Genomic DNA, 67,040 nt, shown 5'->3' with positions numbered 1-67,040 from the left:
AAATTCTAAAGTTAAGAAGTAACTCTTTTTTGTCCTTGAATCTGACACTACTAATCCATGTTACTGACTACTGCATTGGAGTGGCTGTTTTCAGCTGAACCGTTTTTCTGATTTTTGGCTTTGGTTTCTGGATGCTCTATTTGGCCTATCTTTTTCAGTAGGTTGTTAAAAATCTGAAAACTGCTAAACAGATCTTAAGAAGATATTCCAGGCAGTGCTTATGTACACAAGTGTGTCAAGTATATAGTCACCATTAATACGTTTCCCCCAAAACCATTCATTTAATATCTCCAAATAATGATCAATAACGTACAATAATCTTGGAAATATGGAACTTGGTTGTTGTCTCATTGAGATCTTCCTAGTCCACTGGTAACCTCTAAAGCAGGTGTGTCAAACTGGTGGCCCATGGGCCAGATGCATCATGCGCAGGCCACTCCTATTCCAACTCCATGAATGAGAAAAATGTCATGAAACGTCACATGACAGCAACGTGATGCCACAAGTTTGACATCTGTGCTCTAAAGAGAAGGTTCAAACCCCACACTCACTGGCAATGATGACTTTATCTAGTTGAATAATGAAATGTCTGTATGCAAGCACAACTCTCAAGACCAGATTCACATGTGAAGGTTCAATTAAACTGATTTATTGCTATAGCTTATGCAGAAGAATCTTCTCAACTAATGGTCAGCACCTGCTTAGAGTTAGCTTAGTACAAATCCTTATATTTTAAATGTGTTATATTGGCATATTGATATATGCTATATAATGAATTTATTAGAATATATTACAAAATGAGTTTCTCTGTAGGTCATTCTGGTCTAACTGACTCATAATCAATTCACTCTTTATTCTTTCTCCATCGTTCCTTGTAAGTTCTCCTTTATTTTATTTCTGAATCAAATCATAAAAGACCAAAAATATAAGAGCTGGGTGAGAAAGTGTCTTGATAGTTAAATTAGGTATTATAATACATTTACACAAAGGAACTAGTCATGTTTTAGGCTAGCATGCAATAAAAACTTAGTTCTGTGGTTAGTTCATGTTCAGTGTGTTGCAAAACTAAACAGTATGGTTATTTGAATGAAAACATGGATACATGTTTTATTAATGTCCTATTACTGGTTTTCAAATTTGAGCATTGGGCCCTATCCAACAAGATGCAATTCAGTGGTGAGAAAAGTAAGGTTCTGCACTTAGGCAGGAAAAACCAAATGCATAGCTATAGAATAGGAAGTATCTGACTCAACAATAATAATTGTGAGTGGGATCTAGGTGTGTTGTAGGATCACTGCTTAAGTATGTGTCAGCGGTGTGCTGCAGCTGCCAAAAAAGCTAATGCAGTTCTAGCCTGCATCAACAGAGGGACAGCACCAAAATCACAGGAAGTAAATAGTACAACTTTATATTGCACTGGTGAGTCCATAATTGGAATATTGCATCCAGTTCTGATCACCATGATTCAAAAATATGCTGAGGCCCTAGAAAAAAGTGCAAACAGGAGCAACCAAGAAGATAAGGGTTCTGGAGGCTAAATCATAAGATGTATAGCTAAGAGAACCTGGTATGCATAGTCTAATGAAGAGAAGGCTCAAGGGAGACACGATAGCAGTCTTCCAATACTTGAAGGTCTGACACAGGATAAAGAGGATTGATTTATTCTCCATACTATCTGAGGGCAGGACAAGAAGCAATGGGTGAAAGCTCATCAGGGGGCGATTCATTTCACCCACCTGAAAATAAGGAGGAATTTTCTGACAGTAAGAAGGATAAACCAATAGAACAGCTTGCTTCTCAGAGTTGTGATGCTCCATCCCTGGAGGTTTTCAAGAAAAGATTGGACAACCATTTATCTGGGATGGTATAAGGACTCCTGTCTTGGTCAAGTGGTTATAGAAGACCTCCAAGATCCCTTCCAGCCCTATGATTCTATAATACGAAGCAACATTTTGCTCCAAACAAAAAATTGATTTTTAATATTTGCTAAATATACAGTATAGGAAATTAAAAATAAGCCATTCAAGGACCTGTTTTCTTTTTCGATAAGATTTAATCTTGCCAATAAAGGCAGTGTTCAGAAATATAAATTATCTTTGTGTGTGTGAGTGTGTGTGTGTAATGTAATATTATGCAGCATAAGGTATGCAAATTATATTTGGTAGTGTTTTTAATTTTTTTTTCAAATGCATATGCTTTGTGTAAATTTTCGTTTATTTAAAATAAATGTGTTATTTTCAGTACAAAGAAACTTGTATTAAAAAAAATAACATGATTTTTCCCAGTCTCTTAATTCCAAGATTTCTATGTCTTAGATACATGTTCATATCAATGAAGCAGGTAGAAATTTGTCAAGAAATGCTTTTGGAAGGAAATTGATAATATCTGGGTCCTTATTACACATTCACACACAAACAGTACAAACCATTAATTTGTGGACTAACTTGAAGCAGTGGTAATGAGCAATTCATTTGCAATACCATTTGATCAGGTTCTTTGTACTAAAGCTAGCTTAGGTCAAAATGATACATGCAGGAGCAAGATATTGAAACTGGAGGAAACATGAAATATAGCTTCACCAGCCTTGTCACCACTGTTGAAATTTCAGTTAGAAAAGTCAAATTAGATTGGGATAATGGGAAAATTACTTCAGGGCAACCTCTCTGCGGAGGTGTAATATCAAAAAGACAACATTGCAGCAGGCACAGGAAAATAAAAGAGACTTGGAAAATCATGTCCAGCTTGCAGAATAAATTAACCACACAGTTAAGTTGTGAAAAGAGAGATGGGGGATGACTTTGCCAAATCTAGAGCATCTGTATCACCTACTGTGGAACTGGACTTAATAGATTTTGTTCCTGTGACATGTTTACCCAATATTACTCCTAGTTTGTTCAAACTAATTTGGAGGTTGCACGACATATGGGCTGAGTTTTCATAAAACACCAGGATAAAATATGGTTGGATAATTTGTGATATGGCACTTTTCATAAACACAGTCATGGTTTACCTCAGGCCATAAGCTTTTGGAAGTCAAGCTATAAGGCCTGCAATTCTAGGCTCAAATCTAATAAAGAGCCCAGAATCTTCCACTTTCTCAACCAGCCATAGTGGCAAAGAACAAGCCAGATGGAGCTGGCTCTTGCAGTTCATGCTAGAAGAGAAATTTTGGACATAAGGAATGGAAGGAAAGAGTGATAAGGCCTTCAATCATCTCCAGTCTTACTTGGAACAAGCAGCTGGTTGGGAGTTCTGCTTTATTCTGTCTATCTTTGTGAATGCTTCCATAAACTGGCCTCATGAATAATAATTCTTACTTCATAGCTATAAATTCTGGACAAGTTTAAAAGATGAAAACAAACTCATGGAAGTGTCCTAAGGAATAAAGAAGTTCAAAAGTTAGAAGATGAGCTGAATTTAAGGATCAGAGATCTTCTTGGTAATGTAGAATAAAGTGCTGTGAACTAAATCCATGGATTTGAATAAGCTTGCATGCAACTTACATTGAGTTACCTGTATGCCAACTTGCTTTGAAACACTTGTTATCATTGAATTAACTTCCATGTAGATGCAGTTCACATCTTTATAATCTGATAGTATGAGTACCGGTAATTACTTGGTAATAAACCCATTTGTTGTGGTGCTTGGAAAACTCACATGCTTTCACCAAGCAATATTTATTTGACTCACCATATGGTGATTATGCTTGGTGGTAAGTTTACTGGAATCCTTAATTCTATGTAATAGTATTTATTTTCTATGTAGTAGGGTATTATGGCTCTAAAACAGACTGAAACTATAATCTATACTCACTTACTAAAAGCAATTGCAATTATATAAAATGGAAGCTACTTTTGAGCAGACATGAATAGGAAATTGCTTTTAAAGTCCCAATTCAAGTCCACAAAGTAGTCTGCCATAACTTTAATTTGCCAATACAGCACTTTTTGCAAAAAAAAAATAAAAAAAAATTATCCTGTAAGGAATGTGTTCGTGTGCATGAGATGCTAATATTAAATCAGTATTCCACAGAAAATCTGGATGAAAGCAAAACAAATCTACTTTTAAGGCTGAGAATGGGAAAGCAAAACCAATGTTACTGGGGCAAAATGACGATCCATTTGTGAATATTTAAAAGTTAAGATTTATTATATGAATTTAAAATGTACTGAAATGTTAGCTTTCAAGTTCTTCCTTGTCTAGTTATTTGTACGGGTAAACACTATAAACTTTTATACTTTAAAAATATGCCAGAAAAAAAAAAAAAAGGTCAGAGCACTTCTGCCAAGAGACATTTATAAGAGACAAAGAACCTTGTGCTGCTGTTCATAGACAGCTGATACAAGATTTGCTGCTTCCATTGACACTTTCTATTTGGCCCATTTCTTTCTGGATGACATCTTGTTCCCATCCCCTGCCGACTCCAAATGTAACCCCTGCCTGCATTTTCCGGCCTTGATTCAGAACGTCTGTTTTCCAGCTGGTGCCATTTTCAGAGGAATGGCCTACAGGACATTTTTTCCATTCTAGCCAAATCCCATTTGGCTGCAGTGCCTGGCATGCCTCTTCCCTCCCAGCGGCTGGTCACTGCCCTAAGCATCCATTTCGTCCAAACCACCAGGTTGCTTATCTTTTCTGGTAGTTAACACTTGCTATTTTTATATAACCTTGAGGTTGATCCAATGATGGTTGTTTAAGTCAATGAGCCGTTCTTAGTCCTAGAAGCTCATGCTCCATTCAAGGTTTATATCTTCTGGCAGGCCCCCTTTGGGTTTCTGCCCAATCCAGGGGAAGGAAGCATGTTCCCTTTTCTTTTCTACCCTCTGTCCACAGTACTGGAAAACCTTCCTTCCTTTATCTTTAAAAAATATTTTAAAATCATTGCTGCTTTGTCAAGATGACACTGAACTATCAGTTGTTCTTTGCTGCAAATTTGAACCTTGGGGTGGCACTGCAGAAGACCATTGTTATTTCGAGGAGTTTAGTGATCTATTTTGATTTCTCCTTCACGTTAAGAAAAATCTAAAAGTTTACAGCTCATTCTGAGCTAACCTGCTTGATCTTTTTACTCTTGTTTACTGAATAAAGGAGAAGGGGATAGGAGGAATCTTCACACATCTTCAAAAGCTGCAAAGTTTTTGTTATCTGTGAAAGTTGCAGGCTTTTGAATCCTGTGTCACTCGGTCAAGATCTTATGATCATAGAAGCAGGGCCATGAAATCATGGTGCCAGATTTTGATAAAAACCCTAGTACTGGCCTTTTAACAGGAAGTTTTGTTGTGTCCCCCCTCCCCCCCCCACTGGCCAGCAGAGCTGGCAGCAGATTCAGACAGTGAGGAGGTTGCGGAGGAACCTGGGGAAGGCTCGGAGGATGGCTCTGAGTCGGAGGCAGAGAGTGGGCCAAGGCCATCTGGTAGTTCTTTGCTGCCTCTGGAGTCTCCGGAGTCTGACATCAACGAGGCAGAAGAACAGCATGAGCCTGTTCCCAGTGTGCAGCGCTGCCAGGAGACAGGAACAATTAAGAAAAGATCGACTTGGGAGTAAGGCTTGGAGATGATTGGTCCCTTCCATAAGACGTAAAAGAGAAGCGAACGGGACATGAGCTTTTGCAGGAAGCAATTAGTTCATCTGGCCGATTCAAGATTTGAAACTTCTGTTTGTGACTCTGTGCCAAGTTTGGCTTTGCCCTGCATCTGGAAATTAGCTCTTTGGCAGTGTTCCATGTGAGATAGGTGGGTGTTGATAACCTTCCTCTGAAAGACTGTTTATCAAGCCTTGCGGACTGTAAATGAAAGTAATTTACAACTGTATGAATTAAAGAGGTTTGCCGGGACTAAGTTTGTGCTGTTTAATTTCTAAGGAAACCTAGGTCAGAATAAGCTTCTGGAAAATAAGCTAGCACTGGGTACTGTAAAAATTGACCCCCCTTGGGTTATGTCTGCTGTTGTTATTAAGGAGTTTCTAACAGCTTGTAAGGGATTTGGGTATCATCTTGCTTGGTATGTATGCTTTTTATGTTACCGTTTTTTACATCTCTTTGCTTGAATTAATAATGCAGCTTACAATTTCTTCATTTACTGGTGTGCTTATCATCTCAGGATCCAAAAGCACCAATTGCTTGGATGGTTTATCACTGCCCTGATGCTTAACAAAACAGGGGATGGCCAAAGAAGGCCTCCTTTTCATTCTCCTATGCATTAGAGAGTATAGATTGTAGAGTTGGGAGATAATATGTATGACTGCTTCCCCAGAAAATTCTGGTCAGAAATAGGACACAAACTTGGTTGACTCTGCTTTAATTTGAACACACTGAATGCTACATACCACACTGGAGAAACCTTCACGCCATCACCCAAATTCCTTAATGGTGTGTAACATAGTGAAAGAATTAATTTGAAAGAGTTGTTTATTTGTTTATTATATTTATATAACCACACATTTTACATCAAACTCTGGGCATCTCCCAATCAATAATTAAAATGACATCTATAATAAAACAACACACTGCATATACTGGATCTATTATAACCATACAGTAAATATTAAAAACCCTCATGAAATCTTCTCATCCACCTCATGTCATCTCAGTGCTTGGGGGAAAAATACCAGGTTTGAAGTACTTTTCAGAAGGTTAGGAGAGCAGAGGTCTGCCAAACTTCAGGGTTATATTCAGGTTTAAATATAATACATTCATGGCTTTGATGCATGATTTCCCTGTTATCTTTTGTCAAATGAAATAATAATTCTATGTGCATGGAATTAATTATAATCACTCTCAGATTTCCCTGGATAGGTGCTGTTTTTAATTTCCCCTCATATTTTTTTTTAAAAACACCAAGATAGATATTGTGGTATACAATGACCACAAAGCCTGGTATGAATCATTACACAGCATGCCAGGTAGGCCAAAATCCACACAATTCAGTCTGTAGAACAGGTCAATTCTTTCACAGTGACTCAGAGCCTCCAATTCAGTTCACAGTCCGTGAGCAAATCTTGACTGAGACAATTGAATCTCCATGACTTCCAAATTCCTACAAGTCACATATGTGTTTGACCATACCTAAAGTACACTAGAGATTCAGTTCTTTATACAAATCAAAATAACAAGCCTTTCAAATAAAAATAAAAAGCTTTTCAAAACTGATTTTCCAGCAAGAATGGGCAAGGAGGTTTTTGATCTTGGCTGGCATAACTGTTAAGGTTGGAATGTTGTACTGCAGTAATTTACTTTAGTTGCCAAAAAAAAAAAAAATGAAGAATGCAGAGAGAGGAGAAAGAGAAAGAGAGAGAGGGAGAGAGGAAGAGAGTAAATTGGCAGCCTGATTGATGGACTATGAAGACAGACCCACATCAACTTCAAAGCTTCAATTAATTTCTTTCCTTCTTTGTGTCAAAATAACTTTCCCATGTATGGTGCTTTGTGTTCCTCCTGTAGGCTTTTTTTTGGAGATTTGGAAGTTTCTGAAACTCTCACCTTTGAAAGAGCCTCTCAAACCTTGGCCTTCAACATTTATCTAATAAAATATGTATTTATTAGAACTGCATATTTATTATAAGCATAATCCACTCTAGACTTCTGATTGCTTCCTTCCTATAAATGAGGTAATTTTAAAGGTCATTAAGGAGACGTGCCCTATACACCCATTGGTTAGGAGAAAACATGGACAAATTCACATTGCCTTTTTGCTTCCTTTTGTTGATGCTTGTTTGTTTCCTCTGTGCCTGTGACCATTCTCCGTTCATTATTCTAGTCCTGGCTGATTGTTCTTATTCTCCCTTTCCATGTGCAGAAGAAAATTGGATAATGGAAGAGCACATCATTGGCATACAGATGGTCCCACGTCCAATGGCCAACATTTCTAGCTCTGTCTAAAACTCTGGACCACTACTGCTTGTTCACTATTGGTTTGGATATGCCTTACGTTTGTTTTAGGGGGGAAAGCAATTTCCTGTGTTTGTTTGTTTCTCTGTTGTGCTACTTGTGGATTTTTCTGGGACTCTGTATTTCATTTCACATCTAGGAAAATATAGAGCAGATGGGAGAGAGAACAGAATGGGGCAGACTCCAGTAACATCCTTCTGGATGGCTGAACTGGCAGATTGCTGGAAACTGTGAAATGCTGATTGTTACTGCCAGGTGCCAAGTAACCAATCAGTTAGAAACAATTGTCACATTGGCATTGGATTTGTGTCATGAAGGTTCTAGTGTATTTCCCCCCCCCCTTTATTGGCCCTCCCCATAAGAAGAGCCCTGCTGGATCAAACTGAGGACCTTTGTAGCTCATCCTCCTGTTTCCCTGAGTCACCAACCAGATGCCTTTGAAAGCAAGTTCAAATTTTAAATTGAGCAATACCCATCTTTTATTTTTATATAAATGAATCTCTCTGCATGACTGCCTCCTTCCACCCATAGTCTTTTGGCAACTGATGAGCAATGCATCAAAGCCAGCGCAAGCTGACTCTGTTCACTGTTACGTATTTTCTGGGAGGGAAATGATTTTAGACAACACCTGCTGCTGACATCCCAGATTCTTTGAAAGAAGAGGAACCGTGCCAAATTGTAGAACTTTCCAAACAATACTGGGGTGAGAGGCATAGCCCAAGGGTTTTGTAGCTCATTGAGTCACAGTCAGACATGCTTTCAGAGGAACTAAATTTCTCATTCTAACTAAACTCTGAGGGGAAAAAAAAGCACATTTGTTACAACCCACAATGGCCAGGGAGATTATGAGACAATGTTAATGAAGAGAGTTTCCCCCACACCTTGCTGAGAAATATTGAGAAATAGCTGGAGAGCAAGTGATAAAGTAAGCTTTTATACTTAGGCAAGAAAAAAACAAATGCACAGGTATAAAACAGGCCAATAGCAGTAACTGTTCTCTCAATAGCAGTAACTGTGAGCAAAATCTAGGACTTCTAGAGCACAACCACTTAAAGATGACCCAGTGGTGTGTTGCAGCTGCTAAAAAAATCTAGCAGAATCCTAGGCTACAACAACAGAGAGATAGAATTAAAATCATGTTAAGTATTAATACTGCCTAATAATGCCTTGGTAAGACAACCCTTGGATTATTGCATTCAGTTTTGGTCATCACAATACAAAAAAGATGCGGAGACTCTAGAAAGGGTGCAGCAAAGAACAACAAAGATGATTAGAGGACTGGAGGCTAAAACGTATGAAGAACGGTTGCAGGAACTAGGTATGTCTAATCTAGCAAAAAAGAAGGACCAGGAGTGTCATGACAGCAGTCTTCCAATATCTAAGGGGCTGTCACAAAGAAGAGGAAGTCAATCTGTTCTCCAAAGCACCTGAAGACAGGACAAGAAGTAACAGATGGAAATTTATCAAGGAGAGATCCAATCTAGAACTAAGGAGAACTTTCCTAAGAGTGAGAACAATTAATCAGTGGAACAGCTTGCCTCTAGAAGTTGTCAGTACTCCAACATTTGAGGTTTTTAAGAAGAAACTGGAGAGTCATTTATCCAGAATGGTATACAGGTGTCAAACTCAAGGCAGCCCGTGGGCTGCTTAAATATTACATGTTTTGATAGCAGCGAGAATTGTATTTGCACAACATTGGAAAAATGAGGAAACTCCTGTGGAGGAAAATATAATTAGAAAAATATTAGAGGAAATGGATATGTGAGGAAATATTAGAGGAAAAATGTGAGGAAATGGATAGGCTAACATTAAAGATAAAGGACAAAGAAGGCACAGAATTTTTGATTTGGGATTTGTTTTTCCAACGGTTAAAGCAGTGGTGAAATCCTGCTAGTTCTGTCCGGCTCGTGTGAGCCGGTAGTGCCAGCGGCAAATGATTCAGTGAACTGGTAGTGGCGGCAGCCCAGACATTGTTACTTCCTGGTTTTAACCCTCTGCACATGCACAAAGCCTTCTGCGCATGCACAGTGGGTCAAAAATAGGACGTGACAATGGCACGTGCACTTCCAAACCAGTAGGGAAGGTAAGTAGATTTCATTCCTGGGTTAGAGTGCTGCAGGAGGCCGGGGAAGCCAGAAACAGGGTGTGCAGGGGCTGCGTGGGGCCTCTGTGAAGCCCATTTTCAGTTGGCGGAGTGCTGCAGGAGGACTGGATTGGACTGGATTACAGTTATGTGGTCTGAAGTAAGTGCATGATCTAGATAGAAAACAAGCAACATCCTATGTTAATACTAGTTTAATGCCAGATTTTACATACTGTAGGTCCATTTAATCTTTAATCAACAATCTATAATTGACATTCCATTTTCGGCTGGCAGAGTGTTGCTGGAGGCCGGGGTAGGCCAAAAATGGGCTGCATGGGGGCCGCATGCACCCCCTGACCCCCTTTTGGCTGGCAGAGGCACTGCAGGCCAGTCCTTTGATATTTCCAGGCCAGCCCCGCAGGCTAGATTTAAGCAGGCCTTGAGTTTGACACCCCTGAAATAGGCATTCTCTCTGGGATAATTTGCAGAAAGCCATGGTAGGATAGTGACTAAGTTGGTTGGCTAGGATTAGAGTGACTTTGATTCTGGTCCTCTGGATGAATTTGGACCAGTCATTCTCTCTCAGCATAGCCTATAATCATAATGCTACTATAGTATTATAATGATGTTGCAATAATAATACTGCTATAGATTAAAAATAATAATGCTACTATACATTAAAAAATGGGACGACAGAGATCTATGTGCTTCTACCTTGATCTCTTGAAGGAAAGGTAGGGTATACTTCTAATGAATAAAGAAAAAATATTGATAGGCCACATTTACATTTCAGACCGATTACACAGAAGGCAACTATATTCTCAGTCTCCAATTGTCTGCTTAATTTGTAAGGTCATTTTATTTGTTTGTAATTTTTTTTGCCTAATTATTTAGTCAAACAAATAGTTTGGACAGCCAGTTAATTGAGATCTACTGGGAGAGCATCAGGTAATTTCCACAATGACAACTTTTGGATGCAAATTAGAATACTTAAAATATAGTTCAGAGGCAAGTTTGCCTAGAAATATAATTCAGAGGACGCAATCTCAGTGTATGGTGCAGAGCAGGAAACTGTGAAGAAAAATGTGTCTCATTAGACATGAAGTGCATGGAACTGAGCAATTTGAGCTGGGAAAATGTCACAGTTAGGAGATCAAGTGAAGACCTGGATTGCTATACTGATGTACTTTTATTGTGGTATTGCTTGTCCTTGATTCCAATGAAGTTACTACAAAGAGATTATTACCGACTGAGGTTCTGTCTCTGACCAGGTGCCAAGCGATTGACACTGGTCTTTGAACTGTTGTGTTGCAGGTGGCTACAGTTAACAAACCTCAGAATTATAGAGGAAAAATGATATCAGATGCTTGATGTTTGAGGCGAAGCTATGGGTGGAGGCATGTCTTCATTTATGTATATGGATATAAAATGGAAATGAGTGTCTTTCATTTGTTTTGCTTACTCTGGGGATTTACAAATACCTCCTACACATTTGTAGTGCCTGAAACTTTCCAAAGTGTGTGGAGGAGTATGGGCTGCCAGCTCCAATTTGGGCAGTCAAGAATTACAGAAATGATCTAATACAGTACTAGTCACTCTAAGTCAACACTTTAGCCAAACTAGAACATGGTGAGGGATTCAAATAGGCTATGTTACATAGAAAACATTCCTTCTTAAAAGTTAACTTGTTTCAAACACAGTATGATGACAACTGCAGGGATAGAAGCCATTAGGGTAGATATATCCATGCAAACTTTCAGAAGGAGACATTGAGGGGGAGCTATGGAAAAGTAATAATTGTCCTCCTCCGATGTGGTAGAGTCAATTCTCAGCATTTGCATCAGATGCATGATATTAAATCATTATTAGCTAGGCCAGATCAGTTTCTTGATCTGCACTAGAAAGAGTGCATAGAAGATCAACAAAGATGATTAGAGGACTGAAGGCTAAAACATATGAAGAATGGTTGCAGGAAATAGGTATGTCTAGTTTAATGAAAAGACTAGGAAAGGACTAGGAATGACATGATAGCAGTGATCTAATATTTGAGGGGCTGCCACAAAGAAGAGGGGGTCAACTTATTTTCCAAGGCAAGACAAGAAACAATGGATGGAAATTAATCAAGGAGAGAACCAGCCTAGAACTAAGGAGAAATTTCCTGACAGAACAATTTAAACAGTCAAATGATTTGCCTCCAGAAGTTGTGAATGCTCCAACACTGGAGAATTTTAAGAGATATTGGACAACTACATGTCTGAAATGGTACAGAGTTTCCTGCTTGAGCAGGGGGTTGGATTAGAAGACCTCCAAGGTCCCTTCCAATTCTTATATTCTGTTATTCAGTTAGATTATGTAGCTTGAAAAGACTACAGCATACAGTAACAGGTGAGGCAATGAGATCAAAAGTCATTATGGAATGAATGAAAATAATTTTCTCATCTACACAATTTTCCCATGCCCAACTTGAAATGATTGAGGTAATTAATGATAGACTCACTGAAAAACTTATACTGATTTGACAATTTACTTGTCAAAAAATTAATACAATATTTCACCTCTCTCTTATCTGGTTAAAGTTAAGCTATACTACGTAGGTCTTGATGGATGAACAAGCTTAAATAGTAGCATGGTGAGATTTGGCCTCTGACAATTCTTATTTTTATGTCTGGATGGGATGGCACTCCCCATGAAGGAAAAGTTCTGCACCTTGGGGGTCCTTCTAGAATTGCAGCTATTCCTGGTTTTGGCCCTGGAGACTATGACAAAGCAGCCTTTTGAGATCTTTGTCTGGTATATCAGTTGTGAACATGACTGTAGAGGGAGGTTTTGCTGCAAGTAACATTATGCCCTTATCACTCAGATCTAGATTTCTGGAATATTTTTTCACAGGGAGGTACCTTTGAAGACTACTCAAAAGCTGCAGTTGGTTAAAAAAAGTTGTTGTAGTGTCCCACATGGTGGATGAGAGCTTCACAGACATTTGATATGTTTTTTGCTAGTTTCTGATAGACTTCTGTATACAGTTCAAAGTGTGAGTTTCAACCTATTATGCTCTACATTGTGCATCCAGCTCCAGGTATCTCCAGGAATGTCTCCTTCAAGCAAAACTGCTCCATGGTGTACCTTCCTCTGCTTAATATGTCCTCTCCCCACCCAAAGAAAAAAGAAAAAAAAATTGGGTATCTGGGGAAATGAGCCAGTGTTACTCTTTCTCTCTGGAATAACATCTTCCAGAACATTGATGCTTTTCCTGCATTTCTTTAGAAAGGCTGTTAAAACAGTATTGTTTCACAGAGCATTTGATTGCTACCACAGATACAGGGTGCCAGCTGAGATGCTTGCACTTAACTGTTTTAATTGTTTATTAATGTAGTTACAGATTGCTGTTTTTATTACTATGTTAACCAATAGAAGTTGCAGTAGAATAAAGTGGCATATAAACATTCTAAATAAAGTAAATAAACATTATGGAGAATTGTATAAATTATGAAGCTTTGGAGTAGCAGAAGACATGAAGACAGAATGAAAAGAGACTCTACCCTGGGGAAATTAAAATCTGTTCTGTGTTACCATGCTACATCTCAGGGTTGAGTTGAATGATGCACATCCTTATTTCAAAAGCAAGGATAGTGATAGATCTTACATGTTTGCAATGCTGTTTCATTGCTATTTTCCTGGATATCTCAAATTTTTAGCCTATTGCTGAATATTAACCTCTTGAAAGCATAGGTAGAACACTCTCTCTCTCTCTCTCTCTCTCTCTCTCTCTCTCTCTCTCTCTCTCTCTCTCTCTCTGTGTGTGTGTGTGTGTGTATTACAAACTATTCTAAAAATATGAGTTCCAGGTATATTAGTAAAAAAAGAAGCAGACATACTGCAAACTCCGGAACTTAAGATTTTAAAATTTTAAAAGAATTAAAATTTTATTTTACTAAGCTTTCATCAGCCGTCTGCTGACATTGTCAGAGTATTAAACTACCATTACAGAGATCTCTGCCTTTATATGCCGTTAATCAATTTAGCCCTTGCGTGTGTAATAGGCCCTTCTAGCTGTCTCCCACTTGTAATCAGCTTTGTTGTTTTTGCTGTTGTCATGCTGGATGATGGAGGCTTTATTCCTACTGTTTCCTCACTCCTAGCTTGCTTATTTATTATATAAATAATATTGTTTATTATTTATCCACTAGGAGGACAACATTGGACATGACTATTTCTAATTGTTTCAGGTTCTTCTGTATCAATTTTTATTTGAATTTTTCGTATTCAGTTTGAAAGTTCACATCAAGAAAAACTTTCGCAGGTGGAGAATCCATGCCAATTACAATATTATTATCAAGCAAACTTTACAAATCAACATATACATAATCCATATCTATTCCTATATTCAAGTGCTTTTGATCAATGAGTTAAGAAATCCATATGTCAGTGGAATTATATTTCAAGGGTACCATCTAATTATTTTATTTTATTTTAAATCAATAGAATATTATTCAATACATTTGTCATTAGTGTCCAATTGATCCTGATACCCACAGCTAGAGGTTTGGAATGTGAGTTCTACTAATATAGTAGAATTCTAGGGAAATAACATGTGGCAGAATCTACACATCTGCCTAGGTCTGAATCTTCAAACTATGACAAAATATATCTAGCTGGCTCATTTTTAAAATTCAGTGCAATCTTGATTACACTAAACTACAGAAGTTAGATTGGCCCTCTTTCAAGTTTAGGTGATATGTTAATTGGTTCCAAACTGTTTAAAATATGCTAAAGTAAAAGTTGTCAATTATTTTTCAGGGATATTAAAATTTCAGGCTAGATTCTTCTCTGTCAGCTGCTTATTTTTTATGTTAAGAGGGAAAAAAATACATGAAATGAGAAGCTTCTTTGTTCTGCTTTTCAGGCTTGGATTATGTGGGCTTTCGACCTAAGTATCTTGTTCATTTTGATCAGCCTTTGTTCCAAGTTTTAAAACATAAGGTTCATTTTAAAAGTTGATATATTCCATATGCTAATGCATTTTATATCCTTTTGAAAAAAAACTATCAAAATGTTTTCTTCAGGAGATGTAAAAGTTAACCTATAAGGCTGCTGTTTCAAATAACTCTCCTTATTTGTCTTGAGGGACACCATTTTGTAATGGAATTGGCTCATCCTGCTTGTTTTAAGTTCTTCTCAGGCCTTCAAATCAGGAGAGTTTGTCAGGCTGTGTTTCACGTAATGCTAAATCAGGCCTCAGCACTCTAAGGATAATTCTCTCAGCCAAAGGAGGGTCTGAAGCAGTGGTGGGTTGTTACCGGTTCGCCCCGGTTCAGGCAAACTAGTAGTAGTGGTGGCGGGAGGCTCCGCCCAGATGTCATTAAATACGCTCTGTGCGTGCTTGATGTGGAAAAGAATGTAACTCTAACTTTGGGTTTTACAGATTAGACTAATAGATCTTTATAGAAATGACTGGATCATACTATTATGGAAAGACAAAAAGCTGTGATTTGATATTAATGCCTTATTTTACTGTAACAGAGAGTCAGAAGTCAATGCTTCTTTTTCTTCCCCCCCCCCTATTTTTCCTCTTCATTTCCTCCTTTCCCCACCCCCCTCACTGTTCTTCTATTTACTTTTGTATTTTGTATTTTATAATAATCTATAACTTAATAAAATATGTTTCTTTAAAAAGCTGTAGCTTTAAAATATACTTTATTACTATATGCATACATGACCCCCAGGATCATCATCATCATCATTTTAGCCATTGTCCCATCTACTGCAGGATGAAGGCCTCTTCCGCATGTTTCCAACCCATACGGTCCTCAGCTTTATTTTTGCCAACTGGGCCCGCAATGCTTGCTGATGTCATTGATCCATCTTGTTTTAGGTCTCTTTCATGGATGCTTTTTATCAAGTGTGATCCATTCTAGGACTGCCCTGGTCCATCTGCCATCAATTCTTCTTGCTATGTGATAGTACAAGATAATACATTTAAAATACAAGTTTCTAAGTATTTTAGGAATATGAGCTGGATGTTACCTGCACATTCACTTTCCTTCTGAAAAAAATCAAAATAATGTGTTTTCTTGGACATTTAAATTTATAATCAGCTCTGCTTTTATAGTTAATGGCAATGTGGTCTAATGCAGTGGTGAAATGTAAAATTTGTTACTACCAGTTCTGTGGGTGTGGCTTGGTGGGGGGTGTAATGTGACTGGGTGGGCGTGGCCAACTTTTTTTTTTTTTACTTTTAAAAGCATTTTTTCTACAACCTTAAGAGGTTGCAGAAAAAAATGCTTTTAAAAGCCTTTGACGATCAGGCAACTCAGCTGGGATTGTCAGAGGCTTTTAAAGGCTTTTTTTTTTCTACAACCTCTTCAGCTGAAGAGGTTGCAGAAAAAAAGCTTTTGAAAGCCTCTGACGTTCCCAGCTGAGCCGCACAATCATTAGAGGTTTTTTTAAAAACTTTTAAAAGCATTTTTTCGGCTAGTAAAAGTAAAAAAAAAACCAACCTCTGATGATTGTGCTGGGCATGGGGCATGTGGGGGGGCAGGAATTTTTGCTACTGGTTCTCCAAACCACCCACCGCCATCGCTACTGGATCAGGCGATCCGGTCCAAACCGGGAGCATTTCACCCCTGGTCTAATGCATTAGGGGGAATTAAAAAGTGCACATTGGTGCTGAATAAAATTCAATGGTTTCTGTGACCTAATTACTACTAGGTCTGGACAAGTTTCCCCAGATTGAATTTTTAAAACTTTCCTCACTTTATAGAGAAATCTATATTCACTCATTCGTATGTGTTTGAAATGGAATTTCAATGTAAACTCTAGGTAAAATCACAGGTGCAAAATGCCTTGAATAATGAATTCCTGTGACAGAACCTGTAGCTTTAAACAGTGTTTCTTTTTCCAATAAATAATGCAGTAAATTTATCCTCTCTTGGAATAGACTGAAGGTTAAGTAAACTCATCTTTCCTGTAGATTTTTTTTTTTCTGTGGATGTTCAAGTAATTGTTGCATATGAGCTGAGCACTGGGGGATGAGAATCAGTCCCTCACATCTGAAGCAGGTGTTGAGTAGTATGTGCATTGTGTGTTTGTATCTGTATGAGTATGTGTGTGTGTGTGTGTATGTATGGATAGATAGATAGATAGATAGATAGATAGATAGATAGATAGATAGATAATTATAAATAGTTCTAGATACAGATATAGGTAGCTATATAGATATAGATGCAGATATAGATGATAGCTATATAGATATAGACACACATATACATACAGATGTGGATAATAGATATAGGTGATATAGATATAAATACAGATGTAGATGTAGATAAGATAGACAGACAGACAGACAGATGTAGATGTAGATAATAGATGTAGACCTAGACCCAGTGGTGGGCTGCTGCCAGTTTAGACCGGTTCAGGCGAACCAGTAGTTCCAACCAGGGCTGGCCCCGCCCATCCGCCCTGGCACTATCACATCATATATAATTGCTCACATTTGAGAACCAGTTGTTACAACTAGCAGCAGCCCACTCCTGCCTAGACCTAAACAGATAGATATATATGTAGATGTAGATGATATAGATGATGATATATAGATATAGATATCCCACCAGTAACTAGTCTCCAGCTATAGTCATCTGTTATTTTTACAGCCTATTTCTTCTGAGTGACTGAATGAATATGAACTATGGAAGGAAAGAAGTTTTCCCATTTTTGATCAGGGAATAATGATAAAGCTTGATCAGCCATTGGACTGCACTACTGTGCAGAAATGCTGCTAGATTTCAATTCCTTTCATTGTTCTTAATGCCACACCTGTTTTATAATAATCAGAAACTGTAAGAAAGATGCCATTTGCTAAAGTTCGAAGCCCTTTCTCCTCCACCCCACGATGTCTCCAGAATGCAGAATTAAATGCAGATTATGCTTCTGATCAAATCAGACAGATGATATGTGATAGGGTTTGTAAAGGTTGAGACTGGAGAAGCATCAACCAGCAGTTCCCACACTAAAGATTGCCATTATGCTAACATATCACAAACAGACAAGGCTACCAAGTAACGTGCTGTATTTATTAATTTAGAAGCACAGGAGGACAAAGCTTAGCGTTTCTCAAATCCTTGAGAAAATCTAAAATATAAACATCTCTGATATCTTTGCACTGCAGTGGGCAAACAGCCATTTTATAAGAGATTTCGTTCTTCAAACATTTAAAACCAAATCTGGAGGGTTTTCTGGCAAATCTGCCTGAAACATCTAACTAAGATTTTAAGTATGTGAATGTTTGATGAACCTGGATGTGATGCCCGACACTGGAGCATGAATGATTTTTTTAAAAAATTAGTGATATTATTAAAAATCAAAATTGCAGCAATAAAACAATACAAACTAAAAAGAAAAAGGCACAGAAAAGAAAAATGAGACTATAGAAAAGACATATAGAATGTCTTCCCTCTTCATCACAATTATAAACAATTTTAGTAACTTATCACTTGCTTTTAAAATAAACAATCTCTCCTTTCTATATTCCATCATCATTTCAGCCCTGGTCAGTAAAAGTCTATTAAGTATTACTAGGGATAACAACATATCTATTTTAGCCTCAATCAAATAAATCCACTTTATATCCCTTCCTTTTACTTTTAACAATCTTGATCTCCCATCCCTTTAGATAATGCCTTGGAATTTTCAAAGTGCTTCTGCCAGTGAAAACGGGCTCCTGAGCTCTGTTTTCGGCTGCCACCACCTCCTGCAACACTCTCCCAGTGAAAACGGAGCCCGGAAGCCCATTTTCGCTGGCAGATCACTCGGGCCACCACAGATGCCCCTGTTACAAGTGACATCAAGCTGGTCATGCCTCCCTGGCCATACCCCCCCCCACTGCTCCGAGGTCAAACACAATCCTGATGCAGACCTCAATGAAATCGAGTTTGACACCCCTGATCTAAAGGCTCCTAAATAGGTAAAAAGCTCTAAATCCACCTTAGACTGCTAGTCTCCAAGTTCTGCAACTTTCTGGAACACTTTGGGGTGATGTCAAGTCCTGTCTTTTTTCCATCATGGTCATTGGCTCTGCTTTTAGCACAGCCGTCTTCATTTTACCATTTCTTCTCCAGAAGACTGGAACACAAATGTTAATGCAGTACACTTTACTATCTAACAGAACAAGATTTCTTGGAAAGTGGAATCTTTCTGTAGTTTCTATGTCATTAGAACAGGCTTGCTGTTGGATGCTGCAGTTCTGCTTTATGGAATGATGCTGATAAAGATTTCCAATAAGTATAAAACTAATTTAATAAGGATACTATAGTGTGACATTAAGGCACTTGTGGCCCTTAAAATGATGTTAAACTCCAGTTCCTACCAGCCTCCATGAATATTGCCAATGGTTACATATTGAGTTCTAGTGAAATTATATCGGGATGGCAAATTCCAATGCCCTGGTATAGGAAATAAAAGAAACAAAATTTGTTGAAAGAGGAAAATAGATTTCTTTCTCTCTATTTCTTTGGATGACCATCTCCTTCTCAAATCTTCCAAAGATGTGCATCAAAAATGTGCATCTGATATATTTAAAACAAAGACCTTGGCCCTGGAGGATATTCAGTAGTATGAAATACATGCAGTTGGACAGTTAGAAATATAAGAAATTTCCAAATTAGCCCACTTGTTCTTCTGTCTCTGGCCATCATTTATGCTAATACCTAATCTGTTTCTAGAACCAGTTTGGCGTAGTGACTAAGCCATCAGGCAAGAACATTCTAATCCTGCACTGGAGACTACAATCAGCTGAGTGACCTTGGGCCAGTCACTCTCTCTAAGCCCTAGGAAGGAGGCAAGGGCAAACCCCTTCTGAAAAAACTCATCAAGAAAATTGCAAGAACCACTCTGGGAAGTCTCCAAGAATCGGACATGATTGAATGGAAGAAAAATAAGATCTGGTTTGGCCTGTGCTCTCTCTTTTCCTATTGTAGGCATTTGGTAACATCTCATTCATGACTGCTTAATGGTCTATGGCAGGGGTGTCAAACTCATGGCCCATGGGCTGGATGCATCATGCACTGGCCATGCCCACTCCCGGTTTAGCAAAGAAGAAAAAAAGTTGTGATATGTCACATGACGACAATGTGTCATCACGAGTTTGACACCCCTGGTCTATGGTCTACGTCAGGGGTGTCAAACTCAATTTCATTGAGGGCCACATCAGGGTTGTGTTTGACCTTGGAGAGCCAGGGTGGGCATGGCCGTCATGATATCACTCGTGTCGGGAGGCACCTGTGGTGGCCCGAGTGCTCTGCTAGCAAAAATGGGCTCCTGAGCTCTGTTTGGCCCTTGCGAGCTCCATTTTCAGGTGGGACAGCATCCTGCGCGGCCCTCCCAAACTCCATTTTTGCTGGCAGAGGCACCATGGGCCGGGCTGTTTCCAGTGTGGCTCCGTGGGCCAGATCTAAGCAGCCTTGAGTTTGACACCCCTAATCTACACACACCATCTAATACCATCCCAAGGTTTTGTAGCCCAGCAACTTTCAGTAGTCCCTCAGCAGAGCAGCCAGGTTTGTTACCTGCAACAGGACATTATGTTTATCATCTGCCCTGGTTTTCCCCTCCTATTTTCTTTATTTAGGGGAGAGGGGGTTGGCAGGGAGGCTGAAGGAGATATTGAATTCAGAGTGCTGGTTTTACATTTTAAACTCCCATGTGGTTTGGGGACCAGGTGATATGGATAAACTTCTCTTCCTCTTTACAGTTCGCTTTAACTCATCATTTTGAAAAGCCATGTTTGAACAATACAATGTGGAATAAACATCAGCAAAAGCTTTGACAAGGTGAGAGCCATTCTTGTGGGGTTGCATTTGTTGACACTGGGAAACAGTGATGGTTGAAGCATGGAAGGAATCTATGGAAGAAAGTGATCTGTAAAGGACCCAAGTACCAAACTTTAAAGCTGCGTTGAACTTTGACGATAGTGCCAGCCCTTTGAATTATGGCCAGAAACCAAATGACGATGGAAACGCTATTATGATATTTCAAGCCCATTGAAGCTTGTTTAGTGTGTACCTAGGTTCTTTATGGTGCCTGGTGAAACCTTTTTAATGGTTCCTTATAGTGTGATTAAGTAGTCTTGTTGGCCTCCGTTTTATTTCAAAGCTATTTTAATCTGCTTTATATATTATAAAGTTGTTCCCTGATGTCTTTGGCCAGGTCATAACTGGAAATACTTGGGTAGTTAGAGGATTATTTCATTCAGCGGAAGAGCATTCTCAAGTATTGTAAAGAGACAAAATGGATTTCCTCTGTGAAAACAAAACAAACAGAGATTTTGAAAGGTTCCAAAAAGAAAGAAAGGGATTTTATTCTTTTAATGGTCAAATTTATATTTTTTATAGTGCGGCTCTTCCTAATGAAAAAGATACTGGCTGGCTTCTGGTCTAGAAAATAAAAAGAAGGAACAGAAGGAGAACCAGGACATCATTTTGGAAGAACAGATTTCATTTTAAGAAAGGCATTTTCAGTGAAGATGCTGTAGAGTTGCCAAGCTGTATCCAGAATTAGAATTGTTATTTCCAAAAACAACTTTGGATGTTCTTTATTTGTTAGTTTGTTTATTAAATTTATATACCAGCCATTCCCCTGATAGGGCAACTCTGGGCATCTTACAGAACATAAAAAGATAAATAGAAGAACAGTTAATTTTTTTAAAAAAAAACTATGAACATGAAAATTTTTAAAACTATGCAGAAAATCAGAGCCAGGGAGATAGATGGGATGGGGATGAGGTCTTCTTACCTTGTCAACCACTTCTAGTGTGAGCATCCCCTTCAGGGCCCCAAGCCAATCAGCAGAACCAAGTTTTAATATCCTTCAGCCAAAAGAGTGGAAGCAGTTCTCACCCCCGGTGAGGAAAAGGCTCTTCTCTTTGACCCTGCAGGCTGGAATTCCTTAGTAGATGGAATCTACTAACAGGCCACTTCCACTGACACAAGTTGAGCAGGCTATTCCCATTGGGGTGAGACAGCTTCTCAGATGTCCTGGATCCATGTCATGGGGTTTTATTGGACCTGGTAAATTGGACCTGTTAAACAATGAATCTCATGCAAGAATGATATTATACATGCCACCCTATTTGTCGCCAGAACTGTGCGTGCCACTGCATTCCGCCTGTAGCTTCTGCATACTCTTCAAGGGTACTCTTTAATTCTAATTTTGTTCACTTGATTTTGTATTTGCCAGGGTAGATAGGTAGAAGGAGTATAAATCAAATGCGTAATCCATCCAGACATCTTCTTTCATCCTCAACTCATCACATCCTGGTAGATAAAAATCCATCTTCTACTGTTTCATGATCTTCTAATTTGAACATAACCAGGATCTTCACTATTTTTTTAAAAAAGAAGTAGAGATATTTCCCTTGCATATTTACAACACTACCAAATCTCATATTGACACTAACAATCAACACTCCCTGTATGTACCACCTGGTGTGGAAAGAAGAACTAAATGGAATCCACAATCCTCTCTCCTATGGTTTTGATCCTCATAATAAACTTTGAGTTTTCCCATGAGCTCTTCCTCTTCTTTGGTGGATTCTAGTTACCTTAGGACAGAATTATTTGATTGAATATGCAGCTGAAGTGGATGGAGGAATCCCAGCAAGACCACTGAAGTTTTCCAGGAAGAAAGAAGTACATTCCAGACAGAAGTCCAGAATAAGAGACTGCACAATCCTAAACTTCGGGGCGGGGGGGTGGGAGGAGGAGGCTCAGAGTAGTCACACTCTAGAATCTTCTAGTGTTTATCTATTAGATTAGAAGGTTATAGCTTTAGTCTGGTGAGGTTCTGTCTATTAAAGGTAAAGGTTCCCTTGCACATATGTGCTAGTAAGTAGTAGGTTCCTCTTGCCTTTGCTACCGGTTCGGAACCGGGAGTGCGCATGTGCACGTGCTCACAGAAGACCTTCTGCGCATGCACAGAGCATCTGTGATGATGTCTGGGTGGGCGGAGCCTCCCACTGCCGCCATTCCCAGTTCCTGTGAACTGGGGTGAACTGGTAGAAACCCACCACTGGTGCTAGTCGTTCCCAACTCTAGGGGGCGATGCTCATCTCCATTTCAAAGCCAAAGAGCCAGTGCTGTCCGAAGATGTCTCTGTGGTCATGTGTCCGGCATGACTAAATGCCAAAGGCACATGAAATGCTGCTACCTTCCCACCAAAAGTGGTCCCTATTTTTCTATTTACATTTTTTATGTGCTTTCGAACTGCTAGGTTGTCTATTAGGTGTAAGTAAATAAAGAACTGAACTCTTGGATTCCACAGTAACCTCTTTGGTCTTGGCCCTGATATTCATCCTATTCTGTTTCTGGGCAGGAACTCTGCCATATATCTGCCCTTAACTTAGATGTTTTGGATGATATTCAACATATTCTGGATCTGGGAAGCTTTCATAGCAGAGATGCAAGATTATATACTCTTCGTGTTTTCTAAAACTAAATCCATACAATATGTGTCCCAACTATTTGTCAATTTCATTTCTTCCTCCACGTTTCTTCCTCTCTTTTCACACATTATGTAGTGCCTGATTTTGTGGCATTCATGTCTCCCTGATTAATTCTTTTCAAGGTTTCCTAGCAACAATCAGACCACCAGCCTTTTGCAATAAAAGAAATGCTCTGTGTTACTTGGATAGTGTGTTAGGCTTCGAACATTCTCTCTGCCCCCTCCTCACTTCACATTCTGCCCCTTTCCCAATGTGCCTCTTGTCAAGACAAATAAAAAGTAATAGCAGTTTGTTTGAGTGCTATTCCCTCCTGAACCGTCTATTTCTAAGATAAGGGGTTTGGGAGAGGAAGTAGTAAGGGGGAATTTATTTAGTCATCTAGCGAAAGAAATAATTTTAAGGATCTTTCTTGTTTGGTTTTGAGTTTGGTTTTGGCATAGTGGAGTAGAATGCAAATTTTGAAACAAGGATAGGGGAGGATCTTCCAGGTAGCTTTCATTATGAAAAAACAACAACAACTGAAACAGTTGCATTGGGGGAGAAGGCAGGAAAGAGAGTTTGCATTAAGTCATGACATATGTATTTATAAAATATGAACCTACAGTAGGGAGAGAAAGAGATGATTTAAATGGCTGGATTATCCCAGACACATAATTCACTAGACTAGAAGATATCAGTAGGTTTACTATATATACAGTTAGTCCTTGACTTGCAATCATAAATGAGGCTGGAATTACAATTGCAAGTCATGCTGGTTGTTAAGTGACTTATCCTGTGATTTACCTGATTTTACAACAACTTTTTGTGGTGGTTGTTAAGCGAGTGCTGTGATCATAAAGTAAATGCTACGGTGGTGAGAACTCATTGTTCACAATGGACATAAACATAAATCACAGCCACATGACCTCAGGATACTACAAAAGTCCATAAATGTGGACTAGTTGCCGAGTATCCAAAAAGTAAACATGTGACCATGGGAAGGGGTTGAAGTTGGAAATTTGAACTCAGGTTGTAAGTACCTTTTTTGGGGTCCTGTTGGGCACGAAAGATCAGGTCTCACGTGAAGGTCCAATTAAGCTAATTTATTGTTACTCACACCTATGCACATAAATGTCCTCAACTAATGGTTAGCTTTGTTAGGAGTTAGATAGGGGTCAATGGAATGCAAGGAGGGTTGGACTTAGTTTGCTTGTGGCTATGTAGAGATTCTAAGCTGATCCCTCTTTTAACTCCATCCCCAGGTTCTGCCACTCCTTCACCAACCATTGTAACCTTGAATGGTCACTAAGCAACTGGTCATTAAGCAAGGACTACCTGTAACAGGATTGCAGAAATTCAGGTTGAAGCAAAGAAGTAGAACATACAAGACTTTGTATGTCTTTGTCTTCTAATGTTCATCCAGACAGAAGAAGGCATGCTACCAAAGAAAAAGCCCTTTCTCATGCCATTTCCTCACTAGGGATTTATAACATCTTCTAGCATCATTCAATCATTGTTGAACTACCATAATGGTAATGAAGACAGGGTTTATATCATCTCAATGATGGCTATGTGACAGTGGAAGGTGCTATAAATCATTAGCAAGGAAAAGTTTTTCAAAGAAACCATAAGGCAGTTCAGATAAATGCCTTCAAGTATGCTAGGAAAGCAGTATATGGGATGGAATTTTTTTTATACATATTAAAGTTTAAAACAAACAAACAAACAAACAAACAAACAAACACATAATGCATCAATCCTTCCATGTGTCTTCTCGGTGTTTCTTCCGTGACTTCTTATTTTTATTACTCCTCCTATCTTCATTTCTCCTTGATAATTTCCATTTCTCTGTTGCGATATTTTCCCCAATAACAATACATTTAGTCTAACATTCTCCTTATTTAATTATCACAATCTTTATCTATATCTCCTTTTTAACCAATCATAAAATTTCCCCCATATCTTATAATAGTCCGTATCCTCTCTCTCTTTAATCAAAGTTAATCTGTTCATTTCTGCACAATCTAAGATTTTTTTTAATTACTTCCCCTTCCAAAGGGATTTTCTCTGCTTTCTATCTTTGCGCAAATACTATCCTCGCTGCAGTTATTCTATGTATAATCAAGTATATATTTTCTTTACTAATTTTCCTACCAGACTGCAAGAACATGGGATGGAAAAATTTGAACAACTACTAGAAGGCAGCAAAATATACAGAAAAGTCTAGGTTCACATAGTGGTTGTCCAATTTTTTCCAGTCCAGAGGTTAGTCTCCACTGTAGATTTTATTTATTTATTTACTGTATATCCTGCCTTTATAATTTTTATAAATAATTCAAGGTGGTGAACATACCTAGTATTCTTTCCTCCTCCTATTTTCCCTACAACAACCACTTTATGAGTTGGGTTGGGCTAAAAGAGAGAGGGGACTGGCCCATGATCACCCAGTTGGCTTTCATGCCTGGCAGGACAAGAACTAGACCCTAGGACCAGGGACTAGTCTCCTGGATATTAGGCCAGAACCTTAACCACCAGATCACCAAAGAGCCTTGATGGCGCAGCGGACTAAAACTGCTGTTAAAGTAGCACTTAGCTGCCAGCTGCCTGCAATACTGCGAGTTCAAATCTCACCCGGCTCAAGATTGACTCAGCCTTCCATCCTTCCGAGGTAGGTAAAATGAGGACCCAGTTTGTGGGGGCAATAAGCTGACTTTATATAAAATAGAACACCGCTTAGGGGGCCCAAAAAGCCCTACTAAGCAGGTATATACAAAAGTATGAAGGCTATTGCTTAAAGCATTGTAAGCCGCCCTGAGTCCCTGGAGAAGGGCAGCATATAAATCGAACCAATAAATAAATAATAAATAATAAATCAAACTGGGACATAATTTGCTCATGCCCCAATGGGGCCTGCTTATCATCACTGTAAAACATATACATATACTGTACAGTCTAGGGAAATGCATATATTTGCAGATATGGCTGACAACAACATTGTTGCTGATCTTGAACATGTCCAAAACTGACAATGGATAGATTCCGTTGAAACTCGATAATTGTTATTTATTAATTTATATCTTTATCATTTTTTTAAATAACTCAAGGTGGCAAACACATCCAACAGAACCTCTTCCTCCCATTTTCCCCACAACAACAACTCTATGAGTGAGTTGGGCTGAGAGAGAGTGGCTCAAATGTTTATGGAGATTCTCAGTCATCCAGGTCATGGTTCAGCTCGAGCTGAAGAAGCTTCTTGGATGAGAAGCGAAACATCTTCAAAGAAAAACCAGAAAGTCCAGTTGCCTCGAAAAAGCACCTTTGGGATGATTGGCTCAAAGTTACCCAGATGATTTTCATGCCTAAAGCAGGACTAAAAAGGAGACTAAAACTCATTTTCTCATTTTCTCTAGCCTGGTGCCTTAATCATTATCTCAGCATCTCTGGAACTGTCTGTCCGAAGCCGAGTAATGCACGACACACACACAATGGAATGGCAAAAATAACCCAGTGGTCAGGATCGGGTAATGCCATGATCCAGTTATTGATTGAGTCTGCATAGCTGAGAAGCTCCTCCCCTTTGTCCTGCTTCCCAGCTTTCTGACTCAATCCGGTTGAGAAAGGCACGTTTGAGCCTTGCTCTGGCAAAAATTTCCCTTTTGCCTCCAGTTTATTTCTAGCTCCCAGACCTCTTGGTTGAGCTCCCAGCGCGAAGGGGTTCGCACCCGAGACCGCTGGAGGCCAAAAGAAAACTCTTTTGGCTGTGAGGCCTGCTGGTTCCCGGCTGGTTGAGCCTGGTCCTCACTTCTGCATGGAGGGCTATTCCCTCTACCACTGCAGCCTTCATGGCTGGAACCTCTTGCCTGGCCAGGCTGAGGTATCTCTGCCAGCTATCTGGGATCCGATAGCTGTAATACTGCTGCTGCTGGAAAAGCCTCAGACAACAACGAGCTTGCAGAGTGCTGGATTGGCATCAGAGCCTTCCTTCGGCTCGTTTGGGACAGCGCAGCGGCGGAGCGGCTTGAATCCACAGCCCTTGCTCCGTGGGTGGATCAGATAGCCTGATCTTCTCCCAGGCTCCTGGAATTGCTTGTGAGTAAGGGGGGGGAGTTTGTTCCCCCTTTTAAACGTTTTTGTTTCTCCTGGGGCCAAATTAAGTTCCGGCAGCCATTTTAGAATTCCGGTGGCCATTTTGGAACAGCCTCATGGCATTAGAGGCCTAGCCAGAACTTCAGGCCTGCCTTAATTCTCTACCTTGCCCTTTATTACAGCACTATTGGAGGCCTATTCTTCTAATAAAAGGAATTACAGGCCCTTCAGATGGCTTCCCAAAGGCCTGCCAGGACATCCAAGCACCCCCCACAACAGGAGGAATTCAGCTCCTCTGACCCAGTGCCTGCTAAGAGAAGCAGGAAGACCCACCATACTTCCAAGGGGCCCAAGCCCTCCCAATCTGCAGCTATGTCAAAGGAAGAGCTCAAGCGCCACAAGGCTATTGAAAAGGCCATCCAGAAGGCCATTCAAGCAGCTTCCTTACAGGAGAATGTATCTCTTAGCCCCCATCCCTCTAGGGTGGTGACACCTTCAGCTAGCACTGTACCTCCTCCCACAGGCCCAGAACCTGCTGCTTCCCCTGCCCAGCCGCAGGGGGTAGATAACCCAGGGCAAGCTCTCTCCCCTGCCTTATCACCAGATAGGGACTCTCCCTTGCCTGAAGGTTTGAAGGAAGTTAACGCAGCCTTATTTGGGCCCCAACCTGAGGTTTCTTCTGCCCCTTCGCAGCCCCAGGGGATTCCTGTACAGGTTTCCACACCCTTGGCTCCCCCTGCCCCGGCCCCTGAGCCCCAAATAGCTCCAAACCTGGCTTCCCTTATCCGAGAGGCCATTAGGATGGGGGTTAGGGAAGAAATGCAGAGGACCTCTTCATGGGTGTCCAGCCATTCTTTTTCACAGGTGGATGTTGAGGGCTCTATTCTCTCTGTAGCAGAAGCAGCCCCTCAGGGTCCTGAGTCCCCTGCCCATGCAGAGTCCACTGATCATTCTGATAAGGAATCCATATCCGCCCCTGATCCTATGGATCAGGATTTGTCTGAGGACGAAGACTTAGGCCCCGACCAACCAGCATTTGTGGGGCTCTTTAAGCCCCAGTTCTTTCGTTCCCTACTCCACAAGGCCAAGGCCATTACTGGTTTGGGCTCTTCTCAGGCCTCATCTGTCAACACGGGGGAGGGTCCTTCCTCATCTATACCCCTCTTTGAAGTACCTACCATTGAATCTGAAGAAATCCCAGGCCCCAAGATTTTTCGGGATGTTTTACAACGCCAATGGGCGGCCCCGGCGTCTGGCCCCAGTCCCAATGTCTTAGACAGACGTTTATATAATTTGGCTCCTGAATTATCTTCTCTCCTGCAGGTCCCTTCTGTGGACCAGCCTGTGGCAGAACTATCTGCCCCCACTAATTTGACAGGGCCACCTGAGGAAGGCCTACGCCCGGAAGATAGGCGCCTGGAACATTCCCTTGTTAGATCTCACCAGGCCACTGCCTGGTCGGTCAAGGCCTCCTTGGCCGCCTCCTTTTTTAACCGGGCCTCAATTTTGTGGCTCCGCCAACTCCAGGCCAGGCTCCCTGTCTCCGATTTAAGGGCCCAGCAGGACATAAGCAAAATCATTGCAGCCCTAGATTTTTCAGCGGATGCAACTTTAAATTCTTCCCGCTTCGCTGCTAAGGCCATTGGCTCTTCCATAGCTGCCCGGCGTCTACTCTGGCTTCGCCAATGGCAAGCCGACGCCAAATCTAAATGGCGTCTAGCATCTTCCCCCTTCGAAGGCCCTAAGCTCTTTGGAGCCCCTCTGGAGCCTCTCCTCATAGAGTCCAAGGACAAACGCCGTATTCTGCCCAGCTTGTCTCGGCGTTCCGACTTCAGGTCTCAATCCAATTTCCGTCCTTTCAGACCTTCAGACGGGGGTTTCTCTGGGAGCCGTCGCCAACGGTTCCCCCCACCTAGGCAATTTAGACCCCAGGACCGCCAAGGTCCTCCCCCTAGAGGTCAGTCCAGACGGCCCTTTCGAGGGACCAGGGGGCGGGGGTTCCGTAGATCACGCTGACGGCTTGGCCCAGCTTCCCATTGGAGGCCGCCTGGCTTCCTTCACCAGCCAGTGGGCAGCTACCTCGTCGGACACCTGGGTCAGGGAGACCATCAGCTCTGGCCTCTCTCTCGAATTCCTCTCCACCCCCCCAGAGAGATTTCTTCGCTGTCCCGTCTCCCGGAACAGATCCTTCCGGCTCCTGGTGGCATCAGCCATTCGTCACTTGTTGGTCATCCGAGCCATCGAGCCGGTGCCCCAGGAGCAGCTCGGACAAGGCTTCTATTCATGCTTGTTCGTTATCCGGAAGTCTTCGGGGGGATGGCGAGCGATACTAGATCTCAAATCCCTGAACCGCCGGATAGTGTACCGGCGATTCAAGATGCAGTCCCTCCAGACCATCTTGGAGGGCATTAGACTTGGAGACTACCTCTCGTCAATCGACCTGACGGAGGCATATCTCCATGTACCCATCCTCCCCGCCCACCGCAGGTTTCTCCGCTTCTGTTTCCTGAGCCAGCATTATCAGTACAGGGCTCTTCCATTCGGCCTCTCATCGGCCCCCAGGGTATTCACAAAATTGATGGCCGCCATCGCGGCCCTTCTCAGGTCCATCCCCATCCGGATGCAGTTCTACCTGGACGACCTTCTGGTCCAGTCGGTCTCGGAGAGTCAGGCCCTTCAAGATCTCTCAACGACTCTCAGAGTCCTGGAATCCCACGGATTCTCTATCAATCGGACCAAGAGCCATCTGGTCCCGGCCACGCATCTCCAGCACCTGGGGGCGATCATCGACACGAGCCTATGCAAGGTCTACCTTTCCCAGGATCGCCTGGCCAGCCTGCGGTCTCTGGTCAGGGCAGTGAAGGCAGGGAGGGGCTCTTCCCTGGCTTCGCTCTCCCAACTCCTGGGAAAGATGGTCTCTTGCATTGGCATAGTTCCCTGGGCACGTCTACACTGCAGGGACCTGCAGTGGTTCCTCCTACCTTACCAGAAACGGGGGTTGGGGTCCTCCCTCCGGCGGGTCCATCTTCCTCCCAAGGTGCTCCAGTCCCTCGATTGGTGGTCCTCGGGAGCTCTTCTCCAGGGGCGGGAGTTCAGGGTTCCTCAGTGTCTTATACTGACTACAGACGCCAGCCTTCACGGCTGGGGGGCCCACCTATCCTCCTCCCTCGCCCAGGGTCGATGGACCCAGGCGGATTTAAAGCACAACATAAACTGGTTGGAACTCCGGGCCATCCACCTGGCCCTACGAGTCTTTGCCCCCGAGGTTCAGGACAAGCATGTCCTGGTCAGAACGGACAACGTGGCCGCCAAGGCCCACGTGAACCGCTTGGGAGGGACCCGCTCTCGGCATCTCATGGAGGAAGCCGAGAGACTGGGCTCCTGGGCGGAGTTGCACCTAAGGTCATTGAGGGCAACTCACATCTCGGGGGTGGAGAACTCTCAGGCGGATTGGTTGAGCAGGACCACGGTGGACCCCGGGGAGTGGGCCCTGGAACCTGCTCTCTTTCGGGAGATCACATCTCGCATGGGAGTTCCAGTCCTGGACCTCTTCGCCACACGGAGCAATCGACAGACCCAGAGGTTCTTCGCACGGTTTCCGGAACCAGGAGCGGAGGCCGTGGATGCTCTACACAGTGTCTGGCCTCCCGGCCTTCTATACGCCTTCCCTCCTCTCCCCATCGTGGCCAAGGTCATCAGGAAGATGTTACAAGAGAAGGCGGAGCTGCTGCTAATCGCCCCCCATTGGCCTCGCAGGCCTTGGTTCGCGGACCTGAAGGCTCTCTCGGTTCGGCCTCCCTGGCGCCTTCCCCCGGACAAAGTCATCCTTCGCCAGGGCTCACTTCTTCATCCGGACGCCGCATGGCTGCAGCTAACCGCCTGGCGATTGAGCGGCGTCTGCTGAGCTCCCGGCGTCTTCCTCCCAGAGTCGTCGCCACCATCCAGGCAGCCCGTAGACCCTCGACTACTCGCATATACGACTCCACCTGGAGGACCTTTTCATCTTGGTGCGACAGCCACTCCATCATTTCTACGGCAGCCTCTACGGAGCAGGTGCTCATCTATCTGCAGGATCGTCTTGACTCAGGTTTGGCACCCAACACACTCCGCAGGCAAGTAGCTGCTCTCTCCTCTATCCTTTGCTGTGGCTCCCGGACCTCCCTATCCTCCCGCCCTCTAGTTAGGCAGTTCCTCAGGGGGGCCTCCAACATTCGCCCGGCCCCTCTTCATAGATATCCTACCTGGGATCTTCCCCGGGTCCTAGAGGCTCTTACCAGAGCTCCGTTTGAGCCCCTAAGGGAAGTTGGGCTTCGTTTTCTCTCTTATAAGGTAGCCTTCCTCCTGGCCATTACTTCGGCCAGGAGGATCTCCGATTTGGCGGCCCTTTCAGCTCGGGAGGACTTATGTATCTTTCACCCCGACAGGGTGGTCCTCAGATTGGACCCCACCTTTCTTCCCAAGATCAATTCTCCTTACCATAGGTCCTTGGAATTAGTGCTCCCTGACTTCTGCCCCAATCCCGTCCACGCCCGAGAAAGGGCGTGGCATACCCTGGACGTCAGGCGGGCCCTTCGCATCTACCTGCGACGGACCTCCTCCCCACGCCAGTCGGAATCTCTCCTGGTCTCATTTCAACCTTCTTCCCTCGGCAGGAAAGTTTCATCGGCCACTCTGGGCCGTTGGATTCGGGCTACCATCGCCAAGGCGTATGAAGTCCTCTCCCTTCCGGTGCCTCGGCACATTACAGCCCATTCCACACGTAGCGCTGCCACTTCAGCGGCGTGGGCCACCCAGGCATCCTTAGAGGAAGTCTGCAGGGCTGCCGCCTGGACTTCCCCCACTCCCTTCATCAAACACTATCGTCTCGATCGGTTCGCCTCGGCCGAGGCGGCCTTCGGACGTAGGGTGCTCCAACAGGTGCTCCGGGTTCCTTCCCCACCTGCTCGGGCTAGTCCCTCCCTATAGGGTTCTGCTTGGGCATGTCCTGATCCTGACCACTGGAGCCGGGATCAACGAGAATGGGCGTTGGCTTACCTGAACGCTTCTTCTCGTTGTTCCGGCTACAGTGGTCAGCCCCTCCCTGTCTGGGCCCTCGTAGGTGGGAAGTTTTCTGTGGATCTGTCTCTTCCCTTGTTTTACAGCTCAAAGTGCCTGTCTGCGTCGTCGTCTTTCATCAGAAAGCTGGGAAGCAGGACAAAGGGGAGGAGCTTCTCAGCTATGCAGACTCAATCAATAACTGGATCATGGCATTAACCAATCCTGACCACTGTAGCCGGAACAACGAGAAGAAGCGTTCAGGTAAGCCAACGCCCATTTAATCTTGGATACGCGGCAGTTTACAGAAAACGCTGGCGCTGTGAAAACAGCACAAAAACGGAGTCGGCTGGATGCTCCGCCTCCTCAGCTTTATTGGCTGTGGGATAGGTTGCAGCTGTAGCAGATTTGAATATACCACCGGTTCTCTCCCCCCACCCTTGGAGCCAAGGACGCTAGTAAGTGATGTCATCTGACGTCGCTGAGATTGTTCCTCTGACTGCTTGTTCTCCCGATTCCCCCTTCCATACACCGCCCGCCACCTGTCACCTTCCATGTGGTTTCCTAATCGCACCACCCCCCTTTACAGTGTACCGCTTGGTCTCTTCCTGGGTATTTGCCTGACAACCCTCCCCATCTTGGCCAGGGTTCTGTGTCATCATGGTCATCATATAAGGCTCGGTGTCGAGGAGTGCTTAACGCTCGACACACTAGACCAAACTGGCCCTTCAACCTGAAGAAAGAGCATTGAACTAGACCTCGGACAGCAGGGCTTTTCAGAACATTATATAATCTCTATAGGGAACGAAACAGGGATGAAATATAGCAGGTTGTGACAGGTTCTGGAGAACCGGTAGCTGAAATTTTGAGCAGTTCGGAGAATCAGCAGCGAAAATTTTGAGTAGTTCGGAGAACCGGCAAATACCACCTCTGGCTGGCCCCAAAGTGGGGTGGGAATGGAGCTTTTGCAATATCCTTCCCCCAGGAGTGGGGTGGGAATAGAGATTTCGCAGAATCCTTTGCCTGCCATGCCACCAAGCCACGCCCATCAAGCCACACCACAGCCACCAAGCCATACCCACAGAACCGGTAGTAAAAAAAATTGGATTTCACCACTGGAAGGAAGGAACTAATACAGAACTGAAACAGTAAATCTGTGACATTTGTAGGGATTGGGGTAATGTATTCCTCCTTTAGAGGACTCTCCATCCATAGACCATTTGTTCCAGTGAACTACCTAATGAACATCCTGAGCCTGTCACTTTAAAGGGCTTCCTTCTTACCAAGGTTTAACTTCTGACACTAATCAAGGACAAAATATATGGTCAGAATATGCCCCAATCAAATAGGAATTACTGAGTCTGGTAGCTAGATTTTTTTTTCTTCTCTTTCTAGGGAGGTGTGCCTACAGATTGATAGCTCTTTTATGATTAAATTATTATGGATGGTTGATAAGAGAAAACTTAATTTCTCTTGGCTGCTATGGTTCCTAAAGTATCCAGGAAGGTAGCCAAGTTTTATGCAATTGCTATTTCTGTTAAGAAGAGATTGACGAGATTAACAGTTTAGAACCTCTCTTATAAAACACCTCATTGCCTTATATTTATTCTTCTTTTGCCATATGCATTAGGCAGGTTTTTTAAAGAAAAAAAGTGATTGATTAACCATGTCTTTTATCTGATATCTATTGATTTTTTTTCTGTGTTATCTATTTTATTTTCATTTGTCCCTATCTTTTCTTTACCATACTTTCTGTTCTTATTTTGCAATTTGTGTTGGTATGCCTCCAGGGGTGGGTTCTACTTACCTTTATTACTGGTTCGCAGCAGGGCCACGCATGCGTGCTCACTTTGCTCACGCGTGCGCAGAAGCATTTTTATGATGTCGGGGTCGATGGGCGGAGCCTCCTGCCGGTTTTACTACCGGTTCAATAGAACCGGTGTGAACCGGGGGCAATCCACCACTGTATGCCTCCTTTGTGCCAGACCTTAAATGAAGTTCTAAAGCTCACATTATTTATTTAAGAGTTGTGGTGGTTAGAATGCAGTACTGCAGAGCTAACTCGCTGCTCAGGAGTTTGATTCTGAGCAGCTCAAGGATGACTCAGCCTTCCATTCTCCCAAGGGCGGTAAAATGTGGACCTAGATTGTTGGGGGCAATATGCTGACTCTGTAAACCACTTAGAGAGGGCTGTAAAGGCATGTAAGTCTAAGTGATATTACTGGAACCAAGAAAGGATTCAGTCCTTGTTTGATGTGTGTCGTTTCTACTCATCTTTGCAGCTTCTGTTTCCACATTCATCTGTGAATCTGTTTCTTAAAAAAATATATTTAAATGATATTTTAAGTCTAGTTTGTCAAATAGCACAATTCTCAAAATATATGTACCATACTTTTCTCCTCAAAAGTTTCCCTTGCTCTCTCTCTGTCTGCAAAACCTCACAGATCATTATGTCATCGTGTTCCAATCAACACATCAATCTAAGAAGGGTGTGAGGATCAGGTCACCTCATTTCAGAGCCCACTAAGCTGGTGTTCTTCAAGTGTTCCTCATTATGACATCAATGTGTGAATGACATTTGCCATAAATCTGCAGAAGTCCAGGTCCAGATGTACTGGATTTGGTTGGTACGGTTTGTGTCAAGCAAGATAGCCATTTTTTCCATCTCAAAAACGTGTGAATCTTTGTGTTTTTGAATGACAGTTGTATAGCTTTCCTGTTCCTCCTAACACAAAAAAGGAAGCAACAAGTGCAGAATTAGTGCAGGGCTTATTTCTGACCTGAATTAAAACGATGGAATGAGACTGTTCCACTTGTGCATCCTTCAGCAATAAAAGAAGGGGCCAAGATATTATTTTTCTCTCTTTGTTGTCAAGGAAGCATCCCTTGTGCTGTGCTGTGAAGAAAGAATGGAAGCTGAGAAAGTTTCTTTGAGGGAAGCAAGACAAGTATTTAAGCTAAGGAGAGATTGAAAGAGAGAGACAGGGCCATTTTAACAACATTATGGGACCCAGGCAAATAATGTACTGGGGCCCCTACTATAACTACTTACAGGAATAAAAATGTAAATGGTCGATAAAATTAAACATATATTTGCATGTTAGTATTAATTTAAAAAATGCAATAAAATGTAACAAATATGTTGCTGTATTTATATGATACAAGGTGCATTGAAGGGTTAACATACACAGATTAGTATAGGGTCCCTATGCAAGTGCCCATCAGGCCCATGCGTTAAGACAGCCCTGGAGAGAGACATACAGCTGGAGGAAAAAAAGAAAGAAAAAAATTAACTGGGTAGTTGGAAGCCATTAAATCTTGAATAAAAGAGCCGATGAAAAAAATTGGATATAGCTCACATCTGAGGAATTTATATACACAGACCAGTTTTAATCAAGCTAGCATTTCACCCTATTTATTAACTGGCTTAATAAATAATTAATAATAAAGGTGAAATCCAGCAGGTTCTAACAGGTTCTGGAGAATCGGTAGCGGAAATTTTGAGTAGTTCGGAGAAGCAGCAAATAACACCTCTGGCTGTCCCTAGAGTGGGGTAGGAATGGAGATTTTGCAGTATCCTTCCCCTGCCATGCCTACCAAGCCACGCCCATAGAACCGGTAGGGAAAAATTTTGGATTTCACCCCTGCTAGATACTTCTTTGAAGATGAATGTGCTTGATCTGAAAGTGTAACTAGTAAAGCAGTGGCGTGCAAATTATTCAGATGAAAAAAAAAAGTTAAAAACTGAAGTGTCCTTTAGATTTGTTGGCTAAGGAAAGGAATCCAAAGGACTAAAGCCAAAAACGGCATTTGGGGAGGGAGAAAAAAAGGTTGCTTCCCTTCCTTATGTTCTTTACTCATGGTGCAAGTGGATGGCTGAACTAATGCCAGAGCCTAAGGGAAGCAGAGATATTTTTTGTAGCAAGGACTATAAAATTAAATAGTAATGGGCAGGATCCAGCCCACCTTATTTAAAGGGCACAGACACCAAAGCTATAGATGTGCAAGGGGCATTCTCATGCCACAGCAGAACCCGGGGAAGCAGATTTCCATGCCTTTACATGGCTCAGCTAGCAAAGATCCTAAGGTTTACCAAGGAAGCTCTACCATTTCCTGCACAGCTGGGCTGAGATTTTCTCTGCCCCCAGAGCTTCAGTGTTGGAAGGTCTACTTCCAGCTCATCTTGTCTTTGGCTCATTGTCATTCTAGGACACAGCTATTCAATAGCTTTTTCAGTTCTCAGTTCTTAGCTTTCCTGAGTCTAACTCCCACCTATTCTGCATTTCAAATGAAAAGAGCCAACCAAGCACCCTGTAGGAGGATACAGAATGTATTTAAAAACTGTTCATAATTTTGTATCATGCATATAAAAGACGTGATCAACAAGAAGGGACTCTGAACTAAGACTGTTCCTTTTGGATACAGGAAAAATGTGCCATTGGATTTAATTATATAGAATTCTTTATTGGCCAAATGTGATTGGACACACAAGGAATTTGTTTTAGGGGTATATGCTCTCAGTGTACATAAGGAGAATAAAATACATTCATCAAGAATAAAAAGATACAACAGTTAGTGATAGTCAAGGTTACTAATAAGCTATCAAATCATACTAGGAAACAAAAACAATATAATTGAAAAATACAAGCAACATGGTTATAGTAATAAGTGGGAAGAGATAGATACTAGTAAGGAAGAGAAGAATAATAGTAATACAGTCTTAGTAAATTATTTGACATTGTTGTGGGAATTAGTTGCTAAGCAGAGTGATGGCATTCGGGGAAAAAACTGTCCTTGTGTCTAGTTGTTTTGGTGTGCAGTGCCCTATAGTGTAGAAGTTGAAACAATTTATGTCCAGGATGTGAGGGGTCTGTAGATATTTATCTAAGCCACACCCTTAAATACCATTCTCAAGATTTCATGGGATCAGAAACAGTTTGCCTGATGGACAGGAGTTTTCATTGTGCAAGTTTCAGGAGCATCTAAAAGCATGGGGTTCAACACTGATGCTTGTGTTTCAAAAACCAGCTAAGGAAACAAAACTCATGTGTTTGAACAATTTATATGGCTGCCAATCTCATAGCAGTGTTTCTCAGAAGAATGCAAGGATTAAAACCAAAGAACAATCCAAACAACAACAACAACAAAACCCTCAAAGAACAATCAAAATCAACATAATAAGTGTCCAAGGTCTAAGCATCCATCTGTTTTTCAATTAGTAAAAAAAGTAATAGCAGATCAAGCAGCAGAGTTTACTTAACCTCTGCACCCAAATGCCTGAGAAACAGCCACATCATAGTTCCTGGTGAAAAGTTAGCAGAGTCCAGGCTCATCTGGATCTCCAGAGAAGTACTGCCCCCCAGGGAAAATGCTCTAACAGAGAAGACCTTGCTTCCAGTGTGAGAGGAGAATGAAGGTACTCAGGCTAAATAGATATTGGATAACCCCAAATTAATATACTCCCCAATAAAAGATAACCCTTATTGATCATGACCTTTTGCTATGTTGCAATGCTTAGGAAAATTACAGTAAAACTATATGTGACTGGTACTATACCCTGGTGTTACACAAGATATGGTAAAGGAAGGGAGGTGTAAGGAAACAGATGGTGTAAGATAAAAACCCTATATGGAAGGCGTAGGGGGTGAAGCTTATAAACTTCTCCTTTTTATGTACTCTATTAAAAGCTCTGTCTCAGCTAGATAAGTATACCAAAGGGCGATTTCTCATTGTAGTTAGAGATGTTGAAGGTATAAAAGTCGACCGAAGGGAATAGCCCTTCGTTCAGAATCTGCCATGCTAATGCTCTGAACCTTTGTGCAAATAAACCCGTGTTCTCCAACTCCTTGTGGTCTTGTCTCCTGAATCGGAAGGTGGGCTTCCCACATCACCAGAAAGATCACACTTGATCTTGATAGAAGGGAAACACAAACTTTTCCCTTTTTGTGGGCAAACAGAAACAATTGGAGATATGTGGTCCTGCAAATAGCTTTGCCTTTTGCCTTGTGAAAGTGTTAACCAGCATTTAAATTACACCCAAAAGCTTACTGGAAGCCAATTCATTTCACAGACCAGCGATGTTACACGAGTGCCAAATCTGTCCCTGTTGCTGCTGCTGCTCCTTTCTGGACCAGTTGCAGCAGCCCTGGATGCAATGCATGACAGGAACACAAACAGGAGATGATTAAGGCATCAGTTACTACAAGAAGGGCCTCCCAATCAAGGGATGGGTGCAACTGGCACAGACAAGACAAATGCAATTCTGTTTTCAACTGCATTTGAGAAGGAGCTGTGAGTCTAGGAGAATCGTCAAATTGTGCATCACAATGTCTGAGAAACCTAAATATGAAAAGTTTCGGGTTTGAGGGGAAGGGGGCTCAAACTCCACAGCCACTAGGATTAAGCTGAAACTCTTTCTTTCTTCCCCAAGCCTTCACAGTCCCTAAGAAAGATCTTCAGATTCTCACTGGGTTAATCAGGGACAGAAGTGTATGGCTGCACATCATCGGTGTACTATTGATTCTGAACCCCATATCTATGGATGACTCCATCAGGCATTTAAAGTAGAAATTAAATAGGAGTGGGGTAAACATACAGCTCAGAAGAATCCTGCAAATCTTAGCTTTGTCTCTGCTCCACCCAACAATGATGACTGAAACCAGCCCCAGGAAAAAAAAAAGAATCGCCATCACACCTTGCCTTCAACCTCCAAACTCCTGAATGTATTCAGAAGTCCAGTATATCATGATGGACGGTATCAATTTCAAACCTGCCGAAGTTCTTTGAAAAGCACACTCAATGCTACATCAATGCTGTAACCATGTCTGAATCCAGTGGTGGGTTTCAAATTTTTTTACTACTGGTTCTGTGGGTGTGGCTTGGTGGACATGGCTTGGTGGACATGGCAGGAGAAGGATACTGTAAAATCTCCATTCCCATCCCACTCCAGGGGAAGGTTACTGTAAAATCTTCGTTCCCTCCCCAATCAAGGGGAAGGTTACTGCAAAATCCCCATTTCCTCCCGATCAGCTGTGACTTGGGAGGCAGAGAATAGATGGGGGCAGGGCCAGTCAGAATTTTTACTACCGGTTTTCCAAACTACTCAAAATTTCTGCTACCGGTTCTCCAGAACTAGTCAGAAACTGCTGAAACCCACCTCTGTCTGAATCCCAACTGAAAGGAGTATACAATTGTGGTGGCAGCAGTGATGATGACTTCCAAAAGTACCATAGGTACTGTTCACCTTCTGTATCATTTCTGCATCGCACTATGCTTTTAATATATAGAAATGTGTGAAGGTATGTGAGCATATCCAATTTGCTCTTCCCAAGCCTAGAGGCAAACTGCATGCAGATGGAAATGCACCCCATTTTTTTAAAGAAAAAAAATTCACGTGGAAATTTGATGAAATAAAAGAAAGAGAAAATTAAAAAATTGATGAAATCAAAACTTGAGAGATTTACCCGTCACAAAGTAATCTGGAAGTTTATATCTCAACACCCTTGGAGAACTTCAGGTTTAGAAAGGCTGGAAATACTGTTTTCTTAAAATATCAATTTTGCTTAAATAGTGCCTCCTCTTGCAATTGTAACTATATACAGTATGATCCAAACATGAATAATACTATATAGGCCAACCACCCAGAGAGTCAGCACATTTGGTGGTCTATTCTAGCATTACAAGAAATAAATATCGTTAGAGCTAATTTATTACCATATTGATTGTTGTATACCTCCCAGAGTCACTTCTGTTAAAATCGGCAGCTATATCCATTTGGTTAAATCAATCCATCAATCTGGGGTTGAAAAATGACCTTCAAATACATCCTGAAGTCCTTTATTTTGGTTTGTTTTATAAAGATCCCACATATCCTCATGGCTTCAATAACTGGAGCTCTTCTTCTCAAAAGCTCTTCCTCATATCAGCTGTTCTCATGAACCATTATAGAAGATTTGGATTAATTAGGAATGCTCTTTCACATAAGCAAGCCCTTGTTGAAGAAGACACTGGAATTTAAGCTTTCTTTGCACTTTGTTTTCTGTCCAGGAACTAAATCTAACTGAAAAGTCTACAATACATTAAAGATTGTGGTGCACATGTGCTACACTAGGTTATTTCACATCAAACAATTTACTGAAGAGACAACAGAAGACCAGAACCTTAAAGGTCCACTTCAATTTCTGGTCTTCAAAATATTCTGGTATGAATTTCAGTAAAGTCCTTTTCTCTCTGTGTAGATGATACTGAGTTAGATTGTTTGATGGTCTGCCTAAACATGAGGCACAACATTCTATATTTTTAAGAGATGATATTTTTGGAATCATCAGTAAGACATCAGATGATGCATCATCTTGTCCACTTTTGTAAAGAAGAGTAATCAAATCTCGAATGTTTTTGCAATGAATAAATCTGCAATGAAGTGCTCCAATTAAATCCAAGTATTACAACTGGAATTTCAAATATATTATAGAAAATTCATTCTCAAGAAAAGTGATTGGCGAAATAAAAAGAAAAACTACTTAGTGATACTTTTGCATGTAGGTCTCATCACAAGAGGAACATTTAGTATCCTCTGCCCAGTGGTGGGTTTCAAATTTTTTTACTACCGGTTCTGTGGGCGTGGCTTGGTGGGCATGGAGGGGAAGGATACCATAAACTCTCCATTCCCTCCCCAATCCAGGGGAAGGTTACTGCAAAATCCCCATTTCCTCCCAATCAGCTGGGACTTGGGAGGCAGAGAATAGATGGGGGCGGGGCCAGTCAGAATTTTTACTATCGGTTCTCCAAACTACTCAAAATTTCTGTTACCGGTTCTCCAGAACTGGTCAGAACCTGCTGAATACCACCTCTGTCTCTGCCCTACCTAAATTGGTGTGGAAACAGTGGTGGGTTGCCCCCGGTTTGGATCGGTTCTATAGAACCAGTAGTAAAACCAGCAGGAGGCTCTGTCCACTGACCCTGATGTCATCAGAAGCGATCTGCGCATGCGCAGAAGCAAGGTGCACCCGCTTGCTTCACTCGCACATGCGCGATCCCATTGCCAACCGGTAGTAAAGGTAAGTAGAACCCAACCCTGGGTGGAAAGATTTCCTAATCACACCGTTACGAACCTTAGTCCACAAACCACCCATACTGGGTTCAATGTTTGAAAGGGTTATCTTAGTCAGTCTTATCTTATCTTAAGTATCTATTATTATGAAAATAAAGAAAACCCAAGGCTCTGTTTTTCCAGCATCTTTAAAGGTCTGGTGAAAACTAACGGTATACAGACTTGGTTAAGAGGGAAAAAACAGGGGTGGGCTGCTGGGGGTTTGCAGGAGTTCAGGCGAACCTCTACCTAAGATTCTGTGCAGTTTGGAGAACCTCCAAATCCCAATCCTGGTTGGCCCCGCCCACCCCACCCCTCCCAGGAGTTCCCACGCGGCCTGTTTTGGATGCAGGTAAGTGCAGGGTGCGCATGGAGGCTCAGGAAGGCCGGAAACGGGCCTGTTTCTGGCCTCCAGAGGGCCTCCGGACCTGGGGAGGCTGTTTTCGTCTTCCTGGAGGCTCGAGGAAAGCCTCCGGAGCCTGGGGAGGGCAACCCCCCCCGCCACCATGGTGCAGGAGGCCAACTAGGCCACGTCCACCATGGCCACGCCTAGCCAGCAACCAGGCAGAGAACTCCTTGCTAATATTTTTGAAGCCCACCCTTGGGGAAAAACCATAATTCATAATTAACTGGAAGAGCATGTGCCTTACACATGGAAAGGTTTAGATACAATGTTGTCAGTAGTCCTGGAGAGCTACTAGAGTAATGATCAAATATGGCACAAGACAGCTGTCTGTATTCTTTTTCCCCTCGATTCCTTTTGTTGCTTTCAGACAACATGGGTACATCTTGGCAGCTCTATAGAAGTAGTAGCTTTGTGCTGATGGGAGAGATAAATAGCAATTTACTCGGGATACACAAGATGCAGCATTGTGCTGATGGGAGAGATAAACAGCAATTTACCCAGCAGAACACAAAATGTAGTATTTTGCTGATGTTTTTAACTTGGTTAGGCTTGCAGTTCAGCTCCATTATTTCATCTCTCACTAAACTGGAGAGATACAAGTTTGGTCTGTGCAAAGGACTCCTCTTTTAGTTCAAATACTGACAATCTTCTTTGCTTGACAATGGCAATGCTTTTCTGAACTTGTAATGAAATTCTGTTGGGTCTTCCTAGTAGATATTTGGGCCAATGTTTTTTTCCAAATCAAAGAACAATCAAGGATGCTAATATCATGGTCTAATGTTTTAGAGTTCCTTACAGGCTTTAGCTAAACCCATACTTCAGACGGCAATTCAAGGAGGGGTGTTGTTGGAAAATTCTGAGCCTTTTTGCCTTAAAAGTTGACATTTAAAGGAACCCATGTAGCTATTATCCAACACAGAAGGTAGAATGTTTCCTCATTTTGTTGTTACTGACATTGAACTATTTCTCATAAGCAACAAAATAGAACAACGGTGTCATGCCTGAAAGCAATACTCTGTTTCTCACTTTTTGTGTATCGTTCAATAATCAAACCTTCCGTTACCAAATAGTATCTGCAGATTTAGTTCACGATTAAAGCCCTCCAGAAACAGCAAATCAACAAGCAGATGTGTAGATCTCCCTCCCTCTCCCCCCTCTCTCTCTTCCTCTCTCTCCTTCCCTCCCTCCTTTTCTCTCTCTTCCTCTCTCCCTCTCTCCCTCCCTCCCTCTCTCTCACTTCCTCTCTCCCCCTCCCTCCCTCTCTCTCCCTCTCTCCCTCCCTCCCTCCCTCCCCTCCTCCTCCTCCTCCCTCCCTCCCTCCCTCCCTCCCTCTCTCTCTCTCTCTCTCTCTCTCTTTCTCTCTCTCTCTCTCTCTCTCTCTCTCTCTCACACACACACACACACACACACACACATCTTTGGCACTCTTCACACCATCTTGGAGATTAATAATATTCCAAACATTCATTTTCATGTGAGATGTCTCCCTTTGCCCTTAAATATTCGACACTTGCTATTCATATAAAGTATTTTGATTTGATTTTTTCCACTTTTGCACCTAGGCAGGTAGCATTTGTCTAGCAATGTATCTGTAGTCATTAACACCATATTGTTCCAGCTCCTTTGCATAGGTTTCCCAAGTGGGTTTAAATCATATATACGGTTTATACATATAAACACTGTACATAGTTATACAAAAACGGTTGCAGATGATCGAGAAACACATAATGACAGTTTTATGTACTTGTCTTAGACTATTATCAGTGCATTTTTTTTTCTTTTCCACGATTGAGTGGTTGAAATGTTTTCTTTTGTTTGTTTTGGGCAGCATTTTATTTTCTGTGACTTTGGTCTACTAATTTTTACCCTACATATAAAATACACATGTTTTGATTAATGATATTCTTTGGTCTTCACTAATTCCCAGGATATCAGCCTAATTAGAGGCTTAAAAGGGACATTTTCAAGTTATCACAAAACTATTTTTAATGTGTAATGTAATTATTATACCACATAATATGTAAATGGTCAACAACAGGAAGATAGGCCTTCTGATTAGGCAAGGTGTTAGGTGGGCAAGCATGAAGATGTCTCTGTTCTAGAAGAATAAATGATAACTACATTTATAATATAATATAATTTATAATTACATTTCTGCTACAATGCTCCTACCTGTCAATGACTACTTCAGCTTCAACCGCAATAATACACAGGCAAACAAGAGATACAAACTCAAGGTAAACCGCTCCAAACTCGATTGCAGAAAATGCGACTTCAGCAACAGAGTGGTCAATGCCTGCAATGCTCTACCTGACTCTGTTGTTACTTCCTCAAACCCCTATAGCTTTAACCTTAAGCTGTCTACCATGGATCTCACACCATTCCTAAGAGGTCTGTAAAGGGGCGTGCATAAGCACACCAGCGTACCTACCAGGGGTGGGTTCTACTTACCTTTACTTCCGGTTCGTAAGGGGATCGCGCACACGCACTCACTTCTGTGCATGCACAGATCACTTCTGATGATGTCAGGGTCAGTGGGCGGAGCCTCCCACCAGTTTTACTACCGGTTCTATAGAACCGATCCGAACTGGGGGCAACTCACCACTGATGCCTACCATCCCTGTCCTACTGTCCCCATTTATTTGTATTCATTTCATGTGCTCATATTCATGTTTATACTTATACCTGTTATCTCATACATGTTTGACAAACTAAATTTTTTAAAAAATTAAAAAATAATATTCTAGTATCCTGTTGTTGTTGTTAGTTGCAAAGTCGCGTCCGACCCATCGCGATCCCATGGACAATGTTCCTCCAGGGCTTCCTGTCCTCTACCATCCCCCAGAGTCCATTTAAGCTGACGCCTACTGCTTCAGTGACTCCATCCAGCCACCTCATTCTCTGTCGTCCCATTCTTCTTTTGCCCTCAATCTTTCCCAGCATTAGGCTCTTCTCCAGTGAGTCCTTCCTTCTCATTAGATAGCCAAAATATTTGACTTTCATCTTCAGGATCTGGCCTTCTAAAGAGCAGTCAGGGTTGATCTCCTCTAGGACTGAACAGTTTGATGAGCTTGCAGTCCAAGGGACTTGCAGGAGTCTTCTCCAGCACCATAGTTCGAAGGCCTCAATTCTTTGGCACTCAGCCTTTCTTATAGTCCAACTTTCACAGCCATACATTGCAACTGGGAAAACTATAGCCTTGACTATACGCACTTTTGTTGGCAGGGTGATGTATCTGCTTTTTAGTATGCTGCCTAGATTTGCCATAGCTTTCCTCCCCAGGAGCAAGCATCTTTTAATTTCTTGGCTACAGCCCCCATCTGCAGTGATCTTGGAGCCCAGGAAAATAAAATCTGTCCCTATCTCCATTTCTTCCCCATCTATTTGCCAGGAATTGAGAGGGCTGGATGCCACGATCTTAGTTTTCTTAATGTTGAGTTTCAAGCCAACTTTTGCACTCTCCTTCTTTACCTGCATCAAGAGGCTCTTTAGTTCCTCTTCACTTTCTACCATTAGAGTGGTATCATCTGCATATCTGAGGTTGTTGATATTTGTCCCGGCAATCTTAATTCCAATTTTTGATTCATTTAGCCCCACCTTTCTCATGATGTGCTCTGCATATAAGTTAAATAGGCAGGGTGACAATATACAGCCTTGCCGGACTCCTTTCCCAATTTTGAACCAATCAGTGGTTCCGTGTCCAGTTCTTACTGTTGTTTCTTGACCCGCATATAGGTTTCTCAAATAAGATGGTCTGGTACTTCCATCTCTTTAAGAACTTGCCACAATTTCTTGTGATCCACACAATCAAAGGCTTTAGCATAAAGAAACAGAAGTAGATGTTTTTCTGGAACTCCCTAGCTTTTTCCATGATCCAGCGTATGTTGGCAATTTGATCTCTACTTCCTCTGCCTCTTTGAAATCCTGTCTGTACTTCTGGTAGTTCTCGATCCACATACTGCTGGAGCCTAGCTTGTAGGATTTTAAGCATAACCTTACTAGCATGTGAAATGAGTGGAATGGTGCAATAGTTTGAACATTCTTTGGCATTGCCTTTCTTTGGAATTGGAATGTACACTGACCTTTTCCAATCCTGTGGCCACTGTTGAGTTTTCCAAATTTTCTGGCAAATTGAGTGTAGCACTTTTACTGCATTGTCTTTTAAGATTTTGAATAGCTCAGCTGGAATACTGTCTCCTCCGCTAGCTTTGTTGTTACTCAGATTTCCTAAGGCCCATTTGACTTCACATTCCAGGATGTCTGGCTCGGGGTCAGTGACCACCCCATCGTGGTTATCAGGGATGTTAAGCTCATTCTTGTATAATTCTTCTGTGTAATTTTGCCACCTCTTCTTAATCTCTTCTGCCTCTGTTAGGTCCTTGCCATTTTGGTCCTTTATCATGCCCATTTTTGCATGAAACGTTCCCTTCATATCTCCAATTTTTTTGAAGAGATCTCTGGTCCTCCCTATTCTATTGTTTTCTTCTATTTCTTTGCACTGTTCATTTAAGAATGCATTCTTATCTCTTCTAGCTATTCTCTGGAATTCTGCATTCAACTGGGTATATCTTTCTCTTTCTCCCTTGCCTTTCAAATAAAAAAATTAAAAAGGAGCCAGAAAGACCATAATGCCACCTTGCAAGCAATCAACACTCAGATAAGCAAAGATTAAAACCAACATTAATATAAAATTACAATCAAGCGGTAAACAATACCACAATCAAGGAACGATCAACTCAGACAAACAGTCAAACAGGAAACAACAGCCTAATCAAGGAATCACCAAGCCCACTCCTACAAACACTGACAAGGCAAGTCACTAGTATATAAACACCCAACAAACCCCACTTTCTTCTACCAACAATGATATTATCTAGTAGGGTAATGAAATGTCTGCAAGAAAACAACCAAGCTCAGAGAGTACCAAGTTCAGTTCAACCTAGAGCTGCAAACTATTCTTATCCAGAAATGGTTGCTTTGAGACAGTATGAGAATACTTCTCAAACCATTTTGGAGTAGTTCTTAAAGTTAATAAATCTTGTTTGGCCTCTTGCAATAAATGATTTTTCAACCGACTATTTATTCTACTTATCCATATATTTCAAAACAATTTTGATACCCTAAATTGTAATTAATACTGATAAAATACCCTTTTCTTTATTTCTAATATTCTAAGCCAGGGCTGTCAAATTCACAGCCTGCAAGCCGGATATGTCACACGCTGGCCACAGCCAATCCTGGTTTAGTGAAGTGGAAAAAAGTCCCGATATGTCATGTGATGATGACATGACGATGCAAGTTTGACACCCCTGCTCTAAACTATCTAACCCATAGAATGCCAATAATTTTAATTAAATAATTTTAATAAAGTGCAAACATCATTGTAACATATAATGTGTTAAGATTTACAACAATATAATAAAAAGGGGAAAGAATATGAAAATAGATTTTGTGAATATTAACAAAAATGAATTATTCTGTGTGTGGCCGCATGTAACTGTAAATTGTTTGCCTGTATGTCTTCTGGGTTTCTTGCATAATCCTTCAGTTTTGATGCAAGTGAAGGATAGGAAAGATAAAATGGATGATAATGATATTAGAATGAATTAAAGGGACAAGAATCTCAAATTGTCAGGCAATTTAAACTTGAAACATTTCAAAAAAAAAGTTAGAATTACCATTTGAATATCTTCTTGAAGTAGACAATGCAAATCATTCTTCGTAAGAGTGGAGCTACTTAATTCCAAAGTAATTTTAAAATCAAAGTGAATGAATCTCTCCAAACGAATAAAATCTGACAGACAGACTCACATGAGAGATATGAGTGGTGGTGGTAGAAGGATCCCAAATCAACTAGAGCCAAATGAAATGATTCTTTTGAAAAACAGAAAACAGCAGAACTTAAAACTACAGTGGATAAAACTTTGACACACTATTGCTGAGGTAAATCAAAAGAGTCATCAGTGGGGAAAATTTCCGCTATAGATCAAAAGGCTAGCCACTATGCAAGCTGCTGGTTATGGAGAAAAGGGATGCATTGAGCAGAAGGGAAAACAAGCAAACACATGAGAATATTTGCTGTAGGAACTCAGTGAAAAATAAGTATTCATTACCAAAGGAGAAATATTTGCAGAGTTCAGCAAACCACCCATGCTGCAGATGGAAAAAAAAGTTGGAAGAGTTGTAGGGCATAAGAAATGCTGAGCACAGACCTTCTACCTAAACCTCAAAAAATAAGAATAAAACAATATGATGTACAGGTTAATTCATTTAGAGCTTCCAAAGTCATGATGAAAAAGCATGCAAGGTGAAGGGTCATAGTCTGTGTAAAAGGAGTACTTGAACCTCACAAATAACTAGTAATAGGTTACAATTCTTGATCCTATGTTGATAGCAGAGGCAAGATATTTCTTATGCTCTACAACTCTTCCAACTTTTTTCCCCATCTGTTTCTAATAGCCCATGCTCTGTTGTTTGTTAATGTAGAAGTCAACAAAATCTCAAACAGTATCTGTATTTTACAGATGTGGAAAAAATGTCTTTTTGCTGGGAGAACTAAATTAAAGTATGAAAGCCCTCAAAGACATTTATTGTAAGTAGGAACATAAGTATCTTTTTTTATAAAAAAGGCAGAAAAGTAAAATAAATACAGTTTGGGTTAAAATTTCAGTTTCAGTCATTGTTTATCTAAGCCCAGTTCTTAGAACAGGCCCTAATGCCCTGCTTCAATCATTGTTAAACAAACCATAATGATTGCTAAGACATAATCCAGCAAACTACGATATAGCTCAGTGCCATGTGTGAATAAGATAGATGAGGACCATCTGGTAATTAAGTTTTGCAAACCAAGGTTTTATAAAGACTTTAAGATTTAGCCAGGAAAGTTTGCACAAATCAAATATGCAATTCTTCTTGATTCTTTATTGATAAATATGACATAACAACATAATACCTTTCTCTCCTCCAATTTAAGACTTATGCTTGGTTCACAATGAGCAGCACAGTGGCTCAGCAATTAAGACGCTGGGCTTGTCAGCTGGAAAGGGTAGCCCAAGTTTGAGACCCAAGCACCACATGACAGGGTGAACTCCCGTCCTTGCCCCAGCTTCTGCCAACCTAGCAGTTTGAAAGCATGTAAATGTGAGTAGATGAATAGGTACCACTTTGGTGGGAAGGTAATAGCATTCTGTGACATCATGCTAGCACATGACTGCAGAAATGTCTTTGGACTGCATTGGCTGAATGGCCTTGAAAAGGAGATGAGCACCAACTCCTATAGTCAGCAATGACTAGCAGAGTAAAATCCTCAGGGACTCCTTGGTGCAGAATAAGAATTTCACTGCCTCTCTGAAGAACAGAAGATATTTGCAAAGCAAAAAAAAAAGAAGAAGAAGAAGGTCCATATTACAGATATAACAATTGAGATGGCAGTTACACTTAATTCTTGTAGAAACCAAATAGAATATCACAGCAGAATAAATGAACACCGCCAACACTATTAATACAAGCAAGTCTTTTTGGGTTTTTGATCCTGTTTGATCATGACTCCAAGAAACAGAGCAAAATGTAAACCACCTAGGATGAACACTTAGCTGTTGTGGTCTAGACTTCAGATGATGTAGCACGGTTCTTCAAAAGAGGCATGGTAGCATGAAATCTGGCACTCACTTTGGGGTTGTACCCTACATTGTTATTTATAAACATCTAACACCAATTCTATAGAGTTTGGCAAGACCAAGAATAAGCTCCATTTTATTTTTTATAACTGAATAGCAATTGTCTCCTTACAAGGCTGACACTTCTCACTGTCAGCACTCAGGGCCATCAGTAAAAATTTAGGAGTGGTATATGTGATTTATCTCATTCTTGGAACAAAAGATGGAGGACAATTGTGTTATTCTTTGGATGTACCTAATGAGTAAAAAAATCTACTGCGATTTTCAGAATCCAATTTAAAGCAGACACCACTTTCATACCCTTGTTTGACATTCCTTTTTGAAAGAAACACACAAACGAAAATCTCAATTTTTTTTCTTGACACATTTAATACAATGTAGGCAACAGTTTTCTGTTTGCTATCTGCTTGTGCCCTTTGCAATTAAAACCTTGATAAAATCACACATTTTGCGTGTTCAGTTGAAGCATTGCTAATTTCACTCAAGGTGCAAAGATGCTTCCATCACTAACATTATGGCAATTTGTCACATTTTTTATGTGTTATATTTGTGGAATATCACCTCTCTGGGCATATTGTCACAGGCCATATTCATGGATTTATCTTTGAAATCATTTGAAAAGGTTAAAATGTATGTAACCTTGAATTTGCCTCCAAACGTTTTGCTACTTCCAAAACACCACCTAACACTGATTTAGGAACTCGATGCTCTTGCTTTTTTTAAAATTATTTATGGCTACACACAATAACTGGAAGAGTGCAGAGCCAACAACACGTGTGCATACCACCATGGAAAATAACAAATTTTCAAAATATAAAGGGCAAATGCTAATTTGCGTGGAAGTCAACATTAAAGGAAATTTAGCTAGTGCAAGTCAGAGATTTTTACAAAGGCAAGATAAATGGATTATGAGGAAATGCAGAAGAATATTGTCACACAAAGAGCACTTAACTATGTTTGGGAAAAATGTTTTTATAATCTACATTCTTCTTTTTCCTCCAAAGACCAAAGTCACAACACAATGCAAAAAAGCATAAAGTAGAATTCAAGCTTAGCTTTCTAATGGCTGAGCTCTGAAGACATAGGAAAACTAGCTCCCAGTTATAAATAAACAATTATTTTTCTCCCTGTACTACAGGCAGCGCGCATGTCTAATATTTGCCTCTGCACAACTCAATATTACTTTCCTGCAAAGACCCATACTCCTGGCCCTTGCACATGAGACAAATTACTGCGCAAAATTGGCAATTTAAGAGATAGATCAACTCTTCATTTCTGCGAAGGTGTTAGATCTACCGCTCTGTACTTCTGAATATCCAGACTTTTCAAACATAATTGGAACCCATGTATGGCAGCAAAGAACAAAAAAAGGATGATCAGGGAACTAGAAACAAAGTCCTGTGAAATGAGATTGAAGAAAATGGGAATATTTAGCCTTGATAATAAGAGTTAGAAGAACTGTGATAGCTCTCCCCCAATAGCTGAAAGGATATCATGAAGAAAGCCAAAACTGGACCTTTATTGTTAGTGTAAGACAAAAGTTACAGAAGGAGGTATTATCCTGCAGCTGGATATTAGGGGGGGGGAAGGCAGTTTGACAGTGGAACCAATTTCTCAAAGAGCAGTAGACTCCCTTTTTCTGGAAATGCTTATTTTTTTTAAAAAAGCACTTAAATGTTTAACAGAGCCAGTTCAGTCTAGTGGTTAAGGCATCAAGCTAGAAACCAAGAGAGTGTGAGTTCTGGTCTCACCTCAGCGATGAAAGTCAGCTGGGTGACTTTGGGCCTGTCACTCTCTCTCAGCCCAACTCACCTCACAGGATGGTTGTTGGGAAGAGGGGGAAATTAGGAGGAGGAAAACTTATTAGATAAATGTACTGCCTTGAGTTATTAATAAAAATAATAATGGTGAGATAAAAACAAATCTTTTACAAAAAGTTTTTGAGGAGAGGCTGGAAAACTATCAACTGGGGATGCTATGATTTGGATTGCTGTACTGAGCATAAGTTGCCCCAATGGCACTGGAGATCAGGTGGCATATACATTTAATATTTTATTGTACTATACACAGTATGTGAAATCGTAGCTGCCAGTTCTTTAGCTAGTGTCGGCCTTCATACACATCAAGTTTTTCCGCATGACCTAGAATCAGTATAATATATTTGTGGATCCAAGCAATGTAGTCTTTTGTAATTAACAGATGGAAATTATGTCACTTCACAGTTCTTCTAAGTGCCGTCCATGAGTTTTTGGGATGGTTCCCACTGTGCTGAATTCTACCGGGACCACCACAGCTGGTGGTCCCGGTAGTAATTATGCTATATTGTTATTGTTTTTGGTCAATTATTATTATTATTATTATTTCACTAAGTCCTCTATAAAAACCAAGTGCTCTAACTTTGCATATTATACATGCTTTAAGGTCCATGGGAAAAAACAAACAAACTGAGCATAGCACAATTGCTGCTGGATTATAATCAAATAAGCATCATGTGTTTTGTCTGGGTTTTTTTTTTTTTTCAACTGCAGCCCACAAATGCTTAATAGCAATCTATATCATTCTAAAAATAATCAAACCGAAGTGGCCTGGTAAATAAAAAATGGAAATCCTGTCACATTTTTTTTTTATCCAGATGGAATTGATACTTTTTTGTTGTTGTTGTTTGCTATAATTTTATTCCCCATAGAGTAGAACAGATGTACAGGTAGTAAGCTAGAAACTGTTATAATTACAAAACCTGTAGTCAATTCCTTAGAGAGCTTTGAAATTTTCCACGGACAATAGAAATACAGGGTTTGAAAGAGGAAAAATCCATATGCCTGAAGAATAATGGAATACAAGTTGATTACCTAAATCATTGACTGAAGGAACATGTTCTTTAAGAAAAGTCACACAAGGAGCAAAATCCAAAATAGAGCTAAATTTCATCAATTTCAAAAGCAGGACTACTAGTATTTACAAAGTTTTAAAATTAACCTGTTTTGAACTTGGGGGTGGGGGGGTATGTTAATCAGTAACTGAGGGAACCCCATTTTCTTCCACTCAGTCTTCGTTCTGTGAATAGGATGGATAAATGTTTAGTAAAGAATTAGCTTGGAATAGTTCAGTAATTAAAGTTAGCTGCGGAATAATTTTTTCTATAGGATAATTTGTAGTAAAAGCAGACGTCAATTGTTCAGTGTTGAAAGAACTGCATTTGCTGATCGTTAATTACAAGAGGTGAAAGTAGCAACTAAGACATGGGTGCCCTGTATCACTCAGGAGTATTATTGTTCAGAAAAATGAATTGTTAAGACAAAGATGAATTGATAAGACAACAACTAGTATCTCATCAAAACTCTGTGATGATAAAAGTAGACTTTCGGTGGCCATTGTTACATTAAATGTGAAGTTCCAGGTATTAATTTAGAGGACAATTATTTGAAAATTAACCTGGAAAATATGGCAAAAGCTTTTAAAAAGTATCCATTGCAGCATGTATCTATAATTTCTCATTTGAGGTATATTTTATATTCACATATCTATGTTCATCCTGCAATTCATCTCACATGGATTTCTAATATTTTCAGCTAGTGGACTGATTAGGAGTTAAATACATTGTGTAACCACAGGTGGTTACCTTAAACACGATTGTTACGGTGGTATGTGTACTTACTGTCTTCTGATCTGAAAAGGAAGCTGGTATAACAACAGAACAATATTTAATTCTATATTTTACTAGAGCATGGTGATAATACAGTAATATGGAACTAAATGCTGTTCCTCTTGGTCTGAAGCAACAGATAGCAAAATAACAATAAAATAAACCAATAAATGTTAAAATCATTACATTGCCTAGTTATATTCATATTTATATAATTCATTTAATTAATGAGTAATTAATTAATAATTAATGAGTCATGATTTCAATGGATCTGTCCCACGTACTTACCTTATATATGTTCATCTTACTTTTCTATTTAAATCTCTGTGAAATGAGCTAGGAAGAAAACTATGAATAGGAGTATAAGTAATACACATACAGTATTTCTTTAAAAAAATACAATTAAGTCCATACATTTAAAATATGAATTGATGTGAAGGCTGAGTAGATTCATTATACAAAGCTAAAACAAAACAAAACACTGCAAGGAAATCAATCAGATATCCATTGTGTAAAAAAATCCTAAAGTAGAAATAGCTTACAGGCTGTTTACATTCATATTAAAATGAGAAGCTGGGATAGATGGTTTGATCCCAAGCTAATTAATTTTTTTTTAGTGAATAATCATCACCTTCAATTTCACTCAGAATCCAAGTGACTACCAATGGAATTGGAGGACAGGTCTCTTCATTGCGGTGATCTTTTACAACTCTACAACAGTTTTACAACTGCTACAACTCTAATTGTCACATTTTGGATCCATAATAGAAGTCTGAAGCTCAGGGTACAATTATGATTAGAGTAACAGGAAAATAGAACACTTTGGCAAGATCAGCAAGTTCCAGAAATAGTTGCCATCAATGCAGCAGCATTGAATTTCACTTCTTGAAATTCAAGAAGTCCACACCCCGCCTGTGTCATATTTGCATCTTCTTAGCCTCAGACATTCCCTATCTGCACACCATATCCTTCAGAGTGAATGCAATTCCATTCAGAGTTGATTATGTAACCATAGCTGAGTCAGTCTTACCTGACACTGGAGTATCTCAACTGAATGTTACTATTTCAGAGATCAATTCAGGACTTCCACAGCCACAATATATGAGGTCTGAAAGTAAAATATATAACTGGGTACTATCTATATACTAAGAACATCACATATGCAACTCCATGTTTATGTTCGTGTATGTTTTTGTGTGTGCGTGCATGTATGTCTCATGTGTGTATGTCTTTCAAATTCCAAGGATGTGAGTGGTTTACAATAGTCATAAAAGAAAATAAATCCACCCTATCAGGTACATAATAGTATATAATATCAAACACCATCAAAATGCAATACATGCAGAAATAAAAAGCAGCAGACATCATATAACCAAGAGAGAGAAAAAAATACTACTGAGTAGCCAATCCAATCCTCTCCCCTGAAGCAGTTTGATAGCCTTAAAAAAGGCCAGTAAAACAAGTGCCAAGGAAACCTCTAGAAGAAAGGTATGCCATAACATGAGGGCCACCAGAATTGGGATTTTCTTCAAGTTTACGTTTCTCTTAGAGGATAGGAATCAAAGCATCTTCCCATTGGAAGAACTGAACAGCAGAATTGATAAGAGGAATGTGAAGATCAAAGGCATAGAGGGTTTTAAAAGTTTTTTTAAAAAAACTATTAGTAGCCAATGCAGCAACTATAAAGCAACAGAAATAGAAGAATAATGGCTCTTACTTACTCAGAACTAACCATTGTCTTTTGCACTGGGATTTCCAAGTGATCTTCAAAGACAACCTCATGTATAGTAATGAGACCATGAGTCTCTGTTTATGGCACAGTGTTGGGTCAAATCTACATAAGTAACTGAGTGCTATCATATTTAGTCTTCTCCTGTCATTACTTTAGGTGTTTCTAAAGTCAAGATGGGGCCTCCCAGGCTTCTCAAATGACTCAGAAGAATAACATGTGTTAATGTCCAAAGCCACTGAAAAGTTCAGGACAATCAATGGAATACCCACCCTCCCTGTCAATTTCTGAGTGTAGATCATCATCCAAGGTGACCACATTTGTTTTAGTACCAGATAAAGGCATGAATCCTGATTGAAATGAATCCAAATAAACAGTTCTCTCAAACACTTCCTGGGGATGAAATGCCACCACACATTTTATGACCTTTCTTTAAAATGGTAGTTTAGAAAAAGGTCAGAAATTATTTCCCCCTCTGACCATTTTCATTAGAAAAGAAGGTCAAGTCCAAAGTGAATTGCATGCCCAGGGTCTCTGTCCTCATCCTTAAGTTCAATTAGCTAAAAGGAATGGAAACTGTAAAAATATTAAGAGTCTGGAAATGAAGAGTCCACATCAGATAACAAGGGAAAAGTTTTATCCAGGAAAAAACAATGCCAATTTGTGAACAGCTATTCACAAATTTTCATAGTTTAGCTGGAATAAAATATATGATATTCTGCTCTGGTTGATGGGACAATGTTCAGAGTATGTAATGCATGGAAAGAAATACGATTTATTCATTTATTTGTATCCCACCTTTATTATTTTTACGAACAACCCAAAGTTGGTGATCATATCCAACATATCTTCCTCCTCCTATTTTCCCCACAACAATAACCCTGTGAAGTGTGTTGGACTGAGAGAGAGAATGACTGGCCCAAAGTCACCCTGCTGGCTTTCATGGCTAAGGCAGGACTTGAACTCACGATCTCCACCTTTCTAGTATGGTGCCTTAACCAATAGACTGCAGTATCAATGCATAAACTGCCTTAATGAGAAACTCCTATGTGTTCCGGTGAACTCAATTCAGATCTTCCCCCCACAATTTTCTTACTTTTGAATCTCTAATAGAAAAGAATCTATGTAGCTCAGGGCTGAACTGTGGAATCCAACTAGGTAATATCATCAGTGTCTGCATTGGGTAATGAAATGTTTGCAAGTAAACAACCAAAGTCAAAGAGTACCATGAACTTTACTTTTCAAACTCCAATTTCATAGCCAAAGCTTCTTCAATCGATCAAGAATATATCTAGGATCTATTGTTTGACAACTGAGACTCAAGAGTTACAAAATTGATGCTCTGTGAGAACTTTGAACTGAATCACCTATTTTATTTCCAGTAAAAGTCTTCAAAACAGTCATTAATACTTTGGAGGGTCACTCCAGATTCATAATTCTGATTAAGGAATATGTGGCAATGGTGGCTAGGATGGAGGGTCTTTGCACAGGTTGATCTTATGAGCCAGTTGTACCTGTTTCTGGATTGGCAGGCCCTGCTTACAGTCCCTCAACCTAATTGGATTATTGCAATGTGTTCTATATGGGGCTGCCCAGTGGTGGTATTCAACCGGTTCGTACCAGTTCAGGCGAACCGGTAGCAGAGATCGCGGGTGGGCCCGCCCACCCTGTGCTATGCTGTCCTATTTAACCACATTTTTGAGGCTGGCCGCATAGGTGGAAGGCGCGCATGTGAGCAAAGAGCATGCACAGAACGCCTGGTACATGGGCGGAAGGCGTGTGCACAAAGTAAGTGTATGCGCACTCAGTGAACCGGTGGTAAAAATCTTTGAAACCCACCTCTGGTGGTTTACTTTGTAGGGAGTGCAGTGGTGTGTGCAGATATGTGTGGTCCTAGGACAATACATATTAGATCCCTGTTCTGTGAGCTGCATTGTTTGCTCAATGTTGGTTTTAACTTTTTTTTAAAAAAAACTTTTAAAGCTCTTCATGAACAGGACCAGGCTATTTCAGAGACCACCATCCCCTGCTGACACCATCCTGTCCCTTTGGATCTCTCAAGAAAACCATGCTATGGTTGTCTTGGTTTAGGATTCTAAATTTGGTGGCTCCCAGGAGACATACCTTCTCTACTGTTGTGACAACACTGTAGAATATTCTTCCTCCCAAATGAAGATTAGCCCTGCCCCTTTTGATAGCCTGAAAGGCCTGAAGACCTGGTTTTGTGAATAAGCTTGACACTTCCATGGAATTGTAGACCCCTTGTTGAGGGGGGCATTTATATTTCTTTCAACTATGAGACGAATTTCCATCTCATTTAAGGATTTTATTATTAATATTTCTATTTGCTGCTTTTATATTCTTGCTTTTTATTTATTGTTGTGCACCTCTCAGAGTTATCTTGGATGATGCCAGCAGCTCTATAAATTTGATAAGAAAAAAAGAAAGAAAAGAAAAAAAAGAAATGAAAAGAGGGAGGGGGGAGAGAGGGGGAAGGGAGGGAGGGAGGGAGGGAGGGAGGGAGGGAGGGAGGGAGGGAGAGACTAACTCCAGGTATGGCTCATTTTAAATGGTCTCACACTTCTGCAGAATTTAGGAACCCAAATGTCTCTGAACTATATCAAGCGATGATTGCTTAAAAGAAATGATAGTAAATCCAAATTAATTCCATCTGAGAGATGAGCAATAAATACCATATTAAATACCATGTTTCCCCAAAAATAAGACCCTGTCTTATATTTTTTTGAACCCTGAAATAAGCGCTTGGCATTATTGCCATGCATTCAAAAGCCCGATTGGGCTTATTATCAGGTGATGTCTTATTTTGGGGGAAACAGGGTATATATCTTGCTTTGTGGGTAGGTACAATTATTAATTCCAATAACTCTTTGTGCCCATTAAATGAATAAATATGACTGGCCATACAAAAGTAGCCACTGGCTGCTAACTCTAAATATATGATTGATTCACCTTAACAATGAACTTTAAAGATTTTCACGATTAGGAAAATGAATCATCACTCAGAAATGTACAAAAGCTGTATATAAAAGTTTATTCTGGGGAACTCTTGAGTATCTTTCAATTTTAGCAGAAGTATAAAATATTGCAATTCTTTGAAACACAGGGCTCATCACATCAGTTGAAGTCTACAAAAGATAAAAATGATCTATTATTTATCCCTTTTTCTCAGCCATTTTTTTGGCACCAGATTTTAATACAAATAAGGTTCTCCCTCCCTCCCTTTGTTTTTATTGTTTTTTAAATACATTCTAACTCTTCCAATAGTGACCACACACTAAGACAGTCTATTGCATTTAGGAAGTGAGGAAATGTTTTTCATGGGTATTTTTTTCTTGGTGGAAGATATTAAAAAAAAGTGTAACTAAGTATGGAATACCTGTTTAGTGCAATCTTGCATGTCTAGTAATTCCATTACATCTGGCTATTTTTAAAGTAGACTGTAACTAACAATGGACAAAAGAATATTCTGGATGGCCTTCCTCCACATTTCTGAAAGTGCATAAAAGGAGGTGGCAAAAAGGAATTCCCATTTATTGGATGTGGGTTTTCTCTATTGTTGAGTCGATTCCCCTTTTAAAAAAATGGGAATGAGGACATTAATAGCAAGGTACAATGGAGCAGGATAAATAGCTGCATAGAGGAGCCCCACAATGAGATAGGTGGCAAATAAGTTTAACCAATAAATAAACAAATAAAGAAGAAATCAGGATGTTATGGATGTACAAAGAAGAAAGAATCCAAAGATTCAAGAACTGTGTTGACAGAGCAAGCCATTGCTTGTTTGGGTGATAAAATGGGCTGAGTGGGTTATTTAATGCTATCATCTCCCATCTTGCAATGAACAAGGATGGCTAATTATGATTAATGAATGGAAGGCTAATAATAGTATGTGACCTTCAAAAAGCAGCCTGGAAATATTCATCGGGAAGCTGTGAGAGCAGAAATCCAAAGTAATGAAGAAAACTAGATCCAATCCACCACTCAGTCCTCTTCCAAACACACCCTCAGGACACATAGTGTTATAAACCTAGATAATAGCCTGGGTGAACCAGAGCAAGGAGAATTATGTCAGATGAAAAAAGAATGTAAATTATGCTTCTCTTCATAGATATGAGAAAAAAGAACCAAACTAAGCTTTGGTCACAATTAATTTTCCTGTCAGTTTTAGATGTTGGCTGAAACATCCTTGCCCTTTCATTCAGGACAAACTTTAAAGCTGTGCAGTAGTTATTAATTATTGAAGTTATTTTCTAGTGTTGTTCTTGCTATGCTAACGACAAAAGGGGCTTATCTCCCATTCTCCAGTTCTTGTATGGCCCGATGTTTGACAGCAATTTACAGCAGGGGGGTTCAGGCAGTGCCTTAAGCCATGGGGAGCCGTGGTTCAAATCAGAGCTGGCATTTTTGGCTTTTAGACAAGTTTGTTTTATTTCTCCTGCTGCTAAGGAGAAAGGAACTTATTGTTGGACTTGGCAAGAACTTTGTTCTTCTGTCAGCCTTTGTACCTCTCAAGAAAGGGATTTATCTGAGGTTTCTGTCACTTCTGAGGCACCTTGTAGATTTTGAGAGCCCTTAGAACTTTCCAATGAACCGTCTGCATGGAGGGAATGAGAGAGAAAAGGGCACCAGTGTTTATTTTCAGTATTGGGCTTTCGTTCCTGAAAATATCTGAATGGATTCCACCAGCCGTCTTTTCAGCATGCATAATGGAAGGGATGCATTTGCAGAAACATGGGTAGTCAAGCCCTGCCTTTGCCTCATTTACTTCTGATGTGGAAATATGCCTCTGCATCTTTTATGGGTCTGCACTTTCTAATACTCTTGTCTGCTTCAAGTTGAATGGATTGGCTTCCCTTGGGAGAACAATAAAAAAGGGGGGGGTATCTTTTTACACACCTAGATGAAAAGCATTTCAAGTGCAAAGGACACAACCAGCTTTTGTCATTGCAGCAGGTAAACAAAACTAACCAAACAACAACAAAACCCTTTTTAAAATCCTAGAAAAAAATAAAAATAAACTGAAATGTACTCCTGCAGACCATGCAAAGTCTGCATACAGACTTTGTGGAGTTTTGTACAGTTAAATGCCTTAGATCACAATCTTAGCATTATTTTTTGCTCGTATGGGCCCTCTCTTCCAACCAGCATTTGAGAAAAATGAATCCTGGAATCCTGGATTCTAAAATGCATCATTTGTCAGTTCTGTAAATTTGGTTTGATTATAACCTACTAATGACTAAAATATATATAAATCATCATCAACAACAACAACATCATCATCATCCTGCACAGAAGAGCAAGGGTAGCCATATGCAGATGATTGATAGATTTGTGTGTGACTTATTTACTTTCATATTCTTACTGCCAAAGAGCTAGTTTTTCCATTTCATTTGGCATTAGCCAATAAAAAAAGAGCAAAATGTCCACATTCATCCAAATTTCCATGGAAACCTCTATAATAAGGCACACTGTTTGGTGCCCTAGATTTAGGAACACTTGTTTCTTGGTATCATCTAATGATTAAATGTATTGCAATATATCAGTGATGATCTTTACTACTTGTACCTTCGCCATAAGCCATTGTTAACAACCATATTACATGAAAGAAAACTCACAATAAGACACTGTCTTTCTTATTAATTGTTTATAATAGTGACTGGTGGCATCTGAGCCTTTTTTTGGGGGGTGGGGGGAAGTGGTTAATTTCTAATGATTGAATGTCACAAAGTTTCAAAGATCTTTTTTCCTGAAATTATTCTAATTATGAAAATGTCTTCACTTTTCCTGCTCTATTTTTTTTTTTTTTCATTTTAAGAATAATACCATACTTATCTTAGATGGAGAATGACTAATGATGGGTAAAAAGTCAGACTAAATTTGGCATTGAGAAAACATTTAATAGTCTTAGAACCTTCTTCTCCTTTTCCAAGTAATTTGTAATAATAGTAATATGTCTCAATTCAGCTTTTCTTCATAGCATTGCTATTATGGCCCTTTCCAGATTCTGCATGTGGCTCTGAATGGTTAACAGCCTGACTCTGGCTGTAATGAAATGTTTGCTTATATAAGGGGCCATATATCTTCAGAGTGTATTTTTAAGATTATTAGAGACTTTTTTTGAACAGGGTTGTTCAAAAGCAAGGATTTTTCCTTTGAAAGAAGATAATAGTAACATTTGTTGGGTCACTGAGCCCTTTTGGATGAGAGCTTAGATTCTGATCCAGCACAATTCAATTAACCAAGTTTAACTTATTTACTTTCTTTCTTACTATTTGTTTGTTTGTTACATTTATTTACTGCCCATTTCACTCTAGGGCTATCTAGACAGCTTACAATAATAAAAAGGAAGAAAAATGAAGGGCGTGTAAACAGAAGTAAAATAATAGAACAATAAAATAAACAATGACAAAAGAACACAAAGAAAATACATCAATATGATAACCAAAAAGATGGATGGGTGGAAAGCAGAGAGCAAGGGGGGTTGGCAGTGGAGTCTGCCATCAATCTAGCAGCCACCTGCAGTGGCTTCCTCCTATTCCAGTGGTGGCTTGTGGCAGAAGTGACCAGGTTTCATTTTGATCACAGTCATTGGGCAATAATTGATCAATGATTAGCCGTGACATCTCTGCTCAATCTTGGCTGGGTAGGTCACAGCCTGACTGGCTTTCAGTACTCTGTCAGTGCTACAAATGTACAACAGAAAGAGGTCTGTTAAATAGTTAAAATAGCTCAGTTAGATTCTGCACAATTTCAAATATGAAGGTGGAGGACTTGGGCAATTGAAAGCCTCTTTCTCTCAAAGCAGAAACTGCCTTCAAAGCGTCACTGAAATGTTATTATTATAATTATTTTATAGTTCCTGGTCATCTTCCCAGAATCCCATAGTGCTCTGCTAAATCTAGGGTTAGATTGGCAGCGGTCAATCCAAGTGATTCTGAAATGATGGGTAGCCTCAAGGAATGAATCTTTAACAAATGTTGCAATAATATTCAGTGGCCCAATCACATTTTTTTTTGTTATGCCATTCAAGTCATATTATATGGTATGTTATATAAATATCTATGTTTAGTAAGATTTAGGAAAATATGTTATAAATTATTTTATGTAATAAAATACCTCCCCCCCCTTTGGTATTGATATCCTCCACCCATTGTGATGCTGAACAATCAAAGCTTTCAGGTAATACTTTTGAGTAAGATAAAGCAGGTATAATCTAGGCATACCTAAACCTCAGCCATATCCTTGATGTATTCAACATTCCCTGTTAAAGACGATGTTGGTCAGTTTCAGTGAATATGCCAATAAATGTAAGAGAAATCCATTTTCTCCCCATCCTGTAAGCTAGTATCTCAATTCTAGAGATTCTGTCAGGTGCAAAGTAACCAGAATGACACCATGAGCTGATCAGAATTGTTTCTTTATTGCTACCTGCCTATTTAATTCTTTATTGCTGCCTGCCTATTTCCAAGAAGCTCACTGGACTGACTACATTCTCTTGGGAATTGACCAAATAAAGCCTTCAGGAATTCTGGGGATGGGGGTGGGGGGTGGTAGTAGCAGAAGTAGGTTTAGCCTCTATTGTTTCCTTCCCAGCAAGAACTCTAAACTCGCCAGCCTTTTCACATCTCCCCCAACTCTACCTGGGGGTTCTACCACAGATTCTTTGGGAAACAAATTTATGGTTACTTGCATCTGACCCAATGGGAATTATGACCCACTCTCATGCCCTGTATCAAAAAAGAGAATTGTGGAAGATGGTGAGGAGGTTTGAATGTTCCAGTAGTAATTCAGCACAGGTAATGCTTTTCTCAGAATTCATTTTATAAGAAGGAGAATAACCATGTTGAGGGAAATAGTCAATATTTATTAAGCAGGGCAAACCTTTTATGAAATATATTTCTCTTATTATACATCAAATTCTTTAATATTTGGCCTCAGATTAATATTCATTATAATTTGATTAATTCCACAATATTATACTTGCAAATTAACATTTTTATTACATATACCATTCAAATGCAAGGTCACAAAGGGAGTTTGTCATGTGAACTATTTTGCATTTAAATTAGTGCATAGGCAGCAGTAGCTTAATCACTTAAATTTTACTAACAAGGAAAGGATAGTCTATTGTCCAACATGGTCCAAAATGAGGTTTTCTTTTGCCAAGGGGAACCTATTGTGTTTCCCAGTTTTAATCTTCCTCCACAAGTGAAGAAGCTGACAATATAAAGGGGGAGGCGTTTGACAAAGAAATCAGTACTATAGAATTATTAAATGGCTCTGGACCTACTTCATCCCATGAAGTAAGAAGTAGAAAACAAATCTTTTCCCGGAAAATTTGAATCATGTGACCAAGTTCAAAGTCTTGCAACTTATCTTTATTCAAGTCGAGTTCAGTGAATTAGGAAGTGCTCTGAACTCGTATCTTGTAAAAATTCTCAATTTCACTTCCTTAGAACACCAAGTAGGAGTGAAAAATGTTTTTGCCTGGTATCTTGGAATAGAGGGGTTGGTTTTTGCTGAGATTCTCATTGTACCCCTTGCAAAGATTATATTGTACATAAATATTGAGCGTGTGTAAATTTCTACATTTATTGTCCATATCTATGTAAAATTTGGCATATTTCTCCAAACTTCTGTTCTATGTTTAGGATGTATATTTGGAAGTGGGCAGATGCAGATTCCACTCTTCTCTTCATATGTGAGAATGTTGCTTTCAGCCAGAAGCTATAGATGGGCCCATGTTTGGAGATCCAGCAGAAATATCTCCTGGGCCACATTCTTTATCACTGCTAGTCCATGAACCTTGCTCTGACTATTGAAAGGTGCAGCATAATTACAATACTCTCACTCCTCCAAAAGATGGAGGATTTGCACTGTGTCTTCGCCCCCCCCCCACACACATCATAACTTGGATATTTGTAGGATGAATAAATCCATTAGTTTGAGCATGCAGTTGGATGCATGTTTATTCAAAGGCTCCCTCAATTCAGTGATCCTTATTTCCAACTGACACAAGCTTTAATCACATCCCATTGTTATTTTAGATCCGCCCAATGCACCAGCTTTCTAAAGACGGTCTTAAAGCTAGGAGGCTAAAAAGGAGGGCATAAATATTTAATCCGGTAGCGCTTCTCCTGCCGCTTAACTATTTGGGCTGGGAAGGTGGCTGAAGCTTCTTTAGATCTTATGTCAGATTTATTGCAGCCAAGTTATTACCCTCATTTACTTACCCACCTTTGCCTACAACAGGATGTACATAGATTTGCAAAGCACTTTTAATTTTCCCTGGAGACAGGCATTTTATTAGGTAATATTACCCCCTTTGCTGCCTGCTTAGGTTTTACTGATGACTCATGACTGTGACATCTGTCTCTGTGCATGGGGACAGATTCTTTTGCTTCATCTGGGCAACTGCCCATAGTGAGGATATTAAAAAAAAACAAAAACGCTCACAAAAAGCAGAAGCCGAAAAGTCACTAGAGAACCTTTACCTTTGTAAGCCAGCATCTGCTTTCCAGAAGTTTGATTTCTATATAGGTGGAATAGAAAAAATAAAAGCAAATGTTCTTTCCAAAATCGTTTCTACCAGAAGAGATACATTTGATGTTATAGCACTTATAATAGAACAGTGTTGGGGAACTTTTTCTGCACCAAGTGCCGAAACAGGAGCGTGTGGGCATGCGGGGGAATGCCAGGGAGTGCTGGAAACCAGAAGAGCAACTCCCTGGTGCACATGCACGTGCCGAGAAGTTGAGCTTCTGGCATGCATGCACATGTGAAGACCAGCTGGCTGGTCTTCCTGGCATGTGCACGCCGGAACCCAGAAGAGCAATGGGCATTGGCTGGCATGCCCAGAGAGATGGCTCTGCGTGCCACTTCCGGCATGCATGCCATAGCTTCACCATCACTGTAATAGAAGAATGTAGGTTAGGCTGGACCTGGAACATTTAAATTCAAATCCCTGCTTAATCATAAAGCTCACTGTGTGATTTGAAGCCTGTCATATCAACTCAGGCCAACTTCACAGGGCTGTTGTTATGTTAAGAGGGATAACATAAGGAACACTTCAGGTATGCCAACCTTCCGCAGCCTTCTGCAGACAGATAGAACATAAATGAATCAACTAAGACCAGATCAAGAGCCTTGTAATAATTCATTCATTTGTAGAGCAATTTGATTGGACTTGGTGCTCAGATCAAGACCTCTATGCTTCTGTGTTTTAGTGCGGGATTCCAGAAATGGTGATAAATTTTTGTTCCTATCATCACTGATAGATTTGCATTGACATTCTCCGCTTGAAGGGACAGGAATGTGCTAAATTTCTTAGTAATCAATCCCAAGTGCACTGATGACGTTAACTGGTTGAGTAATGAAACATCTGCAAGAAAACAATGAAGCTCAGAGAGCACCAATATTCCTCCTCATCAGAGAATGTTTGAAGCTTTTAGTAATCTACTTTACAGTCTACTTATATTAATTTCTTTTTTGCTTTTCCTCAGAATGGGATGACATTTGCTTTTCCTCAGAATGGGATGACATTTGCTTTTCCTCAGAATGGGAGCATACCTTGATTGCTTAATGGATGAGGCATACCATATTTCCTAGAAATTAGAGTGAGGTTTAGGAGAGCTATGCCATTTTAATTTATCTTAAGCAACCCAAAATTGTATTCGGCAGCAAAAATATATTACCTAGGAATGAAATCATATGGGGAACAGGGAGATGAAGGAAATAATGAAACTCTTAGAGAATTTCTCCACCTCTCCCAAGGTTCTCTGAAAAAAAGCAATGAAGCATATCATCACAAGATTCATTCAGATTTAAGGATTGACCTTTCAGTCACTGAATCCAAAGTGCCTCAACTTTCCTTTGTTACATTGGGATTGTTGGCAGTGCTCCAAAACCAGCAGACCTAATCAAAGATTTTGAATCCTAGCAGAAGAGATGACGACCATCTGCTCTGCTTCAGAAAAATGGAAATCTACTTACAAAATCATTCCAATTCATCATGGATTTGGATTTATCCATTTCTGCAACACAGAACAAACGTCTCTCTTTTTTTGTTCTTGATCTTTCCAAAAGTCTTAGGTAGGAGATGACCAGGGTGAGCCTGAGGGAAAGGTCAGGTGTGTCATCAGTCTCAAGTCCCTTCATATTCACCAGAGATCTAAGTCCAGCCAACCTTGAATTCCATTGACTCTTATCTATTGCCAATTTGTTTAACTGATAGTACTTCAGATTCTTGTAGAAATGTTAGCATGTAATAAACCTGGATTCATTTGAACCACCTTGACTCTTGATTTCCTGCATTTGACATCTTAGGTGCAATCTAAAGGTCCAATGAAATCACCTCTACCCCTTTTGCTTTTCCAGTCCTTTCTGTGGTTGCAATCCTATCAGTGTTTTCATGCACCAAAGACATTCTAAGGAGCTGAACAGAGTACATATTTTTGAGTACACAACATAGCATCACAGCATAGTCAGAATCAGAGAGAAGCTTCTTGAATTATCGATAGAGCTAGACAGGGCACAAATAAATCAATGAGAAACAAGAAGCTCACGATCAATGAAGATGGAATCTCTTCCCTGCTGTTTGGTCACAATGAGATCTTAAAATACAGCAAGCTAATGTGATCACTGTGGCTCTTGTCAACCCTTAATCCTTTCACAGCCAAGAAATGTTAATTATTGCTATCGATAGAAGTAAAGAAGAAATTGGAAAGGGGAAATGATGACTTGGAAGTTATCAGTTTGTTGAAAAACTGAATGCACATTTACCTGGGAGTGATGGTCACTGAACCTAGCAAAACATTATTCCAAGAATACTTACATAGGATTGTATGATCTGTCTATATTCTGTACAAGTATTACTAAATCATAATGCTTTCTGCATTGCTCCTGTTCTGTGGTCT

At 40.4% G+C, this 67,040-nt stretch overlaps 1 protein-coding gene and 1 long non-coding RNA gene across 3 annotated transcripts; both read left to right on the top strand.

Moving 5' to 3' along the window:
• Positions 1-27,837: 27,837 nt before the first annotated feature.
• LOC148116573 (uncharacterized) lies at positions 27,838-29,912 on the top strand. Its single transcript, XM_087881816.1, has one exon. The coding sequence runs from the start codon at positions 27,901-27,903 to the stop codon at positions 29,542-29,544; it is 1,644 nt and encodes a 547-aa protein (XP_087737942.1). The 5' UTR covers positions 27,838-27,900; the 3' UTR covers positions 29,545-29,912.
• A 32,403-nt stretch (positions 29,913-62,315) lies between these two features.
• Positions 62,316-66,412, top strand: LOC117674694 (uncharacterized). Of its 2 annotated transcripts, none has more exons than XR_004593952.3 (2): positions 62,316-62,432; positions 65,628-66,412. It is a non-coding gene; the product is annotated as an uncharacterized LOC117674694 (long non-coding RNA). The 2 variants fall into 2 exon arrangements; XR_015733661.1 differs by lacking the exon at positions 62,316-62,432 and adding an exon at positions 62,791-62,921.
• Positions 66,413-67,040: the final 628 nt, after the last annotated feature.

The sequence above is a fragment of the Pantherophis guttatus genome, chromosome 1 (genome assembly GCF_059756535.1).
Source record: "Pantherophis guttatus breed Tessera chromosome 1, ASM5975653v1, whole genome shotgun sequence".
Taxonomy (NCBI): domain Eukaryota; kingdom Metazoa; phylum Chordata; class Lepidosauria; order Squamata; family Colubridae; genus Pantherophis; species Pantherophis guttatus.
The sequence above is the reverse complement of the archived record's forward strand: the minus strand, read 5'-3'. Positions and strand labels throughout refer to the sequence as shown.

Coding starts and splice junctions, on each gene's coding strand:
- LOC148116573 (XM_087881816.1), top strand. CDS start 27,901: ATGTCAAAGGAAGAGCTCAAGCGCCACAAGGCTATTGAAAAGGCCATC.